We start from the raw sequence: 72,089 nt of genomic DNA, 5'->3' as shown, positions 1-72,089 counted from the left end.
GGGTGAAGGTTGTTAGGTAGTCATTATAGCCTTTTGAGTAGGGGCTTTAGGGTAAATTTCCTAAAAGAAACATAATTTGCCCTAGTAACCAGATACTTCTTTCATCTGTTACAGTGTGAATGCACAATTCACAGTTAAAAACTTTGTCCAGGGCATAAGACATCCTTTGTTTTCATATGATTCAAATTCAATAAGAAATGATTAACAAAAAATTGAATATGTTTTGGTAACATTCGGGCTACTTTCTCTTTAAGGCAGAACAGAAAGGAGAGAGATACTGCCTCATATTCTGCTGTTGGGAAAAATTATTTTACTAGTATATGCAATTGTAATGAAACACATGTATATTTCAAGAGTTTATTTTTTAACTCCACAGTATTTTTAGCATTGAGACACATCATCACTTTGTCAAGAATTGTCGTATGAGTAGATTATTATAAAACATTTTATCCACATTTGTCTTTTATTTCCTTATAATAGATCTATATATATTTTAAAAAACCAGCAAAATTAGAAACAAACTTCCAGGTGTGCCTGGCTGACTCCGTCAATAGAACATGAGACTATTGATCTTGGGGGTTGTAAGTTTGAGCCCCATGTTAGATGGAAAGATTACTTTAAAAAATTTTTTTAAAAAGCAAAGCAAAATAACAAAGTTCCAATCCTTATAGCTATCTCTTTTTCATGGTGGAACTCAGTTCAGTGTTTCTTTTTTACTCATTTAATACTCAAAATTTATCTCCTGTTTAAAAAGGAATAGTCATGGGGCAACTAGGTGGCTCAGTCATTGGACGTCTGCCTTCAGCTCAGGTCATGGTCCCGGGGTCCTGGGATTGAGCCCCACATTGGGCTCCCTGTTCAGTGGGGAGCCGCTTCTCCCTCTCCTACTCTCCCTGCTTGTGTTCCCTCTCTTGCTGTGTCTCTGTCAAATAAATAAATAAAATCTTAAAAAAAATAAAAATAATAAAAATAAAAAGAAATAGTCATATTTATGTTTTATATATTAATATACATTAGCTTTCGCATGCTGTGTTCAACTCAGACTCACATTATAACCTGATACCTTTATAATCCTGTACTATGATAAAAATATAGTCCCATGTCTGTACACTTCAGCTGTTAAATAAATTGTTCCACGGTCATAAGCAGTAAGACGTCCATGAATGTCTGATATACACTCTGAGTCCCTTGCAGAAAACATGTTTGAATGGTCCCAATAATTTAAGGTCATTCAAAAAAGGCACATTTCTTAGTTTCCACCAGCTATGGCATTTTCTCATATTATTTTTTAAGACCTTGAAAGTTTTGAGGATTACTAGTAAGATATTTTGTAGAACATTCCCCAATTTGAGCACATCTGACGTTTTCTCATGATTACACTGAGATTCTGTGTCTTGGGGAAGAATACCACACAGATGAAATGCCCTTCTCATTGCATCCTACCAAAGGTACATGATACCAATATGCACAATGTAAACTCAGTCTTATTACTTGTTTGAGATTGTATCTACCCGCTTTCTCCACTGTGAAGTCACGGTTTTCTTTTCTTATATATTATTTTCCTATGTTTCCAACCGAGTCATTAAATCCAGCCCATACAAAAAAGTAGGAGAATTGAACTCAATTCTCTGGAGGGAGGAATATCAAATTTTGTGTCTGTGTTAAAAAGACTATAACAATATGTATGGAGAGGGTATTTTGATACCATGCAATTATCCTGTTTTACCTTAAAATTTTGCCATCTGTCAGTGAATCTTGTTTGCTGTAATTATCACTGTTGTGTTCTAATGCTGATTTTCTATTTCTCACACTTCTATATTTAATCTTTGGAATTCTTCTGTAAGGAAGGTTTATCCTGCAGTGGTAGAAAACTTTTATCATCTTCCCTAGGTTCTTTGACTACTCTAATAATTAAATTGACATAAGACAGATTTACAAAAGAAAAACAAATTTAATTTCATATAGTATAAAAGCACCAAAGACATGAGAGGCTCCTGGATCGTCAGACTAATTGAAGTTTATGTATTATCCTGAGCTAAGGAGAAGGGGGTGGGGGGGGCTTCAAAGGCCTGGAAGACAATTCATAGGAAAATGAGAAATGCAAATGTGTGGTAAACAAAAGTTTGTCTTGCCACGCAGATAAGTCTTCCTGATATTAAAAGTCATCTCTGGGGTTAATAGCTCTTCCTGGTATGGGGCCTCTAAAAAATTCTCTTAGGCAGTTAGAGGGGAGGTTAAAAACAACAACAACAAAATAAACTTTCCTGAGTCTGCTGGGTCCTAGTTGCCTTTGTTTCAAAGCAATCCATGTGCCAGTGTGGCATATTTTGGGGTGATGTACTCTTCTTCCCCTTAGTCCTTTCTCTCTCATTTGTTTATTTATTGTAGGAGCTGGAAAACTTTTTTTGATAAGGGCCAAATAGTAAACATTTTAGGCTCTGGAGGCTGAATTTTGTAGGAAGAATGAAAAAATATCTAATTACTACCTTACTTGGAGACCTTATTCCAAAGTTTGTAACCTTTTGTGATTCTGGTTCTGTTAGTCTACTGTTAATTATGTATCTGCAGAGGAGTATTTCATAATAAGATCTTTGAAAAAACTGAGACATTTAGGGGCACCTGGGTGGCTCAGTGGGTTAATAAGCCTGCCTTGGGCTCAGGTCATGATCTCAGGGTCCTGAGATTGCATTGGGCTCTCAGGCTCTCTGCTCAGCGGGGAGCCTGCTTCCTCCTCTCTTTGCCTGCCTCTCTGCCTACTTGTGATCTCTGTCAAATAAATAAATGAAATCTTAAAAAAAAAAAAAAGAAACCAAAACCTGAGACATCTAGACATTATTTTAATAAATGGAAGGTAAAATCTACTCTTGGGTGAACTTGTTGGTATTTAAACATTTGACAATTAGGCGATATCTTTTCTTACTGGAAACACAATCTTAAAACTTAGGCCAACTTTAGAGGTCGGTTCTTATATTTTATAGATTATAAAACCGAGGCTTGGAGGACTTAAGTAAATTGTGTGAGGTCATGTATAGGGCTGGGACCAGAATGTAGACTCTAATACTAGTGAGTTGTTTCTTCCATTACCCTTTGTTGCCAAATACAAGAAGAAATGAATATGTCAGATAAAAAAAAATGTAGGGTTAAACTATTCTTTAAAAAGTTTTGCAACTAAAATGATTTAAAACTGACCATTAAATATAATATTGGAAAAAGAAAATCCTTGTCTATTTGGTCTTTATGACTGCTTGCTCACTGCTGTGAAAGGTGGCGAGCAATAAAATAAGTTCACAGAAATAAAACAAGTGCTCTGGCTACCATTTATTTAGGCAATTGTCAGGAAAGATGAATTAGCCGTACAAATTCCCCAGAGGTGGCATGATGTGTAAGACTAATAAAACGATACCTGATGATTCCCTTGGAGAAGGAAAGCATAACCTCAAAGAAGAATCAGAATTAACAAGAAATGAGACCAATCTTTCACAGCAGCATGAAGGTTAGAAAGATAAAGCTATAGTACTCTAAAAGCCATGAAATTACTTCTAAAGGCAATAATCGATTTAGTGGGAAACATTAGAAAACTACAAGTCAAAAAACAACATCAACAAGAATGGTAAGCCCTGGAGGTCACAGACATTGGAAAAAGTGCCTGGTAAATCCTGTCTCCCCCTGCTCTTCAGCTAAGATTGATTCTATGCTGAATCCTGAACCTGAAACAACTCTGCTTCCTGAGGAGAAACCCTTTTAACTTACTATGAGTTACTTTTCCTTCACTTGCTCCTTGCAGAAAAGGAAGGAAGAAAGGATGGGGGTGGGGTGAGGTGGGAAGAAGGGAGGGAGGGGGAGGGAGAGGGAGAGAGGGAGGGAGAAATGAAGCAAGGGGGGAAAAAAGAAGAAAGTAAGTCTACCACTCTCCATTTCCTTTTGTGATTATTTTCTTTACTAGGTTGGTTGATCAAAAAGCCTTCAATGGAATAGATTAATTGCCCATTCTTGCTTGTCACAAGAATACAGTTGTGTAAATCATCACAGGTAATGATTTTCTTGATCATTTCAAGTTTTTTCTGAATAACATGCATTGCTCCGTGGTCTGCTAATCTGCATCGACTCTTCTTACATTTGTCAGTTGGAAATTTTCCATTTATAATTAGTTATTTAGCTGGCACTTTGTGTCCTCTGGAGACTGAGGTGGAAGAAAGTCTCAGGGTTAGAGCAGAACAGTGATCTTTAGGTAAGTGGTTCTTAAATTCATTTGAGATCATCATGTCCTGTGTGAGGAACAACTCTGGACACTGGCTAGGGAAGTGTAGCCAAGTTAGAATGATAATTTTCTGTAATTTCTAAGGTTTAAAAAATGAGCACTTATTTTTCTTTGATAATTATAATAATATTAAACATTAAACAAAATAAAGACATCAGAACAAAGTTAGATGATTAAAAATGAGAAAGTGTAAGCTTTTGTTTCTTTAATTTTATTTATACAATTTAATTTTTTTTAAGTAATAGTTGTATCTTTTTTTGAAGAACTGTTTCTTCTGTACACTTCTCCATGCTCCTTACTCTCAAATCCCATTACCCAGAGACAAACACTTTAAGTCATGTCATCACTTTTTTCTAGTGCTTTAGTCCATGTTTCTAAATAAGTACATAGTGATATTTCTGATTTTCAATTGCAGATATCTATTGAATTCCTCTTTAGTTGAGGTTTTATTTTTTCTCTTTGGCTCCTCCTCTCCCATCACACACATTTTTCCTTCTCCTGTAGTTGTAATTCACATACTCATAGTCATTGGTTGAATCAATACCTAAATATTAATCACAACAAAGCCTGTAGATTTTCTAGCCACATAAATATAACCTTGGCTTATCTCCTAGGAAAGAAATTATGTTGGTTGCTTCTCATTTTGGTTTCTTCTATTGGTATCCTTGAAAAAAATTCCCTGAAAGTGAATACACTCACAGAGTAGTGAGAAAAACAGATTTTACTAAAGACCCATTAGAGGTGCTGGGGGGGAAGAATTTCCTCTAGTTTTCAAGGTCCTACCTGGACTTAGAATCAAATTGACATGAGACAGATTAGCAGGAGAAGATCAAATTTAATAGCATCTGTATGGGGGAATCCACAAAGAAATGGAAATTCCGAAGACAGGCAACATGATGTATGTATGAGCTAAGGAGAAGGATAGGGGCCTGAAAGACCATTAGCAGGAAAGTGAAAGGAGATGTTTGAAAAACAAAGACCTGTTACACAGATAAGTTTCTCAGGTACTAAGAGGCATCTCTGTTAATAGCTCTTTCCCTGATAAAGCAGGCAGTTGAGCTTTTTCTGAAAACGCTGGCTTTGGATTGCTTTTGAGTCACAATAATGTTTATGCCAAGGGTACCCACTTTCTTTTGTAGGGTACCCTTGGCCCCTACAAAAGAGAAGGCTTTAAGGGGACACAGGTCATATACTATATTAAACCACATAATATTTTTACTCTCTAAAAATCTCCGGAGGAATCAATTCTCATGTCTTCTTTTCTCATTTGCCAGATAATGAAGATCTCTTTCTTTATTTTTCTCCCTGCAATAATTTATATAATTCTCTGTGCATAGATCTCCCTCTGATTCTCCCATTTTTTGCTTTGCCCTAACCTTTTCTAACACTTCTATATTTTCAGGCTTTGGGCTTCTCTGCCTTTGTGTTCTTAGAAACAAAATATGATATCAGTGTTCTGTGTCCAGATAGGCTGTGTTATTCCCTGGTAATGAATAGCCCCTGCATCTCAAGTGCTTGATATTTTAAAATTAAATTTCTTGTACAGGGGACATATGCAGTGCAAGTTGGTAAGAGGTCTACATCAGGTGGATTTATGTTTCCATGATCATGGCAACAGCAAGAAAGGTGACGCCTATTATCTGCACTCATATGTTATTAGAAAAAGCAAGTCATATGTCCACACATAGTTTTGGTAGGGCCAAAGAAGTGTAATACCCTACTGTGTGCCAGGAAGGACGGATGGAATATTTTTAAATAGTTCTAATGACAACCTTGACCACTAGAGTGAGCATAGAGACTCTATGGAAGCTCCTATAAGTAACATATATTTTAAAAGTTATCGTGAAAATAACTTTTTTTCCATTACATATATTTTGAAAGCTTCTAGGAAAAAGGTTCTGGGGTGCCTAGGTGGCTCAGTCGTTAAGCGTCTGCCTTTGGCTCAGGTCATGATCCCAGAGTCCTGGGATCAAGGCGCACATCCAGCTCCCTGCTCTGTAGGAAGCCTGCTTCTCGCTCTCCTACTCCCCCTGCTTGCGTTCCCTTTCTCACTGTATCTCTCTGTCAAATAAATAAAATCTTTTTAAAAATAAGGTAAAAGGAAAAGGTCCCAATTAACCTGATTACTTCCATCTAAGTCACCTATTGGATTACATGTTAGTCTAATAGAGAAAGATATTGTTCCCCTTATTTTGAAATGTCTTTTATGAATTTACTTTTCAATTACTTAATTAATGAATGAATTTAAAATATTATAAAACCTGGGGGTGTCTGGGTAGCTCAGTCTGTTAAGCAGCGGACTTTGGATTTTGGCTCAGGTCATGATCTCAGGGTCCCCGAGATGGAGCCACAAGTCAGTCTCCAAGCTCAACAGGGAGTCTGCTTGAGGATTCTCTCTCTCCTTCTCCCTTTGCCCCTCTTCCTGCTATCCCTTTCTAAAATAAATCTTTTTAAAAAATATTATAAAAGCTATTTAAGCTCTACAAAAGGTGACACCCTAACTTCTGAGAACTGAATATAAATTTGAGGCAAAATCTTAATTATTATACACATAGTTGGTTTGTCTCTATAAGGGAGGAAAAAATAAATTTACCTTACCCTTGTAAGGTTCTTGGCTGAGACATCCCCAACTCCCACCCCCTGTAATAACTGATAGAATAACAGGAGAAAAACAATTTTAATAGCATGTATACCTCTTGTATATATGGGAGAGACTCAGGAGAACTAAGTAGCTTTCTAAAATGGCCCAAGCCACTACTTTAAATAATATCTTCAGCTAAAGACCAACAAAAGGGGGGGGGGAATGTTGGGAGGAAGGGAGAGTCAGTTATGGGAGGTTACCAGGCAAAGTACAATAAACAAGCATTATGTTATGCAGATTTGATTGTTGTCTTCTCCATTGATAAGAGTTTCTAGGGATTTAGAGTCTTCCTTCTCTTTTGGTACAGAGAGGCAGAAACCCTAACACTGGAGACTTCCCTTATAAATGTAAAAATGTCTTTTACAGAAGGGTAACTTCTAGGCTTACAGAGCTTTTCCTTTGTGGTTTAAAAAAATAATAATTAGCTTTGAATAATCCTTATGCCAAAGAGACATATTTTGGGGTAGCCAGTTCTGCTCTCTCTTACTGTATCACCTGTAAGTTTTAATTATTAAAAATCTAAAATAGGACTTATTTAATATTGAGAACATTGAAAATACTGAAGGTAAATTTGCCTCAGTAAAATTCTAGTCTGAAACTGAATGCCAGCCAGTATCATATATTAACTTCAGGGCCTTGAAAAAGAATATTACTATAATGATAATATAGGTCTTTACTCACAGCGTAATATATTTCTAATTCAAGTAACTATCATTTCAGGTCCAGTAAGCAAATAGAGACTTCCCATTCATTTCATGCAAGCCTCTGAGCTGTCTGCCGAAACAAATGTCTCTCATTGCTGGACTAGGTTGGGTTCAAACTGGTGACTTGCAGGTGAAAGGTTGTGGATTCTGTTATCAATCAACTAAGCTACCCATTCCTTAAGCAGAAAGGCACTGTATCAGACAAGAGAGGGGAGAATTTGACTAAATTCATTAACACATTACACTACTCTGTTGGCAAATAATCTTCTTGAATAAAATAACCTACAAAAAGCAGCTTCCTTTTTTTATTGTAACATATGGAACATATGCGAAGAAAATGTGCCAATTACAATGTTCTGCAAATTGCTATAAATTGTTCGTGAGAAAATTCATTTGTAATTCCTAGGTATTTCTTCTTGTCTGTGACTGTCAAACAGTGACAGTATGATGGATAGTGTCACCACAAGCAGATCTTCCGTGGACACAGTCTCTGGCCTCTGTCGGAAAACACTACAAACCTGACTTTTATACTCACTATTAGCATTCTTGGAGAACAATCTGTTTACTTTTCTGCTGCACTGTTTTCTATTTATTTGCTTAAATATACATTGGAGAGTAAAAAAATGATTGTTGAGATGTAGCTTGGTTAGTAAAAAATGATTGTGGAGATAGAGCTGAGAGAGAAATCAAGAGCTATAGTAGGGTTACTCATGACTTCATGAGGATAATTTACTTAAATAATTTCTTAAAGCAATACAAAAAGACGAAGACAGAATTTAGCTTTGTGGTTAGTTAGCATTAAATTTCCAGTGAAAGTTTGAAATGTACTCTTGCACTTTTCTATGAGATATTTTGAACTTCTTAAAGCACTATGGCAGAATATTTTTTCCTGGAAGGATTCCAAAATGATTTCAACAGAAATTTTATGCAAAATTGGTCAATTACTTACTTTTTACCATGTAGTGTTCCAGATTATGGAAATGAACAAAACCAGGCATTACTAGCATTATGTAACTTATATTCTACTGAGAAGATAGAATATAAATGGATAAACAGATGATAATGATGTAGGCAGGCCTGATCTGAGGACTCAAAGAGAGTGTTCCACAAGACCAGCCAAGAGGATCCTTGGCTTCATGAATGATAGAAATCAAATGCAAGCTGAGAAGAAGTGAGAGCAGATTTTATTGAAAACATATAATGTAGATACAGACAGAGCATCTGGGAGACTTAGAAAGGAAAGGAGAGAGAGTTTTATCTCTTCTTGGGGGTCCAGGGTTTTCAATGAGGATTCTGTTTTGGTGTACATGTCCTCTCATGCATGTAAGAACTGGTCAGAACAAAAACAAGGGTCCAGGTGTCCTCTGTAAAGTCACTTATTTCTTACAGCCACAGGGTGTTGGTGTTGAGATATCTAATGCAGTGGTCTGGAATACATACAGCATGGCTTCACTTGGTCATTCCTTAGATGTTATCTATTGTGCTGGAAGTCTCCAAAGAAATTACTAACACCTTGATCCTTACAAGGAGGACATAAAATGTTATTTCTGCTGTGAGACACGTATAAGGCAGGGGTACTGGTCCTAGCAAGAATATAGGCAGTAAAAAAGCAGTCTTTCCTGGGGTCCCTTAATTTTCCTTATCTCAATAATAATGATAGGGATTTTTTTAATTTTTAAAGATTTTTATTCATTTGACAGAGATCACAAGTAGGCACAGAAGCAGGTAGAGAGAGGAAGGGAAGCAGGCTTCCTGCTGAGCAGATAGCCCAACGTGGGGCTCAATCCCAGGACCCTGGGATCATGACCTGAGCCGAAGGCGGAGGCTTTAACCCACTGAGCCACCCAGGTGCCCCAATAATAATGATAGTATATATAGTACTATAAAAAATAAAACATAAGGCAAGTGAAATAGGAGTCATGCAGTTTTTCTCTCTTAGATGAGTCATTCATAAAAGGCCTGTATGAAGACATAATATGTGAGTAGAAGTTTGGGAAAGAAGTAATCCCAGTTGTGAGAGTATTTAAGGGAAAATTATTTAAGGCAGACCAAACTGAAGAACTATAGTAGAGAATTTGCTTGGAGTGTTCAATAACTGGCCAGAAGATCGGTATGGTTGCAGAAAAATTAATAAGGGAGGAAGAGTAGGATATGATTTTTTAAAAAAGTTACTCATGGGCCAAATCATTTGGGCCCCAAGTCATATAAAAGATTGGGATTTTCTTCCAAGTCTCATGGGAATGTTTGGAAGACTTGAGAGCAGGGAATTGAGGAATGATTTACCCATTAAAGGATGTTGTGTGGAAATAGACTCTAGAGGGTCAAGAATTGAAGAAAAGAAGCTATTGCAAGAGCCCAGGCAAATGATTAGAACCAAGTGATTATAAAAAGTGTAACTTTTCTGGACATAGCTGATAGGATTTTTCCGTTTGAGAGGCACAAAGCCATCAAGAATAGTTCCAAGATGTTTTAACTAATCAGCTGGGTGAATGGTGGGACCATTAACTTCAATAGGAAACACTAAAAGGGAGGCAGATTTGAATGTTAGGGGGATGGATGCTCTAATTTGGACAGGCTTAATTTGTGAGAAGGTGCTTGTTAAATCCCTGTATTTATTTTCTATGCTGCATTAAAAAAATCATCACAAATTTAGTGACTTAAATCAATACAAATATATTATTTCACAGTTTTTGTGGGGTTGGAGTCTGGACATGGTTTAGCTGGGTTCTCTCCAAGCCTGCAAACAACATATCAGCCAGCTGGGTTTCTCATCGTGACATGATCCTGGAGGAGGCTCTGCTTCCAGGCTCATTCAGGTTGTTGGCGAACTTCCTTTCCTCACAGCCTTAGGATTTATGGAATCTTGCTTTTTTAAAATCAGCAGGGAAAGCAGGACTCTAGAGCAAGTTAGCTAGGAGGATGGAGACTTATATAATGTAACATGATTACAACAGTGATATCCTAGTATCTTTGTCATATTCAAGTCACAGATCCTACTCATATTCAAGGGGAGGGGACTCTGCAAGAGAATGAAAGCCGGGAGATCAGGATCATAGGGACCACTTAAACATCTATAGATACCAAAGTAAATAAACTGGTTTGGAAATTGAATATACATTCCAGAAGGAACACCAGGCCTGGAGATATAAATTTGAGTTATCAAGGTTTTGATATCTTAAGGCCTTAGGTCTAGATGAAAATATAATCAATGTTGATATGGAAATGATAGATACTTTATTCCAATAGACACACAAAATATTATAGGCAGCTAGATTAAAAGAAAGGATGCAGAGAATAATTCTTGGGCCAGTTTTGATACTTAATGGGTCAGTTTCTTTGTTATTGTTGTTGTTTTAAAGATTTTATTTGTTTGACAGCACAAGCAGGGAAAACAGCAGGCAGAGGGAGAAGGAGAAGCCGACCCCCTGTAGGGCAGGGAGTCCAATGCAGTACTCAATCCCAGGACCCTGGGATCCTTACCTAAGCAGAAAGCAGACGTTTAACTGACTGAGCCGCCCAGGTGCCCCTAATGGGTCACTTCTTACTTGACTTAACAGGGCTACTGGCCATTATCAGATATTTAGAATGTGCCACACAAATGCTGTGCTAAGAGCTTTGAAAAGGTCATCTCACTCTATCCCTACAATAAACTAATGAGATAGATAGTGTTACTTCTTTTTAATTGATAAGGAAACTACAGCTGTAGCTCACATGGCCACTAAGAGATATAGTCAATGAATGTGGTGTGACTCCATAGTCCGTACACCTAACCCACATCCTGTGCAATGCTTCCCTTTGTGTCCAGCTTGCCTGGATCAAATCCACTTCTTTGGTTTTTTTTTTTTTGTTTTTTTTTTTTTTTAAAGGTTTTATTTATTTATTTGACAGACAGAGATCACAAGTAGGCAGAGAGGCAGGCAGAAGCGGGGGTGGGGTAGCAGGCCCCCCGCTGAGCAGAGAGCCCAATGAGGGGATTTGGGACTCGATCCCAGGACTCTGGGATCACAACTCTAGCTGAAGGCAGAGGCTCAACCCACTGAGCCACCCAGGCGCCCCTCAAATCCACTTCTGATCATTGATGGTAAAGTCTTTCTGTTTGCCTGAGTTTGTCATTCTTCTTGGTTTGTTTTCTCTTGACCTCCATCCAGATCATGTACTTCCTCCTTCCCTTGGGAGTGGTCAGCCAGTGTCTTTGTCGCCACAACTGCTTTAACATTGCATGATAGACGTAATTTTTTTGTAATCATTAGTTTTTTTCATTAAAGACTAAAATATCTGAGGAGTTAAAAACTGAGTTAGTGCACAGGAAGGAGAGAAAAATCTGTAATTTTGAACCTGAAGAAGAAGGAAATCCAAGAAGAAAGAAGTATTTTTGAGTTGGAGAGAAAGAAATAAACATATTCATCGCTCTCACAATTATTATAGAAGTAGGTTATATTCTTTATAAGAGGAACAAAGGCATTGTGGCTTGAAGAATGAATTTACTTTTTCAGCATCAAAAAAAGATGATACAAAATGTTTCTCAATTATAGTGGAATGTTTTATAGTAGAAATTTTAGTTGATTCCTTTTTAAATTTTTTTTATTTTGCATTTGGCTCCTGCTGAAAGGTATAACTAATACATACTATAATAATGCATTCATTTCTGTGGTTCAGATTATATGTAGGATGTGGTTTAGTATATCTCTTTTACCTAAATCTTGTTATTCTTGACCCAATATTAGCATTAAGATGTTTCTACTTAATATTCAAATAAAGGTGGACAAGAACACATTTTTTCCCTCTCACTAAGAACAGTCTTAGATAAAACAAATTATTTGAGTTTAAAAAGAAAGAACCCAAAATTTACACTAGCTTTTTTTCATAGAAAACTCTAATCCATTTTTCCAGCATAAATAAAATACACATTTTATAGACTGTATGAGAATGCAATTATATCTACTGATGAGCTACTCTGACTTATGCCTGTGCTGTCACACATTCCTATTCAGGATTATTTCTAAGGCGTGTGATATCCTTATAGACCAGTTTCAGTTTGAAAGAACTCAAATTAAGATTATGGAAGACAGCTAATGAAACACCAGAAAAAAAACACCATTTTGCCTTTAGTAAAATGTCATGTCTCCCTAGGAGTGCTATATAGCAAAGTACCGTACTCTGGGTGGCTTAAAGCAACACGCAGTTTGTCTTCCAGCTCCAGAGGCCAGAAGTCTGAAGTCAAGGTGTCGGCAAGGCCAATGCTTTCTCTGAAGGTATGAGGAATGGAGCTTTCCCTGCCTTTCTTCTTGTAGCCTATGCTGTCCTGCATTGAAGTAGATTCATTATTCCAATCTTTGGTCTTCGTGTGACATTATCCCTGTGTATCTTTGCATCCTCTTTCCTTTATTTGTGTCTTTGTGTCCAAATTTCCCCTTTTTACAAGGACACCAGTCATATCAGATTGAAGCTGAGTGTAATGACCTTATTTAAACTTGTTTACCTCGTATAGACTTTATTTCTAAATAACTTACATTTGGAGGTATGGAGGGTTAGGATTTCAACATAACTTTTTATGGATACACAGTTCAACGCATAACTTCTGTATAAAGTCACGCTTTAAAATTATATTTTAAAACATTTGTGCCGAAATACTGAATGCAAATTGCTGTTGAAATTGATGTCCTCATGTTTACTGCTTCATGCAGACTAACCACATTATTTAACTTATTTTTAATTGAACTTGTTCTAGAGTCCTATACATTATCGAAATACATTTCTTTTTCTTTCCTTTTATATGATTCAACATGGCAGAATATAGATTCAAAGAGAATTTAATAGTATTATCCCAACAATAATCTAGAAAAAAGATGCTGTAAACAATAAGCAAAAAGTATGTATCACAAAACTGTAACAATAAAATGAAGATCTATAATTATGAGCAATACTAGACATTAATTTATATTTAAATACATATTAAATAAATCACCTACAGTTAGGATAGTTTACATGTGATTTTATCTATAGGCAGGAGTTTAAAAAGGTAATTATAGAGTTAAAAAGGTAATTCCCACTCTCTAAGTTTATTTTATGTTCTTTTTATATTTATATAATACTGTTTAGAGACAAATTATTAATGTTTAGGGGCACCTGGGCGGCTCAGTGGGTTAAAGCCTCTGCCTTCGGCTCAGGTCATGATCCCAGGGTCCTGGGATCGAGTTCCGCATCGGGCTCTCTGCTCGGCGGGGAGCCTGCTTCTTCTTCTCTCTCTGCCTGCTTCTCTGCCGGCTTGTGATCTCTGTCTGTCAAATAAATAAATAAAAATCTTTAAAAAAATTTTAAAAAATTATTAATGTTTAGAACTCTGAAAGCTATTAGGAATTCAGTGAGTTGCTATTATGTATGCATTTCATTTGTGAGGTGAACCTCTGAGTACATTCTGCCTTGATTAGGGTTGTCTATACAGAAAGACTTTGAACAATTGTCAAGATATGCGGCTGCTGCTGCTACTGCTCCTACTACTAGCTAACACTTAAGTAGCGGTTTTTATTTCTCATTTAATTGTCATGACAACGCTGTGAGGTAGGTACTATTAGTGTCTGCAAAATACAGATGAGGAAAAGGAGGCACGGAAAGTTTAAGTGACTTGCCCAAGGTCACACACCACAATTTGTCAGATCTGGGATTAGAAACCAGGTGGTCTGAATTCAAGGGCCCTCTAATTGTTGGTTATGACCAAGCATTACAAATAATCCATATGTAATTATCATCATGCTTTTTGGTCACCGTTTTCCCTAATAATTATTATTTTAAATCTAATATGGTTTGTCTTGACAAAAGAAGTAGAAAAAGAGGCATTATTTTAAAAAATTAGGAAACTTTCCTTTGTCCATGCTTACCTTACTTGATGTTTACATTCTAGCCATAAAATGGAGATTAAAACGTGTATTATTTAAGATTTTATTTATTTATTTGACAGAGATCACAAGTAGGCAGAGGTAGGGAAGGGGGTGGGGAGCAGGCTCCCTGTGGGGCTTGATCCCAGGACCCTGGGATCATGACCTGAGCTGAAAGCAGAGGCTTTAACCCACTGAGCCACCCAGGCACCCCTAAAGCATGTATTTTGAGCTAAAACATGTAAAGATTTCTGACTATGTAAGTGGTCATATCCTAATGAAAGAAGAGTATATCAGCCTCTTAAACTTGTAAAAACTCTCTCTCTCTCTCTCTCTCTTTTTTTTTTGTGGTATCCATTTATCTCATGACATTGCTTCCACAGTTTTGAATCACTTTGTTATTTTGCATTTTGACACAAAATTATGAGTTGATAATGAGAAAGTTCGCTTAGATTTGTGTCTGAATGAAATTGACTAATAATTTAGACTAGTAATTTACAAATTACCTTAATACAGTAGCATGAGATAATGAATTACCCTCAAATATTTTAATTTTAATGTCTTTTTTTTTTAAGATTTTATTTATTTATTTGAGAGAGAGAGCATGATCAGGGGAGGGTCACAGGGAGAGGGAGAAGCAGACTGAGCAAGGAGCCTGATATCTGGGGTCAATTCCAGGACCCTGGGATCATGACCTGAGCTAAAGGCAGATGTTTAACTGGCTGAGCTACCCAAGTGACCCCTTGAATATCTTTTAATTGTGAATTATCTGAAGAATAATGAAGTTTAGAAACACCAGCAGTTATTTTATATTGCAAATTCAAATTCACTGGGCTCAATGAGGTGATAGCTCATTATGTTGAGATATTTTACTCATTCTTTATGCAGAAGAGTCTGCTATAATTAAAGGGGAGAAAAATTATCATCTCTAAATCTGTTATTTCAATTTGTATGATATCTGCCCAATTTAATTAGTTCTATTATTTATGGCGTTTACTCTGGAATTTCTTTTACATTTTATTATATGTTCTATGAAGAAAATGGGATTGAAGGCTTAGTTATGTTTTTTTAAAATTGTAGTCATCTTTTTCATGTTATTTTTACTTCCAGTACTGTTCCAGAATCTTAAAAAGGAAAAAAAAGTAGTTAACTCAATTTTTAGAACTATGCACTTGAGAGCTGGTCCCTCAAAAAACACAGAACAACCCTCCACAGATTCATACTGTATTTGGGACAGGATGTTGCAGGTTGATATGAATTTTCTCACCTTCTAATACCCTGAAGGAGCAGAATGCCACTAAATATTACTTAGCCATACTCTCACGTTTTCTAACGTTTGAATCAAATTCTGCGTACTTTCTCACAATGTACTAAAAACAGAGAAGCAATAACAGGTTTAATAACAGTGGCTGGACAGTGACCAGCACCTCCCATTTTTTGTATTTTGTAGGAAAATATCAGCGCAAAGAACCACAGCTAGCTTTCTGAAATTTTTGAAAATTTTTAATCTTCTTCTGATTGTTTTTCCCAAAAGGAATTATAATCTGTTTAAAGGAAAAACTAAAGTGGCTTGAAGAGATTTTTACCTTTATGGGACTTTAATTCTTCAGTGTGGAGGAAAATTAAATTTATATTGCAGGTGAAACTTAAGAATCCAACCTTCCCCCCCCCAAAAAAAGAATCCAGACCCCCTCACAGAAGCTTTTTGCTTTTTATACTTCAGAGTCGAAAGACAGTCTTTATTTAGTCAAAGTATTCTACAGTGTTTTCCCTAACCTTCATATTTGCATATAAATGTCCTTTTTATGGAAACTTTGAAGGTTCTTTATGCCATTTCTAATGCATACAGCAAGCACTGTTAACTCCGAAGTATAACTCGTCTGACACTAAATTAGGACACACTATTATCTACGTGAAATTATTTAAAATATGTGGTATGTTCTGATTTCATCCTAGAATTACTGCTTACAAAGAAATGGTGATCTTTAAGCAAGATATGATTGAAAAAGTTTTTCCAGTCTGTTCTGGCATATCTCTTTTAAGTCTGTATTGCTCTTGATCAATGTTTTGAGTTTTTGCTAGAATTACAACTTCATGCTTCAAAGCCCTTACTGTCAAGTCTTTGTACACAAGATTTCAATGCTAATTTTTTATTAATAAATCTTCGCATTATGAAATATTTGTAGGTTTGTAAGAGTTACAAAGAAAGCGCAGAGAGTTCCTGCATACCCTTCATCCATTTTCACTTTATGTCAACATCCTACATAACCAAAGCACATGTGTTAAAATAAGCAATTAGCATTGATATTTTACTATTAAAAGAAAAACACTAGACTTTGTTCAGATTCTTCCGTTTTTTTTCCAAGAATGTCCCTTTTCTGTTCCGGGATCAAATTTCTATTCCAGGACACGCAGTCAACAGGGCATTGGAGTTTTATTCATTGCCTTCTACAGTAAGCTGTGATTGGGCTTGCTTGATGGCCCCGAGAAGGTGCTTGTGTTCCTGCTGCTCTTGGCAATTGCACACTCATTTGAACTCCCTGGTTTTAGTAGCTTCTGTGTCCAAACTGTTGAATTAATGTTATTGGTGAAATTCATAGCCATCAATGACTATAATGATGGTAGAAATGAGATGATGGCAAAAAGAATGTAGAAAAAGAGGTTTAGTTAAGTTGTTTTTAGTAGATAGATCCTTTTCATGCATCAAATCTCAGTTTATAATATATGTCCATCATTGCAGTATCATGAAAAGACCTAGGACAGTGGTGCCTGGGTGGCTCAGTGGGTTAAAGCCTCTGCCTTTGGCCCAGGTCATGATCCCAGGGTCCTGGGATCGAGTTCCACATCGGGGCTCTCTGCTCGGCAGGGAGCCGCCTTCCTCCTCTCTCTCTCTGCCTGCCTCTCTGCCTACTTGTGATTTCTGTCTGTCAAATAAATAAATAAAATCTTCAGAAAAAAAAATACCTAGGACATTTTAAACATTCACAAGGCAACAGGAGCCAGGACATCAATTAAAACCACACACTCAACCTTTGTAGCTGTAGGTTTAGTTTTCCCAACCATTCAAAAATGGAGATTATTTTTACCTAGAATGTGTCATTTAGAAAGTTAGTAGATTAAAAATCTTAAGGATTATACATTAAAATATTTTGACATATGTCTTAGTTTTATGTATGTATATGTATATATGTGATGTATATATGTGTGTTATATGTTATGTATATATGTATATGCATTATGTATATACATATACATATGACAAATGTTTCAAAATATTTTAAAGTTTAACCCTTAAGATTTTTAATTCACTTAGCTTTTAAAAAAAATACATATGTAGGGGAGCCTGAGTGGCTCAGTGGGTTAAGCCTCTGCCTTCAGCTTAGGTCATGATCTCAGGGTCCTGGGATCAAGCCCCGAATCCGGCTCTCTGCTCAGCAGGGAGCCTGTTTCCCCCTCTCTCTGCCTGCCTCTCTGCCTACTTGTGATTTCTCTCTCTGTCAAACAAATAAATAAATAAAATATTTAAATATATCTATCTATCTATACACGCATACTTATTTAATGCTAGAAATTTTTCTCTCAGCGCTGCTTTAGCTGTGTCCATCAAATCTTGATTTTTTTTTTTTGCATTTTTAGATTACCATTTGAATTTATGTATTTTTTTCCAATTTTCATTTCTTTTTGACTCTTGGGGCAATGTTATCTTTTCAATATGGAAAAAAACCAAGTTCAACCCAAAATAGAAATTTGAAGTATAGGACAGGATAAAACCAAGAGAGAGGATGGGGACGGGGAGGGAGTAGGAAGGGAATAGTAAAAGGAAGAGATGAGATGTTGCCAAAAGACAGAAGGTCTCCTTGTCCCCTCTCTGGAGCTCCACCACCAGGGAAGCCTCCAGGCATTCCTCCTGGCATGCCCCCTGCACTCTGGTACAGCTTGGTGATGATGGGGTTGCAGACTTTCTCCAACTCTTTCTGCTGGTGTTCAAATTCTTCCTTCTCTGCAGTCTGGTTCTTATCAAGCCAGTTGATGATTTCATTGCACTTGTCAAGAATCTTCTGTTTGTCTTCATCATTTATCTTGCCCCGAAGTTTTTCATCTTCAACAGTTGCTTTCATGTTGAATGCGTAAGTCTCAAGTGAATTCTTGGAAGACACCTTGTCCCGCTGTTTCTCATCTTCAGCTTTGTACTTCTCAGCTTCCTGGACCATGCGCTCAATATCTTCCTTGCTCAAGCGGCCCTTGTCATTAGTGATGGTAATCTTGTTCTCTTTTCCTGTGCTCTTATCCATGGCAGAGACATTGAGGATACTATTAGCATCAATATCAAAAGTGACCTCAATCTGAGGGACACCACGAGGAGCAGGAGGTATGCCTGTGAGTTCAAACTTTCCAAGTAGATTGTTGTCCTTGGTCATGGCACACTCACCTTCATACACCTGAATAAGCACACCAGGCTGGTTGTCGGAGTAGGTAGTGAAGGTCTGTGTCTGTTTGGTAGGAATGGTAGTATTACGCTTGATAAGAACAGTCATGACTCCTCCAGCAGTTTCAATGCCAAGAGAAAGTGGAGTGACATCCTTCAGATTATGAGACTGATGCGCTGCCTACTGTGCTAAGGAGGCACCTAAGTGGAGTGACATCCAACAGCAGCACATCTTGAACATTTTCAGATTTGTCTCCAGAAAGGATGGCTGCCTGGACAGCTGCACCATAAGCAACAGCTTCATCAGGGTTGGTGCCCTGTATCAACACAGGGAATGGCCCAAGTATTTACATGGTAATACATACCTTTCTATATGTACACAGCAGGGCTGGGTTTTTGTTAAGAAAAGATGGTGATAAAGAGGGCCTTTCTGGAGGCATTAGGGACCCAGGTTTGTCCCTCTTCCCTTTCTTGGCCTCCTTCTCTGACCAGGGGAGAAGGAAGGAATTCAACATGTGAAGAAGGTTAAGTTAGAGAGGGAAGGAATCCACTCAACAGGGTGGGGCAGACCACTGCAAAGGAAACAACTCAGGGCAGAGCTTGGAAGGAACTGAAAATGGAGATACTACTGTTAACAGCTTTCCTGAAGCTGAGAGAGGAGCAGGTAGATTCCTGGAAATGAGAATTTCTTTCTTTCTTTCTTTTTTTTTTTTTTAAGATTTTATTTATTAGTTAGAGAGAAAGATCACAAGTAGGCAGAGCAGCAAGCAGAGGAAGAGGGGGAAGCAGGCTCCCCGCTCAGCAGAGAGCCTGATGCAGGGCTCGATTTCAGGACCCTGAGGTCATGACCTGAGCCAGAGGCAGAGGCTCAACCCACTGAGCCACCCAGATGCCCCAGAAATTAGGATTTTGATAGCCTGTATCCCTCTCCAAAACTGCTCTAGAATAGATAACGCTTCCTGTTCCTCCTACGTACCTCTACTTGCTGTGAGGTAGTTTGGTTTCCTTTTCACTGAGTTAATACATGGGCTTAGGATGGTGGCCATCTTTCTGAGTTTTCAGCACATGGTTCTAAATGGGATCTGATGAGACCCAGCTTCTTGGAGAATTCTCTTAAAAAAGCAAAGGAAAAGCAGTCGGTAGGGTGGGAAAAGTGGACACCAAAAGGAAATACAGGGTTACCTAGATTGGCAGAAATGTAGGTTTCCCAAGAGTGGGAGAGGGGACCTTGAAAAAAACAACAAAATATTGAGCTTCTTTTATGTGCCAAACACTAGTCTAGGACCACACACTCCAAAAAAGGAAACAAACAAAATAAAACAAGGTAGAGGCAGAAAATGCACATTCTGGGGGGCAGTTGAGGAAGATTGCTGAGGGAACTGAGAAGCCTGAGGTGATGGTCTCTGCCTTATTTTTTCTCCTCCTCTGCGGTGGCGTCCTGGTACTGTTGGTACCCAAAGACAAGGTTGTTCATGTTGCTCTCAGCTTCAGTGAATTCCATCTCATCTATGCTCTCACCTGTGTACTGGTTCCAGAATGTGGCCCTAAACTGCTCTGAGATGTGCCTGAAGAGCTCCTGTGTGGCCGTGCTATTTGCAGTAAAGGTGACTGCCATCTTGAGGCCACAGGATGGGATGTCGCAGACAGCTGTCTTGACATAGTTGGGGATCCATTCCACGATATAACTACTATTCTTGCTTTGTGCATTGAGCATCTCCTTCCCTCATGGACATCCGACCATGAAAGTTAGCAGCTGTGGTGAGGTAATGGCCATAGCTGGGGTCACAGGCAGTCATCTTGTTCTTGACCTCAAAGACCTGCTGGGTGGGTCTGGGCACAGTGAGGGCCTGATACTGCTGGCTTCCATGGCTGGTCAGAGGGGCAGGCGGAACCAGGCATGAAGAAGTGGAAAAGTGGAAAGGGCACCATGTTGACTACCAGGTTGTAGAGGTCTATATTATCTTTGACTGTATTTTTCTGTATGGCTGTTTGGTGATTGTTGTGTGTGTGTGTGTGTGTGTGTGTGTGTGTGTGTGATATCTATATATTTGTGTTATATCTTTTTTATCTTTGTCTATTCTGTGATATGTCTTACAGTCTTTTGGAGTTATTTCTTCAGCAATTTAAGTTAAATGTAGAAAACTCATTTCCCTTTATCTCTTTTTATTCTCCCCCATTTATAATTTTTAAAAATATTTCATCTACATATATTAAAAGCCGTAACAGTGTTAGGACAGTGTTAGTTGTTTCAACTATCAGTAATTTTAAAAATTAAAGAGAAGGAAAGTCTATTTTATTTACCATAATTTTTCTTACTGTGTTCCTTAGCATCACATTTTCTTAGTTTTCCTTCATCTGATAATATCTTGAATTTTTCTTCATTGTTGAAGGATATTTTTATTGTGTATAGGACTTTTTTATTGTGTATAGGACTCTAGGTTGACAGAGTTTTGTTGTTGTTTTTGCACTAGGAAAATACTGCACTACTCCCTTCTGCCCTCTGTGGTAAAGTATTCTTTTTCTCTAGTTATTTCCAAGGTTGGTTGTTAGTTTTTAAGCTTTCATTATGGTATGTCTTGGCATAGATTTCTTTGGGCTTATCCTGTTTAGGGTTCACTCAACTCCTTGAATATGAAAGTTTATGTTCCTTGTCATATTTGGGAAGTATTTAGCCATGATTTAGTACTTTTCCAGCTTCCATGAAAGCTAGAAAGTCTTCTCTTCCCCTGAGACTTTGATAGCCAGAATGTTAAATCTTTTGTTATAGTCCCAGAAATTCCTGATAGTTTGTCTATCTGTATCTATCTATCAATCATCTATTGGTGTGTATATTCTCTTTGTTGTTCAGACTAATTAAAGGGTTAGATAAGGAAAATCCACTAAACATTCTCCCCTGTGAGGTGCAAATAAGACTGAAAAAAATATAGTAATAGAACACAATGTGTCTCTGTAATGAACAATGTTTATATAGTTATAATGAGATAAATGCTATTATGGAATAAAAGCTTTTATGATAACTAATATTCAAAAGACAGCAAGCTTAATTGTTATTGAATATAAGGAAAATATTACCAACTTTGCAATAAAAATATAATGTACTGGTGGCAGAAACTGGATGATTGAGTGATAAGAGGTGGAAAAAATGGTAACACTATCATCTGGCAAAGTAAGGAATCAAAAAATCAAATCTGAGAATGTTGGAATAAAAAACGAGTTTTAGCTGTTACCTATTTCACAGTAACTGTGTAAGATATGACTTAGGTGCTCATCAAACTGTATTTTTAGTAATAAAAAAACAACTAACCCAAGTTTCTAGCTGCAACTTGCCACAACTGAGTTATAGACAGTAAATGTAGAAAAATATAATATACACTATATGTTGACTTCTCAAAATCATATCATGTTTTAATTTTCTACATTTTTCATGCTTTTCTAATACAGCTTTATTTTCTCTAGAATTACTTATTATCTTTTACCTTTTCTTTTTGAAAGATAAAGTATTTCCCTTCTTCCTCATATCTTTATTATTTTCAGCATTTATTTAATTATTCTGTTTCTTAGTATTTGTTGCATTATTCTTCCTTACACCTGCTGACTTCTTACTCTGATTTGAACACTTTTCATCATATTTGGACTGTGCCTTTCCTGGATAGATTTTACAATTTTTTCCTGAAAATTCTACTTTTATTTGTTCTGACATTCTATGCTTTTGTAAAATCTGCAAGATTTTCTGAACTTATGAGTAAGAATAAGTGAATATTTGTGCCAGATTTGCCATCTGAAACCAGAAGCCCATGTTAGTATTATAAATTTTACATGATTCAAATTAATTGCAAACACCAGGCCAGGAAATATATCACAGAAGCAATAAAGTATATATGATCCATTAATGCATCCTAAGATTTTATCTCATTTTTATTCCCCTTTAAAAAGTTGACATATTTTATATTTATATATTTATAAAATATAGTATATAAAATTTAGTGTATCTCGCCCAAAATCTGAATAGAATTGTATAGTCACTAGAAAACAACTTTCAAAGGTTAGGCTGAACAAAATGGTGTCCTCATTTAGGGGAATTGTTAATAATGTATCTCTTTTTCACAGTTACTAATCTTAAAATGCCTCTTATCTCTAATGATCCTTCAAGGCTGGCAGGAAGTGAAAGTGATGGTGGTGAAGATATATCCACGTGTAAGTGTTAGATTGATTAACTTGTGTTTGAATGCATAAAAATGTTGAGATCAGGCTCTGTATTTTATTAGCTAATGTGAGTTTTCAGTATGACTACTAAATTAAAATGCTAAGATCTCTTAGATTTTATCTTATTGTTTGCCCCTTTATTAATAGAAGAGATGACTGTGCAAGCCAGTAAGATTCGTGTAGGCCTATATTAGAAATGCTTAATAGTAAAGTAAGTTAATTTAAAACTTGGTGCTAATAATTTTACACTTGTGTAGTTTTCCTAAAATTGTATGCATCCTCTGCTATCAATCCAGCAAGATTTCAAATGTTGTGAGATTTGTATGATTCAACTCAGCACTTAGCAGACTGCTTTGCTCAAGGTAAGTATTATACTAAACCTGAATAAGTGGTTGATTTTTGGATTATTGAATTCAGATCTGTGGTTGTAGTATAGTATGAAAAAACCTTTTGAGGTAATTAACCTAGGCTTTATTTTAGAGAAAGGATATTCAAAACCATTTTGGGGTGAGCAGATGGCAGCTTTTGGGTTTATGTGTCTGGAAGAGACATAATGTCAGAGCCTATTGTGTAGAGAACACAGAATTCTAAGCCAAAACTGAAAATTACAGTGGTGGAGTCAGTAGCAAAAGGGATAGATGAGAAAAAATGGCTTAACACTCTTATTGTTTCCTGATATTATTTCCACAACTAGAAATTCCTCTTATAATTGTGAATTTAGCAAGATGTAAGATATACATGTTCAGCCTTTCTTTTAAACATGGCATTTTTTTCTTCATGAGAAATAAATTACTGATCACACCCAGATTTGAAAATAATTCTGCTTTATTTTAGATGCCTTAGATGTTCACCCAAAATTGGAAAAGTTTCAGTGAGAAAAGGGCCATCTGAATCATCTACCCAGAATTCTTATAATCTGTAAGAAGGACAATTAAAATTCTTGATAATTAAATACTTAATATTCACCTAAATGTTTAGTTTTAGGTCAGCTTTATGTATTCCTATCTAAGAAATTTGCTTTCTAGTTTTCTGAAATTCAGGAAAACTCTCTACTATTATATACTTAATCCAAAAATATAAGCATAATTTTAGACTCTTCTGCCCAATTTAATTTATTCCACCACCAAAATAACCCTGGAATCCATTCAGTTCTATGTGCATTTATTGTCAGTGTCCTCAACTAGACTGCAGTCATGATAGCCATACTTACCCTGTCTCCTCTTGTCCATTCTCCAGTATATGCCCTTTTTAAAATACATATCTGAATATGTCATTTCTCTCTTAAAATCTTCCCACAGCTTCCAACAGGCCTTTAAATAAATGCCCCCCAAATTCCAACAATCTGACCTTTAGTTGCCTTTCCAGTCTCATATGCACAAACCTACTATTTGCTGAGTTCATGCCAGCCACTTTGGCTTTCTGTTTGAGCAGACGATGCTTTCTACTGTTTAACGGCTTCAGTGCATACTATTCCATCTTCCTGGAATCTACCCTTTCCCTTTAACTTATCTAAATGGTAGTCCTCCTTCACATCTCAGTAGGAATATTGCTATGCCAATAAACATCTCCTAATACATGTAAATAAGCAAATTATACATTTCCCTAGCACTTTGAAAATCTACTTTCAACATTTTGCTCATAACAGCTTCTCAATAGTTAGTAAAAACTGGTGCAGTTTTCCTTCACTGCTAAATGTTGAGAGTGAACTCCATAAGGAAGGGAACTATTTTGTTAACCGGGGCTACATCTGAAGCATGATATTGTCTGGTAGGTAGCTGGCATGCAATAAATATTCATTAGCCTAGTGACAGATCAAGTAATTTAGAATTTAATATATAGTTTTATATACCTACAATATTTTCTTCCCAGTTTACTTGCATCCCTTACCATGCTGAGCTTGGTCAGGGTAGCAGATGAAGCAAAGGGAGAAGGTTGGATGTAAAGACTGGATGAAGAACTGCAGAGTGAGAAAGCAATGAGAAGGTAAGAGAGAAACACTCATATTGGAGAAAAAATCTTCTTTAAACATAACAAAACAAGATCCAGAAGGCTTTTCCATTTTTTTTTGCCTTTCAACACAAACTTTGCCATAAAGTTTAATATTACAATTTGAAGGTAATTAGAGTATTGTCTCCATATCTTTATTCCTATTGACTTTTGGCATTCATGTTGGTCATTAACACTTCCTCTGCAAAGTGACCATGGGAAGGGAGGCAATTTGCTTCCTGTTGACAGAGTTTGTAATATGATTGATGGGGGCAGAAGGTGAAACTATGTGGTAAAATGAGTTTTTTGCATTATCTGTGGATTTCATATATCAATGCCAGTATTTCTCAAACTGCAGGTCAAGACTCCAGGGGGAAGGGTTACAATATAATTTAAGGGGTTTCATATATGGGAACTATTTGGAAGTGGAAATTGTGGGCTATCCTGAGAATATGAGTCTTCTTTTTTCTCCTCAGCTCTCCATATTTTCTTCTTCCTAATCTATTACAATTTCTTTTAACAAAATCCTGCCAATCAGAGGATAAAAAATGCATACTAGGCATGGTATAAACCATTTAAAATGAACATTAGAGAGTGTTAAAATCCCTGGTCTTTACAGTGCTGCTTGCAGTACCTTGCATAGTGCCTTAAAATCAATTGATATCTTTAGGTCGATTTGCTTTCCATTTATTCACAGGAAGATGACTGTTGTATGAAAGAAAATAATAAAGATGTGGAAGAGATAGTTGCTACTTATTAAATACTGGTTACATTAGAGAAGAAAAAAATGAAAACTGAAAAAATTATTTTTGCTTGATGAAGATGTTTTGAGTTTCTGATATAGTATTAAACCCAGGATTAACCATATTTCCCAGGGCATGTTTACATTTTATGTTTGATCTCAGCCTTCAGTTTTGCTATTGTGTTCCATTTTTCTATTTCCTTTTGCATCATCTCTCTATTTTATCTAAGAAAAAGTCCTTTTTTTGTGGACCGTGAAGATTTCTATTACTTCTCTAAAATTTTATTATTTAATTAACACTCATGTTGAGTCAAACAACTTTGGTTGACTATTGAACCCATGTGAACATTTTTCTTTTCAGTACATAAACATGGAAAATAATGGAAGAAAATATGAATCATTTTCCTTATCTAAATATTGCCAAAAGAAATAAAAAATTATGATAAAATTTAGTTGAAATTATTTGTTATAGGTGATGTTATTATCAACTGACAGTCCAACTTAAGAGTATCACAGGTAGATAAGCTGATACCTGTAGTAATATATTCTATTTTCTTATTATGCATCATTAAAATGAAATTAAGGGAATTCTTTTTTTTTTTTTTAAGATTTTTATTTATTTATGTGACAGACAGAGATCACAAGTAAGCAGACAGGCAGGCAGAGAGAGAAGAAGGGAATCAGACGCCCTACTGAGCAGAGAGCCCAACGCGGGGCTTGATCCCAGGACTCTGAGATCATGACCTGAGCCAAAGGCAGAGGCTTTAACCCACTGAGCCACCCAGGCACCCCAGAAATTAAAGGAATTCTTAAAACTCCAGTCAGTTATTCTTCTAAAAATGTTTTAGTATTTTTGTATCAACTTCTAAGGACAAGTTTTGACTGCAAGTGATAGACGCCCTATTCAAACTCTCTAAAGTATGAGAGAGGATTCATTGGCCAATAAAACTGAATTGCTAAGGTGACTGCCAGTTGGAAACTGTGATGAGAACCAGGAATCTTTCAGTTTACGTGTTGGTATCATGTGATTTCTCACACATTGCTTTCTTCACAAAACCAAAACCATGGCATATGATTACACTTTTCGCACATCCTTATATATTTGCAAGAAAGAAAAGTAAGAACTTTCCTTTTCCAAATCTTGGGAAGAAAGTCTTGCTAACATGACCTGAATTAATATCAGTGGCCTGACCTAACAGGAAGTGGTTGCATTATGATTAGCCCTGTTTGCGTTTCCTGCCTGTTCCCAGGTAATCAGAAAAAGAGAGTTTAGTACAGAATGGGGAAATTACTGTGAGTTCTGGAAGTTGCCCCAGTATGCATCTACAAAATTTTCATATGCACTTAAATAATCCAAATTATATAACACATATGCAACACACACACACATACACACACACTAGCAAGCCAAAAGCTCTGAAAAATATTGTGTGCATTAAAATCTTATGACACAAGGATTGAATGACTGAAGTCATTCAGTGGTATATTTCATCACTGTTTATTAAATTAAGATTTTTCTCAAACTTAGATTTTAGGTAGTTAAAATATAATGTAAATAAAATATAATTTAGGTAGTTAAAATATAATGCATTAGTTTCTGGAGTAGAAGCCAGTGATTCATTACATAAAACACCTAGTGCTCATCATAACAAATTCCCTCTTTACTACCCATCACCCATCTAGCCCATCCTCAACCCACCTCCCTCCATCAACCCTCAATTTATTCTCTGTCATTAGGAGTCTCTTATGGCTTGTGTCCCTCTATCCTTTTTTTCTTTTCCCCGTTCCCATATGTTGTTCATCTGGTTTCTTTCTTAAATTCCACATATGAGTGAAATCATATGTATTTATCTTTTTATGACTGACTTATTTCACTTAGCGTAGTAAACTGTAGCTCCATCCACGTTGTGGCAAATGGCAAGGTTTCGTTCTTTTTGATGGCTGAGCAATATTCCACTGTGTGTGTGTGTCTGTGTGTGTGTGTGTGTGTGTGTGTATCACATCTTCTTTATCCATTTGTCAGTCAGTGGACATTTGGGCTTTCTCCATAGTTTGGCTATTGTTGATAATGCTGCTGTAAACATCAGGGTGCATGTGCCCCTTCAAATCACTATGTTTGTATGCTTTCAGTAAATACCTAGTATTGCAATTGCTGGATCATAGGGTAGTTCTATTTTTAACATTTTGAGGGACCTCCGTACTATTTTCCCGAGTGACTGCACCAGTTTGCATTCCCACCGGCAGTGCAAAAGGGTTCTCCTTTCTCTGCATCTTTGCCAACACTGGTTGTTTTTTGTGTTGTTAATTTTAGCTATCCTGACAGGTGTGAGATGGTATCTCATTGTGGTTTGGTTTGTTATTTCCCTGATGATGAGTGATGTTGAGCATCTTTTCATGTGCCTCTTACCATCTAGATGTCTTCTTTGGAAAAGTGTCTATACGTGTTTTCTGCCAGTTCCTTAACTGGGTTATTTGTTCTTTGGGTGTTGAGTTTGATAAGTTCTTTGTAGATTTTGGATGCTAACGCTTTATCCAGTATATCATTTGCAGATATCTTCTCTCATTCCATAGGCTGCCTTTCAGTTTTGTTGATTGTTTCCTTTGCCGTGCAGAAGTTGTTTTTGTTTTGTTTTGTTTTTTTTGTTTTTTAATCTTGATGAACTCAATAGTTCATTTTTGAATAAACTACTAGTTCATTCCTTAAACCAGTAATTCATTTCTGCTTTTGTTTCCCTTGCCTGTGGTGATGTGTCTAGTAAGAAGTTACTATGGCTGGGGTCAAAGAGGTTGCTGCCTGTGTTCTCTAGGATTTTGATGGTTTCCTGTCTCACATTAAGGTCTTTCATCTGTTTTAAATTTATTTTCATATATGGTGTAAGAAGGTGGACCAGTTTCATTCTTCTGCATGTTGCTATCTAGTTTTCCCAGCAACATTTGTGAAGAGACTATCTTTTCTCCATTGGATATTCTTTCCTCTTTGTTGAAGATTAGTTGACCATACAATGGTGGGTGCCTTTCTGGGTTCTCTATTTTATTTATTTATTTATTTATTTCACAGAGAGAGATCACAAGTAGGCAGAGAGAGAGGAGGAAGCAGGCTCCCTGCTGAGCAGACAGCCCGAGGTGGGGCTCAATCCCAAGACCCTGAGATCATGACCTGAGCCAAAGGCAGAGGCTTTAACCCGCTGAGCCACCCAGGCACCCCATGGGTTTTCTATTCTGTTCCATTGATCTTTGTGTCTGTTTTAGTGCCAGTACCATACTGTCTTGATGACTACAGCTTTGTAATATGGAATCTGGAATCATGATGCCTTCAGTTTCTTTTTTTTTTTAAGATTTTATTTATTTATTTTGACAGAGAGAGATCACAAGTAGGCAGAGAAGCAGGCAGAGAGAGAGAGAGAGGAGGGAAGCAGGCTCCCTGCTGAGCAGAGAGCCCGATGTGGGACTCGATCCCAGGATCCCGAGATCATGACCTGAGCCGAAGGCAGCGAGCGGCTTAACCCACTGAGCCACCCAGGCGCCCCATGATGCCTTCAGTTTTGTTTTTTCTTTTTCAGAATTGCTTTGGCTATCAAGGGTCTTTTCTGGTTTCATGCACATTTTAGGATGGATTCTTAGCTTTGTGAAAAATTCTGGTGGTATTTTGATGGGGTGAACTAAGATGTTTTAAAGAAGGAACCTACTACTGACTTTTAAATTTAGGCACTGATATATTTCAGGTAAGTAAATATATTTGTAAGCTGAGCAGAGGAAGTAGAATATAAGAATATAATTTATTTTTATAAAATATTTTTAAGAATCTATATGTGAGACAAAAAAATTTCAGAAAAATTCTTCATGCAACATCAGAAATATATTAACTTCATATTTATTTCAATGCATTCATTAGACAAATATGAAATACAGAGAAAAAAATCCCTTATAGCTTAAAACTAGTAAACTGTCAAATATCTTTAACAGAATTACAATGTCAAATCATACAATAAAAGAGAAAGGTCTATAGGATATATCATCATTAAAGGTCTATCACATTGCTTAGAGAGACCAGTATTGACTGGTTATCATAATAAATAGATTCAAATGAGTTTTTTTTTTAATATGTTAGTGTATGTAATCTTGTTTTTAGACTTATTTCTGAGGTCCTACAGGATGATTTGCTTTATTTGTAAACCCATCCATTATTTCATTTAATCATAATATGATTGTGAGTACAACACTTCTTCCCTGGATAAGAATCATTATGGGCATAAGGAAGCTGCTGAGAAATAATTCTTAACATCAAGTATAGATGTCTTAAAGTGTAAAAAAGAAATTATCAGAGTCTCTATTAATACAGACAACAGAGCATTTAGAACAACGCACTCAATGAAAACAATTAAAAATTCCAAAGAAAAAATATCTTGGCAAACTTCAGCTTTGGGTCAAGGTGGAATGACCGAGATTGGATTTATCCTCCTGTCTGAAGAATAAAAACAAAATCTATACAGGATGGTTTTCAAGACAGTGGACATCAGGCAATTAAGATGAAGAGTAAAAAAACTCTTTGAGAGAGTTTTCAGTTTACAACACAGGGAAGGGGAAATTAGGTGGAGTTCAGTAGACATAATGAGTCCATGGAACTGAGTGTTCAATGAAACCAAGGCAGCTATAGTTCACAGAATAGATTTTTGGAGAGAAAGGAGTAGCACAGAGAGAAAACTCCAGAGATTTCCTTCATTCAGAGGATCCTCCATCAAGAATTCAGCTGATTACCAATCAACACGTGTGTGTGAGGATGCAAGGCTGGGGAAATAACCTTCCAGATGTAATGATGCTCAATGCTCACATAGGGTTAGGGATAGTGTTTATTAAACACACTGGAAAATCTCAATTGTAATGGAGCATTGGGCAGATAACAGGAATCTTTCCTCAGTAACAAAGAACAAATGACACTAGATTGACCACTGCATTTTTCTTATAAAACAAATGTTACAAGAAAGACCAGAAGAGGTAATATTGTTTCCAAGTAATTTAACTGGTTCCCAGAAAAATAATACTTAAGAATATTTACAGGGACAAAAAATTTTTAGCATCCAACAAGTTAAAATTTATAATAAAAATTTATCAGTTTTCTTTTCTAAAAGCAGGAAAATGAGACTTATACTGGCAAGATAAATCTAATATGCAAAACTGATTCAGGGCTCAAGGACTTTAAAAAAGTTACTAAAAGATACTCCATATGATCAAATTTAAGTGGATATGTAGAAGATATAAAAATGACCCAGATATAACTTCTGAAGATGAAAACTATAATGTGTGAGGTAAAAAACACATGGGATGGGATCAATGGCAGATAACCCTTGGCAGAAGGAAAAAATTAGTGAAATTGAAGATACAGTGATAAAAACTATTCTAAATGAAACCCAGAAGAAAAAAAAAAGGAAAAAAGCACAAACTCTGTTAACTTAGAATTCTATACCTATAAAAAATTCCTTTCAAAACAAGGCTAAATACTTTGTTAGCATACAAAAGTAGAAAGCATCTGTAAACTGCATACCTACACTATAAAATTGATTAAAGTAATTTCCTTAGCCAGAAAGAAAATACTGTGTGAAAATATGAATCCCCAAAAAGACATGAAGTTCACAGGAAATGGTAACTAGATAAATAAATACTTAAGATTTGTTTCATATTACTTAATACTCTAAAAGATAAGTAACTGTTTAAAAAAATAATAACAATGTAGTGTGAGGTGTATGATATATATATATATATATATATATATATATATATAATTGAAATGGAAAACAATAGCATATATTGAGAGAGGGAAATTGAACTATACTGTTCTAAGGTTCTTACACTTTCCACGTAGTGGTAATAGGTGAAAAAAGATTGTGAAAACTTAGACATGTGTCCTGTAAGTCCTGAAGCACCTATTTAAAATGACAAAGTTATAGTTAAAAAGCCCATAAGGGTGATAAAATGATAGAAATATTAATTAATCTAAAAAACTGTGGTAAGAGGAAAATAGAAACAAGGAAAAGATGTGGAAAATAAACAAATTGCAAGATAGTAGATTTGAAGCTAACCATATTAATAAAAGATTAAGTTTACATGATGTAGAAATTTCAAATAAAATACAGAGATTGTTAGAGGTATAAAAGGAAAGAAAAAAGTTCTATAGAAAAAGGAAGGAATGAAAAGAGTGTTCGATCTATATAAGGAAAGAGGAAACATCTCAAATCAATGACTTCAATATCTACAATGAGAAAAAAAGAACCCAAAAATGGACCCACAACTATATGGTCAACTAGTTTTCAAGAAAGCAAGAAAGAATATCCAATGGGGAAAACAACAAAAACAAAAGAGTCTCAGATAAAAAGCAAACCTGCAGGCTGCCTGTGAGAAACAAATTTCAAACATAAATATAGATAGAAGTAAGTTAAAAGTAAAAGAATGGAATAATTTATACCATCCTAACACGTTATAAAACAAAATCTGAGTCATCATTTTAATATCAGACAAAATAGCATTCAGAGCAAAATATCTTAATTAGAGATAAACAAGTTTATTTTGTAGTGATAAAGAGGTCAATTTACTGAGACTTATGTACCTAGTAGTGGAGCTTGAAAATACGTAAGGTAAGAATTGCTAAAACCACAAGAAGAAATAGACTAACCCACTATTATAGTAATAGATCCTCTCAATAACTGGTAGAACAGGAAAAAGAAAGATTATGAAGAAAGTAGAAGATTTGAACAACGTTGTGAATTGACATCATGCCATTGCATTTATGAAATGCTCTACGCAAAACCAAAAATTCTTTTCTTGTACTCAAAAAAACAAACATTTGCCAAAATAGACTGCATTGGACTATAAAACAAATCACAAGAAATTGAAAGAGATCTAAGAAATCCAATGTATATTACTGACCACAGTGGAATTAAGTTAGAAATCACTGATAGGATGCTCTCTAGAAAAATCCTCCAAAATTTAGAAATTCAGTAATATTCTTCTAAATAACATGAGTCAAAGAAAAAAAATCTTTTGAATTGATAAAGAAAATGTATCAGTTTTGTGTAATGGTACTAAAGCAGTATGAAGGGGAAATTTATAGCACCAAAAGCCTATATAAGAAAGAAGAAAGATCTCAAATCAATGACTTCAGTATCCACCATAAGAAAAAAAACGCAAAATAAAACCAAAGTAAGTGGGAAAATAAATAATCAAGACCAGAGCAGAAATCAATGAGAATAAGTGCAAGATGGCTGAATAAATAGACCCAGCCTTGTTCTCCTACAGAAACATGGACTTAGCAATATATGACCAAAATATCTTTATGGGAACTCCAGGAACCACTTAAGTTGTAATAACCCAAGCAGATAAAAAAAATTTAAAACAGCTACTTGAAATGAATGGGAAGAATTATTTAACTTTACTCCCAATTGTCCCACCCCCAAGCCAACACAAGTCAGTGTCATTAGAGAGAACTCTAGCTCATGCCTTCTCCCTAGGGGGAAACAGACAAGTGGAGCATGTGTCCAATGTGCAAGATTTTTAGAGGGCTGCCTGGGAGACTTCTTTCTCATCTGACTTGAAGCACTGGCTTAGTTGGAACCAGCATAATTTTCCATGGGGGCCACTAAAAGTAAGGGAAAATGGGAGTAGCTTGATCTTTCACTGGAGGACTTGAGGTGGCACAGAGGCCAATGTGACTTCGTGTTATTGGGAAAATGCACCCAACTCATAGCTTCTTTGGGGGAAGGGAGAGGGGAGGAGTTTTCATTTGGATTTACAGAGAGCTGCCTGAGAAACTGGTTTCTTTCTGGCCTCACTTGGAACCCTGACAGGGAATCAGGATACTTGGATGCCTCAAGGTTGCTGAGAACAAAAGGGAGTTGAACAGTTTACTACTGTAGCACCTTTGAACTTGCAGTATTGCACAGTTACCAGAGGGAGCAAGAAATTATGAGCTCCTGAAAAAGAAACTAGCAAATCTCTAATTGGGAAATTTGTAAGCTTACAGACACCATATCCCCACCCCATAAAAGGTTTCAGTGGCCCCCTAGGATCTATAGCCGGGTTAATTGGTGAAAGTCTTTCCCCCACTGAAAGCCAGCCAAAAGGACTGACAGAAGTACTCTTTGTTTGTTTTTCAAATGCAAAAGCTCAGAAAAAAAAAAGAATCAAGGGACACAAAGAAACATAGAAACATTGTCCAGTCAAAGGAACAAAATAAACCTAAAGAAATGGAGATCTATGAGTTACTTGACAAAGAATTCAAAGTAATTGTCTTATGAGAAGTCAGTGACCTACAAAAGAACACAGATAAACAAACAAAATCAAGAAAATACATGAACAAAATGAGGACACCAACAAGGAGAAAGTATAGAGAAGAATCAACAAATTCAATAACTGAATTTGAATTCAGTTGAATCAGAATTCAACTGAATTGGAAAATTCACTATAGGAACTTTAATATTGAATTTGACTAAACAGAAGAAAATAGTGAGCTCAATGACAGGCAATTTGAAATTATTGAGTCAGAAAAAAAATATATAGAAAAGTGAAGAAAGCTTAAGGAACTCAAAAAAACACCATTAAGCAACCAATATATATTTATGGGAGTTTGAGAAAGAAAAGGGTGGTGGGGTAGAGTATTTGAAGAAATAATGGCTGAAAATTTTCAAGTCTAAGGAAAGAAATGGACACCTAAGTTCAGGAAGCTCAAAGAATTCCAGCTAGGATGAATCCAAAGAGGCCCACACCAAAAGACACGTAATTAAACTGTCAAAGAGAAAATCTTGAATCAGAAAGAGAAAAGCAACTTGTCATGGACAGGGGAACCTCCATAAAATTATCAGTATATTTCTTAGCAGAAACCTTCAGGCTGGAAGGGAAGGGACAGCATAGAGCACCAAAAGATGGAAAAACCTGCCAACCAAGAACATTACCTGGTAAAAATGTCCTTCAAAGATGAAAGAGAAATAAAATGATAAAAGCTGAGGGAGTTCAACACCATTAGGTCTGTCCTATAAGAAATGAAAGTTGAAATGAAATGAAATGAAATGCAAGTTGAAATGAAAGGATGTCATACAGAAACATGAAACCATGTGAGAATATACAGCTTGCTGGTAGAGGTAAATATATAAGAAAGTACAGATTACTATAATACTGTATTGGTGTAAAGTAAAGCACTTTTACATTTGGACAGAATTTGAAACAAAAGCATTAAAAATAACTATAGCTGCAAAATCATGTTAATAAATTCACAATATGTGATTTGTGACATCAATAATATCAAGTGGGTGTGGGATTTATAGAAGAGTCTTTTTTTTTTTAAGATTTTATTTGTTTATTTGACAGACAGAGATCATAAGTAGACAGAGAGGCAGGCAGAGAGAGAGAGAGAGAGGGGGAAGCAGGCTCCCTGCTGAGCAGAGAGCCCAATGCGGGACTCGATCCCAGGACCCTGAGATCATGACCTGAGCCGAAGGCAGCGGCTTAGCCCACTGAGCCACCCAGGCACCCTAGAAGAGTCTTTTTATATATGATTGAAGTTCTTATCAGGTTAAAATAGATTGTTATAACTTAAAAGATATTTTATGTAAGCCCCGTGTTAATATAACCATAAGGAAAATACTAACAGAAGATACATGAAAGAAAATGTGACAGGAATCAAAGCATGACAACACACATAAAAGAAAATGTGACAGGAATTAAAGTATGTCAGCACACACACATGAAATCAATGCAACTTACATATCTCCCACAAGAAGTATTTGTTGAAATACTTAGCAAAAGTGAAATGGAGAGGCATTTTCCAGCATAAACTGAATGCTTTGAGATTTTATTTAAGAAGAGTTTTAGGGGCACCTGGGTGGCTCAGTCATTAAGTGTCTACTTTTGGATCAGGTCATGATCCTAGGGTTCTGGGATCAAGCCCCACATCAGGCTGCCTGCTCAGCAGGAAGCCTGCTTCTCCCTCTCTCACTCCCCCTGCTTGTATTCCTGCTCTTGCTCTCTGTCAAGTAAATAAACAAGATCTTAAAAAAAAAAAAAAGAGTTTTAGGTACACCCCAAAATTGAGAGGAAGGTACAGAAATTTCACATATACCATTTGCTCCCACAAATATACATACAGCTTCCCATATTATCAACATCCCCCCACCCACAGTGGTATATTTGTTAACATTAATGAACCTGCATCGAAACATCATTATCACCCACAGTTCATAGTTTACATTAGAGTTCACACTTGATGTTGTACATTCTACAAATATATTATACCAATGTATTTATATAACACAACTGTATAGTAACATGTGTCCATAATTATAGCATCATACAGACCATTTTCACTACCCTAAAAATCCTATTCACCACTCTGACCCCAAACCCAGCTACCATTGATCTTTTTACAGTCTCTATAGTTTTGACTTCAGAATGTTGCATAGTTGGAATCATACAGTCTTTAGCCTTTTTCAGATTGGCATATTTCACTTAGTAATATACATTTAAATGTCCTTCATAGCTTGTTAGGTTATTTCTTTTTAGCACTGAATTATATTCCATTGTCTGAATGTTTACTTATCCATTCACTGGCTGATGGACATTTTGGTTGCCTCCAACTTTTGGCAATTATGAATAGAGCTATTGTAAACACCCATGTGCAGATTTTTGTGTGATGATAAGTTTCCAGCTCCTATTGGTAAATGCCAATGAGCATGACTACTGGATCATATGCAAAGAGTATGTTTTGTTTTGTAGGAAACTGCCAACCTGTCTTTCAAAGTGACCATACTGCTTTGCATTCCCATCAGCAGTTGTATGAGTGTTCATGTTACACCACACGCTATCCAGCATTTGGTGTTGCCAGTGTTTTGAATTTTAACCATTCTAAGAGATGTGTAGTGGTATCTCGTTATTTTAATTTGCATATTTCTGATGATAGTGTGGAACATCTTTTCACAGATGCTTATTTGGCATCTGTATATCTTCTTTGGTGAAATGTGTTTAAGGTAATTGGCCACATTAAATTGACTATAAGATTATCTAATCTTTTCATTAAAAAATTTTTAATGAAAACATAAAAGTCTTACCATGAATACTTTTTATAACATTACAGATAATTTTAGTCAATTGGATATACTTTCTGGCTGTTTTAAATGTTTTCTAATATAGTTAATAGAAATATATTTACATATTTTAATTTTTATTAATTTTGAAATTAATTTTGTGCTTTCAGTTACAAAAATTATTATAGCTCATAATTAAACAATGTAATTTTGGATGCTAGAAAAATCTGAATGTTGTACTTTAGAATTTTGTGCACCTTAACACATGAATTATATGACACATTGGGCATGTTTCTTCTGGCAATTTAAAAAAAAAAAAAAAAGCACTTCAGTAGAAATAGAGCAGGGGGCATGGAGGAAGGTAAAATTGATTTTGTATTTCCCTTGGTTGCTAAGATATAAAGAGCTAACAACTATTTTATGAAAGTACATAAATAAAAAGATCTTTAATATATGATGTGCCTAATAGAGTGTCTACAAAAGAGAATAGCTTTTTGGTGATTGAAAGTACTCTTTAAATATGTCACAAGAAATTTTTAATAGGCAATAATAATTTTTTCTGTTGGTAACTTACATAGAACTGGTAACTTTAATTCATAATAACTATAACATTTGCTATCTAATTAATATTTAAGCTTTATTTTAACAGAAATGCTAAGTTTGGTGATCTAAACTAATCTAGCCTTATTTCTATTTGAAAAATATTGAATAAGTTTGTACAATTAGAAGAGTCAAATTTGTTTTTCTCTTAATAGTGATACATTCATATTTTCTAGAAAGTGAAAAAAAAGGTAAAATTACTTGAAGGATCTGGATGCTGTTTTAAGAAAAAAATTAATTATTTCCTGGATGTTAGGAAGTTCATTAGGTAAATGTGTTGCCCTAGAACTGAGATCTCATATATGAGAGGAAGTTAGTTATTGCAGGCTACTGCTACCTCTAACTATGGAAGGATGGGCAATATTTACCATGTATTTCTACTCCTTAGGAATGGTTTATATTTTCCTACTTCAACTCCTATTTGAGCACTCATCTCTGTAGTTTTCATTTTTCAATATGCCAGAATCAATGTGGCTTAGGTGTCACTGTTACCAAATATGGACTCTATACCACTATTCAATATTTAGAAAAAAACATGTAATTATTCACTACTTTAGTATGACCCCTGATTTTCCAAATAATATTCTCTTTTTTACACAAAAATGTATTTTTCTTCATATAGTAATCTTAAAGTTCTATCTGTGTGACATGTAAATATATACAGGTATTTCCCTTTTAAAAACATCAAATTGAGGTATATTTTATAGCATATATCTAGTTAAGTATATAGCTCAATGAACTTTCTATAAAGTGAACACACTTGTGTAGCCATTATTCAAATCAACATATAGAAAACTATCCAACATTCGAGGAGCCTTTCTTATGTCCCTTTCAGTCATTGCCTCCATCTCTCCAACAAAAGTTGCTGCTATGCTGACTTCCACCTTCACGGTTTAATTTGGCCAGCTTAAATTTATGTGAATTAAGACCACACAGAGTGCATTCTTTTCTCTGACTTCTATCATTCAGCATTATGTCTGAAAGACCTGTCCATGGTGTCACACACATGTGCGAGGAAATTTGGTATGTTTACCACTTTTTGGCAATTTAAAATAAAGCTGTATTTATCTATTTTGCTTGCATAAATATCATTTTGGGGGATGATACCTAGGGGGAGAAATGCTAAGAGGTCATAGAATATATGGATATATATACCCATATCATAGGATATATGGCTATAGATATAGATACAGATACAGATAGGGATACACACACACACATACATACATATACTTGTTCAGCTTTAATAGACACTGCGAAAGGGGCACCTGGGTACCTCAGTTAATCCTCTGCCTTTGGGTCAGGTCATGATCCCAGGGTCCTGTGATTGAGACCCTCATTGGGCTCCTTGCTCAGTGGGGAGCCTGCTTCTCCCACTCCCCCTGCTTGTGAATGCACTCTCTCTCTATCAAATAAAGAAATAAATACAATTTTAAAAAAATAGATCTAGTGGTAGGTATTGGGTATTAAGGAGGGCACGTATTGCATGGAGCACTGGGTGTGATCCATAAAAAATGAATCTTGGAACACTAAAAAAATAAAATAAAGTTAAAAAAAAAACAGATATTGGGTGGCCTGGGTGGCGCAGTTGATTGGACGACTGCCTTCGGCTCAGGGCGTGATCCTGGAGTCCCGGGATCGAGTCCCACATCAGGCTCCCAGCTCCATGGGGAGTCTGCTTCGCTCTCTGACCTTCTCCTCGCTCATGCTCTCTCTGTCTCTCTCTCTCAAATAAATAAATAAAAAATCTAAAAAAAAAAACAAAAAAAAAACAGATATTGCCAAGTAGTTTTTAAGATGGTTTTACATGTGTATGAGGAGTATAAGAGAATACAAGTTCTGTATCTGCTTGCCACCACTTTGTATGGCCAAACTATTTATTCAACATTAAATGTGTAGTATCTTTTTGTAGTTTGTATTTACATGCCCCTATGACTCATAATATTGTCCACCCCATTATTTTATCATTGATCACTTAGATAAATGCATTCTCTTAAGTGAAATGCCTATTCAAGTCTCTTGCACACTTAGAAATTTACCTGCCATTTTCCCATTAATTTGCAGGAATTTTCATATATTATGGATGTGGGTACTTTGCCAAATCAATTGTCTCAGGGTCCTGGGATGGAGCCCCGCATAGGGCTCTCTGCTGAGCAGGGAGCCTGATTCCCTCTCTCTGCCTGCCTCTCTGCCTACTTGTGATCTCTCTCTGTGTGTCAAATAAATAAAAAAATCTTTTAAAAATATACTATATATAAATATGTTTATAGCTTGAACTAAAAAACAAGAGAGCAAGGAGAATGGACGTGATTGAGAGGAAAATGATCAACATGAATGAGAAGTGGAAAAGGTATTAATTTAAGCCTTTAAACCCTGACTTTGGCAATTAGATGATAGAACTGAATTTCTAAGTAATTTTGTTAAGTTATCAGAGAGAAAAGTCAATCATCAATTCAGGCTCTTTATGTTTTTTCCCATAAGTATTCAATGGGTATGACAGGTAGAAGACTAATTTCCTAATTTTCATCTAGTCATCTGTTCTTTGCCTATAAAAACACATCTTTTTATCTTCCGCTTGGTGTTCTACACATTAAATAAACTTTAAAATATGTATTGAAGACAGAGTAAGATCCTTTAACCTTAGATTTCAAAGAAAGAATTATTCTAAGTGATTAAAAACATATACCTAGAAGTTTAGATTTAGATACAACTGTCGTAAGAGCTTAGGAATTCATTATAATTATGAAGGGATGAATTTTCAGAACTTCAGTTTTCTAACATAAGGGTAGGAAAGAATTACTACACAAGGATCTGACAGACGAGCTAAATCTTACCACTGCTTCACAAAGAAGAATAGGGTGAATGAAACAATAAGTGGTTAATGAGGAAAAAATGGGCAGGGTCTATCTTCAACCATATAATGTATGTGTAGGGCCAGAATGATGACATTAGTTGCCCTTGGGTTAAATAAGAAAACAGGGAGAGAAATGATAGATTTGGTTTTTGGCAGATTGAATTCGTAAGAGAAAACCATGTTCAATTTATACCAATAAAATAAATTGAGGGTTGCTTAAAAGCAGTTTCTGCAAATGGTTATTATTTCAAACAGAGAGTGAGTCATCATAAGGTCTATCTGTGGTTATTATCTTGCCACTTGATAGATTGATTTCTCAACTCCAGTAAGCACCTCAGACTTTCATGATAAAATTAAATTCTGCCTTCAAGATTTGGCAACCTTGTAACTTCCACAGAGGTATATATTTTACATAGCAGTTTAGTTTTCTTTTTTCTACCCCCCCCCCAAGCTTTTTTTTTTTTAACTTGTTATGCCATCAGAAATTTCTTAGGCATTATGGGAATCAGTGAAATTTGTAAATTCTATTCTGCCTCACTATTGTTGGTAAATTTTTTTCAGCAGACCTCAGCAACCTAGGAGCAAGCTCAAAGACGGGATACTTACTGGGATTTTGGCAGAGGAGTTGGGAAAAGTCAAAGATTGCAGGGAAAGATATTGATGTGATTATTTGAAGTAATAGGTAATGGGATCTGAGCTAGATGGGAAGACAGTGGGATGATGCCAACAGTGGAAAGCTGTAGAGGACATGGCCATCTCAAATATGTTACAGAAGATCGAATGGGAATAATTAAAACAAGAGAATGAAAATCTGATATTTATACTTAAAGTATAACATCTTTCATAAAGTAGATGCTCGATAAATATTTTTTTCTGGTGCCCTTTGTTTCCTCCTTATTCAAAGGATAAAGAGAATTTGATGTGTAATATTATCTAACCTCTTTGATTTATAAAAACAGAAAATATATTATTATTTAAAATGATTCCTTAGGGATGCCTGGGTGGTTCAGTCAGGTAAGCATCTGCCTTCAGCTCAGGTCATGATCCAGGGGTCCCGGGATCAAATCCCGCATCAGGCTCCGTGCTCATCAGGGAGCCTGCTTCTTCCTCTGCCTGCTGCTCCCCCTCCTTGTGCTTGTACTCTCTCTGTCTCACTGATGAATAAATAAATAAAATATTTTAAAAAATGATTTCTTATGTTAAATAAAAATAGAGATATAATGTCTATGACATGTTAGGAAGGGAATATAAATAGAAGAAAATGACTTTTAAATGATGAAGAAATATTATTTTTACTTTAATATTCATTTTTAAAGTCTCCTTTACTGTAATAATTATAGCATTCACATTTTTTTGCAATGTACTGATTAAGCACAGTTGGAATTAAAACATATGAAGTACTAAACTACTCTAAAAGAAATAATATCACACCATTAGCCAGTTTGGTATTCTATGTATATTAAGTAACCCAAGGTATTAAAATTATAGATTATAAATTTAAAAACTATAAAATTGTAGATATTCAAATTACCTTTATTATCTTTTTATGGAAAATTTACTTAAAGATAGTATAAAAATCTACCTAATATACAAGAGAATAAAAATATGCACCACAGTAAATTAACTGATGCTGACTCTTCCTGCTTGACAAATCCTCTTTTGGAGGCTTTTATTATAAAAGTTATACTAAGAGACTAATATATAATTAAAACTGTTTTTAGATGTCAAGATAAAAACATTTAGAAAGGAAAGATTAATTCATGATAAATTATACTGTCTGATATGATCCAATTAAATCTTGGTCTAAATCTATAGTTAGCTTTGTTTAAAATGACTTAAATTTCCTTGTGGGTATCTTTATTTCCCTTTACCTACTCATGATGTGGTGCTCTCATTTTAATAAAGGAAAGGGAGGGACAGATATTAAACAAATGGTTGTGAAGAGAAATTTGCCTTACTATTTATTTCTCTTGTTGGCAAGTATGTTGAAATTTATTCATGAGTTTTGTTGGATAGAAATAGATTGAAATTTGTGGCAAAGTGAAATATGTTCAAACTTAAATGGAGTGTCTGACTGAAATTAAAGCCTATACAAATATAGAATTCATAGTAACTACTATGCCTTTTAACCTTAACCTTTGCTCATAAAACAAATAAAATAGTTCCTACCCCCAAGAAGCTTACATCTAGAAGAACAGACAGACAAGCAAATGTGTGTACAATAAAGTGATGTTCAAGATGTATGAAGCTTAAGAATGTTTTCCTCAGGCAGGAAAACTTCAAGAAAAAAACTTACCTCGAGGGGAAGCTGCATATGGAAGATAATAAATACTTACATAGAAACTAGTGGCCAAGTTGGGCTTAATCTGTTTGATTTGGTAAATTTTATAAATCTAAATTGGCAAAATCTTAACAGGTACTGTGACTTGTCATTCTTCAGTAGTCTCCACTAAGCCTCGTCCCCTGTCAGCATCATGTCTGATGCTGAATACATGTTGGCTGCTTGTGAAAACACAATGGCTCTTTTTACAGAGCTGTAATTAATTATGGAGTAACTATTTCCTCTTATTTACTGAGGAACAAGATTATTTTTTTAACAAGTGATACTGCTACTAGCTAAATATATTTCAGGCAATGTAAATGATTATGCATTCCCAGAAAAAATAATGAAAAATACCTATTGCAGCTGCAATCTACTTGTCCTCTTAAAGAAACCCATGCATGATAACGTGTTTAAGATTAAGACTTAAAGTTTAAGATTTAATGTCCTAATGTTTAAGATTAAGTCTTAATCTTAACTTAAAGTTTAAGATTAAGACTATCAGTTTGTGATTTAATGCAAATATCTCAGGAATTTGAGTGATTTTAGGAGTCTACCACTATCTTCGAAAGGAACAGGATATCTACATTAAAACAAGAAAAACAACAAAGAAGGAACCTTGGTTAAGTAAAATACTGGGGACTGCTTCTAGCTTGTGCAGAGCTGCCAGGTGCTGAGCTTGATAAAGAGGTTAGTTTGTGTTTGGAGTACAATCTATACTGCTGGCAGTATGGGTTAGAGAACATAGAGATCTGGAGGGGGACAAGATGAATTATGGGTTGCACAGAGCTTGCAGTTTTGTTTTTTAATTTCATGGGGAAGCTATTCAACATTGAAAAATTGTCGTTTAAAATGTTTTTAAACCAAGAAATGAGCAATCAATACTATAAGATTAAGAATAAAGGGAAGCATATTTTTTATCAGTAGAGAAAACTGAAACCTGAACGTACAGAAATATACTTAAATATGCAGGGATTCATAGAAACATTCATTTAATACCTAACACATGATAACTTGAAAGAAGTATGCAAAAAAATTACATATAATTAAGTTCAAAGTTTAAAAATGCTGACAGTGGTATCTGTAGTTCATGTCTGCTAACAGAAACTCTTCACTGAAGGAGCAAAGCTAGCGAAAGGTAATTAATCAAGAGTGAAAGTGTTGTAATAGCAATTGTCTTTTTTTGAGACATATAATTGAATTTCAAGAATCATAGAATCATCTACTTTTTTTTTTTTTTTCCCAATTTATTTATTTTCAGAAAAACAGTATTCATTATTTTTTCACCACACCCAGTGCTCCATGCAAGCTGTGCCCTCTATAATACCCACCACCTGGTACCCCAACCTCCCACCCCCCCCGCCACTTCAAACCCCTCAGACTGTTTTCCAGAATCATCTACTTTTAAAGGTGAAAACAACATGTGTGAATTTATGATTTTCCTTGCATCAATTTATTTTTTTAATGAAGAGTCTCAAACTATTAATCTAGGTAAGAAGTCTATAATATCGGATCAAAATCTGTCCTGAGACAGGTTGACTAAATAGCTCATGATCCTACAGTTAGTGACAAAGAGTGCAAATGGTTTGTATAAACAAAGACTTCATGAGCATGTTCTTTTCACATTCTTTTCTTTTTGAGGCTACCTCCTTAAAATATTTTTTCATGAATTATTCAAAGTTTACAGTATTACTTTGAGTCAGACAGGACTAGTATGCCCTTCACTGATAAAGTTTCAAAGAAAGTCCTTCTCTCCCAGGAGGAATGTAGGGAAGGAAAGTTTCATTCACTATTCAGCACAGTGCACAAGGCCAGGTATTGTGATGTATGACAGCTTTATATTGCTAAACAAAGTAGAAGGTTTTCTTGGACTTTGGTGTTTTCCGTCGATGGAATAAATGATGATCAGGAACAAGACTGGGATGTCCACTCTCACCACTGTTGTTCATCATAGTACTGGAAGTCCTAGTCCCAGCAATCAGACAACACAAAGAAATAAAAGACATCTAGGTGGCAAGAAAGAAGTCAAACTTTCACAATTTGCAGATGACATGATACTCTATAGAAAACCCAGAAGACTCCACCAAAACAATAAATCTTTTTTTTTTTAAAAGAACAAATTGTGCTGAGTTGGTGAATGAACAGTGTTCAGGATATAAAACAATGTTCAGACTATTTGAGAGAGGATGTTTTTGGAGGGTCTTCTTGTGAAGGCTTTCATGCTAAGATTTGAAAGATATGATGGAGAAGTTGGCAGATGTGAACAACTGAACATGGCTTATATGAAGCCAAATGAGGAATAAAAAGGATGTTGTCTAAAGTGTCACTCTTTGTAGATCAGCTAAGAACAATGACACACAGTTCTCAGGTTTAGTAATAGGAAGGGGATAAGTTAATTTGGCAAAAGCAATTTCCATTGAGTGGTAGAGTACTCAATTCAAATTGCTGAGGATTGAGTAAGGAAAGAAGGCTGATGGTAGTGAAAAGAAAGCCATGAACATAGCCAATATCAGAAACAATTTATGTGGTCAATTTCATGTTACTAGATGATGGATAATTGAAAACACCAGTTGTAAAATGTTTACTTTTTTAAAGATTTATTTTTTTATTTGAGAGAGAGTGTGTGGGAGCTAGGGGAGGTTCTGAGGGAGAGGGGGAGAATCTCAAGCAAACTCCTCACCAAGTATGGAGCCTAATGCGGGGCTTGATCTCATGACCCCAAGATCATGACCTGAGCTGAAATCAAGAGTCAAACGCTTAACTGACTGAGCCACCCAAGTGCCCTACCAGATGTAAGTTAATAACATTATTACATCATAAATTATAATGAAAGTATTACATTATCTCTAAAAGTGATGGGAGAGAAGATTATTTAATGATATATGAAAAAGCCCATTAAGTTTTCCAGAGGAGTTAAGATTGGTGGAGTGGTAGAGGGATCCTAGGCTTGCTTCATTCCTGGAACATAGCCTGATCAACATCAAATTATTTTGAACAACTAGGAAATCAATCTGAGGATGAGAAAACGATCTGTGCAATTAGGGGAAGAAAACATGTCAGATGTGAGGTTTGGAGACATCAATTGGGGGAGAGAAAAGCTGCAGTGCCACGGAAGGGTGGGATTCCTTTTTGTAGAGAGAAGTCAGGGAGATAGAGTGTGAGAGAGAACAGCATGTAGGGTTGATGTAATGTGCTATGTTTTGGGGATCCCCTGCATCACACCAGAGAAAACATTCCCTTTCCTGGAGTACATTTGGAAGAGGATATATTGCCTCTCCAGTACAAAAGACCTGCTGGGTGACATTGAGCAGCCATTCAACAGCAGGGAGCAGAGGCATGTGCAGAGGGCAGATAACCTGGTCACAGCTTTTAGCTGTGCTTTAACATAGACTCCAGGAACTTGTGCAGGTGTGCAGCTGCTTTTCTGGGACAGAAAGGTACTGGGCAGTTTTTCTTCCAAGGGATGGGAGAGGGTCCCAGCCTTGCAGGATACTTTAGATTTGTTGTTTTGAATCCAGCTGCCAGTAGAGATTAAAAACACAAGGGAACTGTGGTGCTAAGCTTGTTGACAGCCAGTCACAGACAGGTTGAGGACAGGATCTGAGGAAAGCCTGGACCACAGAAGAGGATATTGTTCAGTTTTCTGTGAAAGTCTCCTGAGGAGTGGTGACTGTGAGTTCCCCTCCCTGAGGAGGAGAGGGTGCAGTGATGCCATCTTCCACCCCTCCCTCCCAACCCAGAAGCACAATAGGACTTCAGAGAGAAACACAGCACCTCAAGTGGAGGCTGAGGTTGCTTACACCAAACACCAACCCCTGTGCCCTCAGGGGCATCTTTACAAGGGCAGAACTGACTGTAAGCCAGCATAGCAGGCTTCTCCCTCAGAAGACCAGCATAGGCCCTCCACCAACACTACCAATCACAGAGTGCTCTGAAGTGTTAGCTTCAGGTTCTGGTGGAAATAGGACCAGGCTTTTTTTTTTTTTCTTTTTTTCCATTTTTTTTTAATCCTTTATTTTTTAAATGTATTATTTATTTATTTTTAATTTAAAACTTTTTTTCCCTTCTATCTGTGAAATCAGGCTTATAGTTTTTTGTTCAATTGTTGGTTTGTTGTTTCCTTTTCTCATTTTTTGGATGAAGCTTTTTTTTCTTCCTTCATTTCTTTCTTTCTTCCTTCATTTCTTTCTTTCTTTCTTCTTCTTTGGAACCAGGCTTATAGTTTGTTTGCTTGCTTTTTTATTCCTTTTCCTTTTTTCTTTTCTTGAATCAGGTGGCTTTTTTTTGTTTTTTTAAATCAGGCTTAGCTTAACAAATCAAGGCACACCTACTTAAAGGTCCAAACACTGCAAGCAAGGAGGAATTCTACAGAAGACTGGCCTGTGGGAAAGAACAGCCAAAATATAGCAGCAGAGTGCAAACAACATATACCAGAAACATCTCCTGATACACCAGGCCCTGGAGAGTGCAGGACCCCTTCTTAATATAGTAGTACTCTCAGGAGCAGAAAATATAACAAAATTGTATAGCACACAAAAGACAGAAATCCAGACATAATAAGAAGATGGAGGAATTCTCCCCAAAAGAAAGATCAAGAAGAAATCACCACCAGGAATTTGCTCAAAGCAGATATAGGCAATATATCTAAATAAGAATTTAGAACAATAGTCATAAGACTACTAGGCTGGGCTTGAAGGAAGTATAGAAGACACTAGAGAAACCCTGGCTGCAGAGACAAAAGACCTGAAAACTAGTAAGGGTGAAAAAAAATGCTATAACTGAGAATCAAAATTGACTGGATATTATCACAATAAGGATGGAAGAAGAAGAGGTATGAATAGGTGATATAGAAGATAAGATTGTGAAAAATAATGAAACTGAAAAGTAGAGGGAAATAAAACTATTAGATCATGAATATAGACTTAGAGAACTAAGTGATTCCACAAAGGAGAATAATATCCATATCATAGGAGTCCTAGAAGAAGAAGAGTGAGAAAAAGGGGCAGAAGGTCTATTTGAACACATTGTAACTATGAATTTTCCTAATCTGTGGAAGGAAATAGGCATTCAAGTCCAAGAGGCACAGAGAACTCCACTCAAAATGTAAAGAGTTCAAAACCAAGACATATCATAGTGAAACTTGCAAAATACAAAGATAGAGATTTCTCAAAGCAGCTAGGGAAAAAAGGTACTTAACCTACAAGAGTGGATACGTAAGGTTAGCAGTAGACCTGTCCACAGAAACATGACAGGCTAGAAGAGGGTGGCATGGTATATTCAGTGTGCTGAATGGAAAAAATATATAGTCAAGAATACTATATCCAGGGTGCCTGGGTGGCTCAGTGGGTTAAGCCTCTGCTTTCATCTCAGGTAATGATCTCAGAGTCCTGGGATCGAGGCCTGCATCGGGCTCTCTGCTCAGCAGGGAGCCTGCTTCCCCTTCTCTCTCTCTGCCTACTTGTGACCTCTCTCTCTCTCTGTGTGTCAAATAAATAAATAAAATCTTAAAAAAAAAAAAAGAATACTATATCCAGTAAGGCTGTCCTTCAAAATAGAAGGAGAGATAAAGAGTTTTCAAGACAAGCAGAAACCAAAGCAGTTTGTGAACACTAAACCAGCTGGGCAAGAAATATTAAAGGGGACCCTTGGAGTGGGAAAGAGAGACTAAAATGTAACAAAGACTAGAAAGGAACAAAGACAAACTGCAGGAACTTGCATTGTAATACAATGGCTCTAAATTCACATCTATTATGTATGTATATGAATGTAACTGGACTAAATGCTGCAATCTAAAGTCATAAATTATCAGAATGGATAAAAAAGCAAGAGCCCCAATGTGTCTCTGCAAGAGACTCATTTTAAGTACAAAGACACCTCCAGATTGAAAGTGAGGGGGTGGAAAACCATTTTTCATGCTAATGGTATCAAAAGAAAGCTGGAGTAGCCATCTTTCTATAAGACAAACTAGATTTTAAGCCAAAGACTGTATTAAGAGATGAAGAAGGACCCTACTTCATAATAAAAGGGTCTATCCAACAAGAAGATATAATAATTGTAAATATTTATTAGAGCAGAAATAAATGATACAGAAATTAAAAAAAAACAGATTAATGAAACTAGGATCTGGTTCTTTGAATGAATTAACAAAATCAAGAAATCCCTAGTCAGAATTATCAAAAGGAAAAGAGAAAGGACCAAAATAAACAAAATCACAATGAGAAAGGAGATATCGTGACCAACACTGCAGAAATACAATTATAAAAAAATATTATGAGCAGTCATATGCCAAGAAATTTGGGAATGGATAGATTCCTAGAAATACATAAACTTCTAAATCTGAAACAGGAAGAAATAGAAAACCTGAACAGAACCATAATCAGCAAAGAAGTTAAAGTAGCAATCAAAAGTCTCCCAACAGGGGCGCCTGGGTGGCTCAGTGGGTTGGGCCTCTGCCTTCAACTTGGGTCGTGATCCTGGGGTCCTGGAATTGAGCCCAGAATCGGGCTCTCTGCTTGGCGGGGAGCCTGCTGCCCCTTCTCTCTCTGCCTGTGTCTGTGCCTACTTGTGACTTCTGTCTGTCAAATACATAAATAAAATCTTTAAAATAAAAAAAAAGTCTCCAACAGACAAGAGTCCAGGGCTGGATGGCTTTCCAGGGAATTCTACCAAACATTTAAAGAATGAATACCTATTCTTCTGAAGCTGTTCCCCCCCCCCAAAAAAAAAACAAAACAGAAACGGAAGGAAAACTTCTATACTCATTCTACAAGGCCAGCATTACCATGATCCTAAAACCAAGACCCCGCTAAAAAGAAATACAGACCAATATCCCCGATGAATATGGATACAAAAAATCTCAATAAGATACTAATAGAATCCCACAGCACATTAAAAGGATTATTCACAATGATCAAGTGGGATTTATTTCTGGGCTGCAGGGGTGGTTCAATAACCACAAATCAATCAACTTGATACATTATATTAATAAAAGAAAAGAACTATGTGATCCTCTCTATAGATGCAGAAAAAGCAATTGACAAAACACAGCATCCTTTATAAAAACCCTGAAGAAGGTAGCGATGGCTCAACATAATAAAGTCCATATATGAGATACAGCTAATATCATGTTCAATGGGGACGAACTGAGAGGTTTTCCCCTAAGGTCAGAACACACCAGGGATATCCACTCTCACCACTGTTGTTCAAGACAGTACTGGAAGTCCTAGCCCTAGCTGTCAGACAACAAAAAGAAATAAAAGGCTTTCAGATCAGCAGGAGAGAAGTCAAACATTCACTCTTTGCAAATAATGTGATACTCTATGTAGAAAACCCGAAAGACTCCACCAAAAAATTCCTAGAACTGATACATGAATTTAGCAGTCATAAGATATAAAATTAATATATAGAAATCTGTTTCCTCTATACACCAAAAATAAAGCACCAGAAAGAGAAATCAGATATATTATGGAATCGATCCCATTTACAATTGCCCCCGAAATCATAAGATACCTCGGCATAAACCTAACCGAAGAGGTAAAAGATCTATACTCTGAGAAGTATAGAACACTTATGAAAGAAAGTGAACAAGATACCAAAAAAATGGAAAAATATTTCTTGCTCATGGATTGCAAGAACAAATATTGTTAAAATGTCTATACTAGGGGCGCCTGGGTGGCTCAGTGGGTTAAAGCCTCTGCCTTCGGCTCAGGTCATGATCCCAGGATCCTGGGATCGAGCCCCGTATCAGGCTCTCTGCTCAGCAGGGAGCCTGCTTCCCTCTCTCTCTGCCTGCCTCTCTGCCTATCTCTGTCTGTGAAATAAATAAATCTTAAAAAAAAATGTCTATACCACCCAAAGCAATCTACACATTCAATGTAATCCCAATCAAAGTAACACCAGCATTTTTCACAGAGCTAGAACAAACTTTTCTAAAATTTGTAATGGAATCAGGAAAGACCCTGTATAGCCAAAGCAATGTTGAAAAAGAAAACCAAAGTGGGAGCCATCATAATTTCAGACTTTAAGCTCTATTACAAAACTGTAATCATCAAGACAGTATGGTACTCGCACAAAAACAGACACATACGTGAATGGAATAGAGAACACAGGAATGGACCCTCAACTCTATGGTCAACTAATCTTTGACAAAGCAGAAAAGAATAGCCAATGGAAAAAAAAAAAACAGTCTCTTCAACAAATGGTGCTGGGAAAACTGGGCAACAATGTAAGAGAATGAAACTGGACCACTGACTTACAACGTATACAAAAATAAATTCAAAATGTATGAAAGACCTAAATGTGAGACAGGAAACCATCAAAATCCTAGAGGAGAACCCAGGCAGTAGCCTCTTTGACCTCAGCTGCAGTAACTTCTTACTAGATATGTCTCTGGAGGCAAGGGAAACAAAAGCAAAAATGAACTGTTGGCACCTCATGAAGATAGAAGCTCCTGCATAGCAAAGGAAACAATCAAGAAAACTGAAAGGCGAGTGAAAGAATGGGAGAGATATTTTCTTTCTTCTTCTTCTTCTTCTTCTTTTTTTTTTTTAAGATTTTTATTTTTTGACAGAGAGAGAGATCACAAGTAGGCAAAGAGGGGTAAGAGGCTTAGTCCACTGAGCCTCCCAGGTGCCCCTGGGAGAGAGATTTTTCAAATGACATATAGAATAAATGGTTATTATCCAAAATCTATTAAGAACTTATCAATCTTAACACCCAGAAAACAAATAATCCAGTTAAGAAGGGGCAGAAGATGTGGCATCTGGGTGACTCAGTTGTTTAAGCGTTTGCCTTCAGCTCAGGTCGTAATCTCAGGATCCTGGGATGGAGCCCTGTGTCAGGCTCCATACTAATTGGGGAGTTTGCTTGAGGATTCTCTGTCTCTCTCTCTCTCTTTCTCTCTCTCTCTCACCACCCCCACCTGTCCCCCAACTCATGCTCTCTCTGTCTCTCACACAAATAAATAAAATCTTTAAAAAAGGGGTGGGGAGGGGCGCCTGGGTGGCTCGGTGGGTTAGAGCTTCTGCCTTTGGCTCAGGTCATGATCCCAGGGTGCTGGGATCGAGTCCCGCATCGGGCTCTCTGCTCAGCAGGGAGCCTGCTTCCTCCTCTCTCTCTCTGCCTGCCTCTCTGCCTACTTGTGATCTCTCTCTGTCAGATGAATAAATAAAATATTTAAAAAAAAAAAGGGGGTGGGGACAGGAATAGACATTTTCCAAAGAAGACACCCAGATGCTAACAGACACATGAAAAGATGCTCATCACTCATCATCGTGGAAATACAAATCAAAACTACAATGAGATACCACCTCACATCTGTCAAAATGGCTAAAATCAACAACTCAGAAAACAACAGATGCTGACAAGGATGTGAACCCTTTTGCACTGTTGATGGGAATGCAAATTGATGCAGCCACTCTGGGAAAGTACAGAGGTTCCTCAAAAAGTTAAAAATTGTACTATGAGGGATTTATCCAAAGGATACAAAAATGTTGATTCAAAAGGGCACATGCACCGCTATGTTTATAATAGTACTATCTGCAATACCCAACTTATGGAAAAAGCCCAAATGCCAATGAATGGATAAAGAAGTGGAATATGTGCATGTGAATGTATATGTATATATGTATACATATATAATATATGTATATATAATATATATTAGAATATTACTCAGCCATCAAAAATAATGAAATCTTGCCCTTTGCAATGACATGGGTGGAACTAGAGAGTATTATGTTAAGCAGAGTAAGTCGGTCAGAGAAAGATAAGTATCTTATGATTTCACTAATACGTGGAATTTAAGAAACAAAACATGAACATAAGGGAAGGGAAGGGAAATTAAACAGATAAAATAAATTAAAATAGAGGGGAAGGCAAACCATAAGAGACTGTTAACTGTAAGAACAGACTGAGGGTTGCTGGAGGGGAGGTGGGTGTAGGAATGGGATAACTGGGTGATGGCTATTAAGGAAGGCATTTATGATGACTAGGAATTATGTGTAAGTGATAAAACACGAAATTCTACTTCTTTTTTAAAAAATATTTTTATTTATTTATTGGACAGAGAGAGATCACAAGTAGACAGAGAGGCAGGAAGAGAGAGAGGGGGGAAGCAGGCTCCCTACTGATCAGAGAGCCTGAGTGGGACTGGATCCCAGGACCCCAAGATCGCGACCTGAGCGGAAGGCAGCAGCTTAACCCACTGAGCCACCCAGGTGCCCTCCTTTGTTTTTTTTTTTTTTTTTAAAGAAATATTTTATTTATTTATTTGAGAGGGGGAACACAAGTAGGGGGAGCAATAGGCAGAGGGAGAAGGAGATGGAGATTCCCCGCTGAGCAGGGAACCTAACTTGGGGCTCGATCCCAGGACCCTAGGATCATGACCTGAGCTGAAGGCAGAAGCTTAGCCGCCTGAGCTATCCAGACACCCTTACTAAATTCTACTACTGAAGCCAATGCAACACTATATGTTAACCAAGCAGAATTTAAATTAAAAAAAAAAAAAAGGAAAAGACAAAGCTCACTAACTTGTAAATTTAAAAGTAGAATATAATATTGGATATACAAAAATGTGTAAAAATATATGTGACTATAACACATTTGCCTATGAATATGTATAAATAGATATGTCAATATTAGGTATCATATAGTGTGTCAATATATGTATACGTATAGATTTAACTGCAAAAGTTTAGAGTCATTGAGTATAAATAGGTGTTATATAAATATAAACAGGTGTTATCTGTGTGATAGTTTTGATGTGAATACTTTACAATAAATTACTTTTATAATGACTATTTATTTTTAAAGATTTTATTATTTTGGAGAGAGAGAGAGCACGTGCACATGTGGGGAAAGGGACAGAAGGAGAGCGAGAGAGAGAAAACCTCAAGAAGACTCCACACTGAGCTTGGACCTGGAAGCAGGTCTAGATCTCATGAAATTGAGATCATGACCTGAGCTGAAACCAAGAGTTGGGTGCTCAACTGACTGAGCCGCCTAGGTGCCCCTATAATAACAATTTAAAAATTACATATTGTAAGTAAAGTATAATAAGCTCTAAAATTACATGGACTTGGGTCACATTTATGCTGTGGTATTTATTAATTTCTCTGAGTCACTCTTTTATCTTCTATTAAAGTGGAATTATAATAGATTCCTTACAAGGTTTATAAGAAGATCATATTGACAATATATGAAACTTTAACACTTTATTTTTTAATCTTTTTAAAAGATTTTATTTATTTATTTACTTGACAGAGAGAAAGAGACAGCGAGAGAGAGAGAGAGAACACAAACAGAGGGAGTGGGAGAGGGAGAAGCAGGTCTCCCCCTGAGCAGGGGACCCGGTGCAGGACTGAGCCAAAGGTGCTGAGCCTAAGGCAGGTAGACTACCAACTGAGCCACCCAGGCGCCTAGCTTTAACACTTTAATAAATAATTGGACTTCTGGAGCTTATGGGTGGCTCGGCCTGTTAAGAGTCAGCCTTCAGCTCAGGTCATGATCTGAGTCCCAGGATACTGCTACAGAGTGAATGTTTGTGGCCCTCTCAAATTCATATGCTGAAACTGAATCCCCAGTGTGATGGTATTTGGATGTGGGGGTATTTGGAAGGTGATTAAGTTATGAGGGAAGAGCCCTCATGAACTGGATTAGTGCTTTCAGAGAGTTCCTGGCCCGTTCTACTCTATGAGGACCCAGCAAGAAGATGGGTTTCTATGGACTAGGAAACATGCTCTCACTAGGCACCAAATGTTTTCGCATCTTGATCTTGGACTTCCCAACCTCCAGAATGGTGAGAAATAAATGTTTTTTGTTTAAGTCACTTGGACCATGCTGTTTTTAGGCTAGTAGCCCAAATGGACTAGGACACAACGTTCCATAGTTTACCAAAAAATAAAATTATATGTATATGTAATATATTTATATTATAAACACACTATGTATGTTTTAAGTTATATTTATAAAATATATACATTAAATTAGATATGTAAAAAGAACAATGGTGGGATAAACTAGCGAAAGGCCATAGCATTATTAGTGAATATTTTTATTAGGTAAGTTAATGAGTATAATATATAACATTAGTGAGTCTGATTGCCTCATATTTTTGGAATATAAATAGTAATTTTTGTTAGGAGAAAATCTATTTTTTTAAAAGATTTTATTTGTTTATTTGACAGGCAGAGATCACAAGTAGGCAGAGAGGCAGGCAGAGAGAGAGAGCGGGGCAGGGGGGCAGGGGAGCAGGCTCCCTGCTGTGCAGAAAGCCCAATGTAGGGCCAGATCCCAAGACCGTGGGATCATGACCTGAGCTGAAGGCAGAGGCTTTAACCCACTGAGCCACCCAGGTGCCACAGGAGAAAATCTTTATCATCCATAATATATATCCTTTGAAAATTTTCTGCATTTGTAAGTATTTCCATAATTGACAATATGCTTATGTATCCTATAGAAACCAGATGTGATACATTGAGATGTTCAAGAGATAATTGTGCTTCTGGAATTTGGAGAATAGAAGAACTTTAAGGTTAACACAGTGAAATGCAAAGAGCAGTTATAAATTGGGCCCACTAAAATGAAAAGTGGGGATCTTCCTATAAGACTTTATGAAAAGTAGATCCAGGTCTTTTGGTTTTATTTTAAGGTTGGGTTAGAAGATAAACTAACTCCTTTTTTTCTCACAATTAAGTTTGTGTAGGTGTTGTAGTAAAATTTATCCCTTCCTTAAAAGTAATAGCAAAAGGGAATAAAGTTTTCTATACCTAGGGCTAATATAAAATTGCAACTCAGATGAAATTTCTCTTTCATGTACCCTCTAATATAAATCCAGATTCATAAATTTCAGCTTTCTGTTTGGACAGTCTATAAAAAGATAATCTAAGTTGAGTTTAGTAAATGTCTAGTTATATAAAAAAATCTCAACATACCACACATTTGCATTAATGATCTTTTATTATAATATTTATTACTGTTCAACAACTGTGATATCTAGGTCATGGAGGAAGATATTGGCAGACATAGTTCCTCCCCTTAAGGTAGTTGTAGTTTATGATAACATGGATAAGAACAGTCACATAAAGTGTATTTGGGCAAATAATACTAGTATCAAATAAGAAATTTAAGAATAATAAACTGAAGTTTTGGTGCATTTTGGAAGAAAGAAGCAAAATAGTTATTCATATTTAAATAAATTTTAAAATTGTTACTTCTTCTATGGTCCTAGGTAGAAATTCAAGGAAAATATGACTTTAGTGATAACTTAAATAGTAAAAGGAAATAGGTCAGAGAAAGCCAGGAGATAGATACACTTGATATTAGGGAGATTTCTTGCAGTACAGTGATAAATTTTATCCATTGAGAATATAATTAGATTATATATCACCTAAAAATGTAGTAATATGATAAAGTCATTAGTAACCAAAAATTGAGAGTCCCATAACTTGACTTGTTGAGATGGCAGGAAGCATTATTGATAAAACATCTGATTTAAAAAAAAAAAAAGATTTTACTTATTTATTTATTTGACAGAGACAGAGGCAGCAAGAGAGGGAGAGGGAATCCAAGCAGGCAGAGTAGGAGAGGGAGAAGCAGGCTTCCTGCTGAGCAGGGATCCTGATGCAGGGCTCCATCCCAGGACCCTGGGTCCTGATCTGAGCAGAAGGCAGACACTTAACGACTGAGCCACCCAGGTGCCCCAACATCTGATATTTTTAAAAATATCATTCTTTTTCTTTATATTAAGAGTTTTATTTTCATTATCTTATTTATTTTTTATTTTTAAGTGTATTTTTAATTTAACTTCAGTTAACATATAATGTAGTATTAGTTTCAAAGGTAGAGGTCAGTGATTCATCAGTCTTATATAATACCCAGTGGTCATTACATTACATGCCCTCTTTAATGTCCATTACCCAGTTACCCCATCCCTCAACCCCCCTCCCCTCCAGGAACCCTGTTTGTTTCCTATGATTAAGAATCTCTAATGGTTTAATCTTCCTATCTGGGTTCATCTTGTTACATTTTTTCCTCTCTTCCCCTATGATCCCCTCTTTTGTTTCTTAAATTCCACACATGAGTGAGAGCATATAGTAATTGTTTTTCTCTGATTGACTTATTTTGCTTAACATAATACCCTCTAGTTCTATTCAGTCATTGCAAATGGCAAGATTTCATTTTTTTTGATGGCTGAGTGATATTCCCTTCTAGTGCAATTGCTGGGTCATAGAGTAGCTCTATTTTCAACTTTCTGAGAAATCTCCAAACTGTTTTGCAGAGTGACTGAACCAGTTTGCATTCCCACCAACAATGTAAGAGGTTCCTCTTTCTCTGCAACCTTGCCAGCATCTGTTGTTTCCTGAGTGGCTAATTTTAGCCATTCTGACTGGTGTGAGGTGATATCTCATTGTGGTTTTGATTTGTATTTCCCTGTTGCTGAGTGATGTGGAGCACTTTTTCCAGTGTCTGTTGGCCATTTGTATGGAGAAATGTCTGTTCATGTCTTCTGCCCATTTCTTGATTGGATTATTTGTTTTTTGGGTGTTGAGTTTGATAAGTTCTTAATAGATTTTGGATACTAGCCCTTTACTTGATAAGACATTGGCAAATATTAGGGCGCCTGGGTGGCTTAGGTGGGTTAAAGCCTCTGCCTTTGGCTCGGGTCATGATCTCAGGGTCCCAGGATCGAGCCCCATATTGGGTGGGCTGTCTGCTCAGCGGGGAGCCTGATCCTCCCTCCCCATCACCTGCCTCTCTGCCTACTTGTGATCTCTGCATGTCAAATAAATAAATAAAATCTTTTTAAAAAAAGGCATTTGCAAATATCTTCTCCCATTCTGTCTGTTGTCTTTTGGTTTTGTCTACCGTTTCCTTTGCTATGCAAAAGCTTTTAATCTTGATGAAGTCCCAGTAGTTCATTTTTGCCCCTGTTTTCCTTGTGCTATGGCTGAGGTCACAGAGGACACTGCAGTGTTCTCTTCTAGGATTTTGATGGATTCCTGTCTCACATTTAGGTCTTTCATCCATTTTGAATTTATTTTTGTCTATGTTGTAAGGATGTGGTCAAGTTTCATTCTTCTACATGTGGTTGTCCAATTTTCCCAGAACCATTTGTTGAAGAGACTGTCTTTTTTCCATTGGTTATTCTTTTCTGCATTGTCAAAGATTAGTTGACCATAGAGTTGAGGGTCCATTCCTGGGTTCTCTATTCTGAGAAAGAGAATTCCATTGATGTACATGTCTGTTTTTGTGCCAGTACCATACTGTCTTGATGATTACAGCTTTGTAATCGAGCTTGAAGTCCAGAATTGTGATGCCTCCAGTTTTGGTTTTCTTTTTCAATATTCCTATGGCTATTTGGGGTCTTTTCTGGTCCCATACAAATTTTAGGATTATTTGTTCTTGCTCTGTGAAAAAGGTTGATGGTTTTTTGATAGGATTTGCATTGAATGTATAGATTGCTATAGGTAGCATAGACATTTTCACAATATTTGTTTTCTAATCCATGAGCATGGAATGTTTTCCTGTTTCTTTGTGTCTTCCTCAATTTCTTTCATGAGTGTTCTGTAGTTTTCTGAGTACAAATCCTTTGCCGCTTTGGTTAGATTTATTCCTAGGTATCTTAGGTTTGGGGAGCAATTGTAAATGGAATCAATTCCTTAATTTCTCTTTCTTCTGTATAGGAATGCAACTGATTTCTGTGCATTGATTTTATAGCCTGCCACTCTGCTGCATTCCTGTATGAGTGTCTTTTTTTTTTTTTAAAGATTTTATTTATTTATCAGAGAGAGAGAGGGGGAGAGAGCTAGCACAGGCAGACAGAATGGCAGGCAGAAGCAGAGGGAGAAGCAGGCTCCCCGCCGAGCAAGGAGCCCGATATGGGACTCGATCCCAGGACGCCGGGATCATGACCTGAGCTGAAGGCAGCTGCTTAACCAACTGAGCCACCCGGGCGTCCCAATGTATGAGTGTCTTTTAATTGGGGCATTTAGCTTATTTACATTCAGAATAACTGTTGAAAATTCATATTGAAAGATATGAATTTAGTGCCATTGTATTATCTGTGGAGTCACTGTTTCTGTGTATTGCCTCTATTCCTTTAAGATCTATGTTACTTCTGGGCTCTGTCTTCACGTAAAGGATCCCCTTTAATATGTCTTGCAGGGCTGCTTTAGCGATCACAAATTTTTTTAGTTTCTCTTTGTCCTGGAAACTTCTTATCTCTCCTTCTGTTTGGAATGAACTTCTTGCTGATAAAATATTCTTGGCTGCATATTTTTTCTTATTTAGCACCCTGAATATATCATGCTAGTCCTTTCTGGCCTGCCAGGTCTCTGAGGATAGGTCTTCTGCCATCACGTTCATGAGACACAGTATCTTTTGACCAGCACCAAAATTTTTAGCTTTCAGGAAGGAGAGGAGGGGAGTAACACAGCACACAAAGCAACACCATGGCAAAGGCTATTCTTCTGCATGACTAACATGCATTGCTTTTGATTGCCAGTCATTCCATACTCAGGACAATGTAATCATGAAGATGCTAGACAACCTGGTCAGCACAGCAGTCCCTTTCACTTTTTTCTTAATTAGGCACACAGGTGCTCAAAATTAAACCCGATGTACAAAAAAGTTCCTTTTTTAATCATTATAGATTATTCATTATTTTCTCTGGACATAAAGCAAGTGCTTGGTTTAGCATGTAGTTCTTGGCTGGGTTCTCACTTATCTTCTATCTGGTGTCCTATTTTTCTACAAGTTTCGTGAACCATATGAGTAGGAGACTTCACCTACTCAGGAGAAGGGTCAAATCCTCAGGAATCCCTAAAGGTAAAGAAAAAGCCACAGATACAGCTGTTAACTTTTCCCTTCCAGTGTCACCATATGGATTTTTGAGAGTTGAATAAATCCTATAATTATAATGTTTAGCACAGTGAATGGCAGAGAATGTTTAAGACATACTTGTTAACGCTTCTTATTTGCAATGTTTGACATATAAGATTAATAACTTGGTTTTGAGGTTTTATCTGAACAGATTTCATTTAGGATGTGAAATCTGTAACTGTGGTCAATGGCTTATTCATTCTGCTGTTGTTGCTGCTGCTGCCACTATTACTGCTACTGAACACAAACATCTTTTTATTTTTCCTTAATAATTGTATTTGGAAGCAATTTTTACATTGCTTTTAGTTAAGAACTGAAGATACCTGATTTTCCTTTGTTTCCATTTTTATTACTAAACAAACATTTAGATATATATGTAAGTAGCTATTATGGAGAAGAAATTTGGTTATAATATCAAAAACTATGTTTATTTTATAACATTGGACTTAATTCTGGTAGGCAAAGTCATTCAAGATCTTTTTTCTGACCTCAGCAAATTACCGGAATAATTGTCAAATTCTAGTGAAATTTACAAATAGAAATTTATGTTCTATAGAGTTAATTTATATGCATTCTTACCCTTTAGCATCATTGCTCTAGAAGCTAAGCAGACGGGGAGGTGATAGCATTTTGCATTATTAGTCTTCAGAGGACTATAGAAATAGAGCAAGGAAGGGAAGCAAATAAAGCTACTGTGTTGTTTCCAGGGCTACTTTTCTCCCATGACTTCCTGAATCCATAAAACAAAGAAATATCACACTTTCAAGTATCTGGGGGTCCTCTGACCCTGGGCAATCTTATTTTTCACATTTTAAAAGCTTTTGGAGAAAGTTGTTAGAAGAATTTTAGTTTTAGTTATGACATTGTTTCTTGTCTCTCTTCTGTTTCTGCCATTTCTCTTGCCCCTGTATTCATCTTGTTTCTAATTTAGTCTGATAGTATTACAACTTACTTCAACCAACCACTTCAATTTAGAAAATCCTAAGGGGATGGCATAAACAAAGTCTTAGAAAAGTATAAGATAACAATCATCAACCCAAATCAACCCAAACTGGGACGAATTCCCTCTTATCTAACAATTCCTATATATATTTTCTCTTAGAAAGATGCTTCTTCCCCTAGGAGGAGAAACTTCTCTATGATACTCTTTTTGGTAAATAATCTACGAATTTCTAAAGGAGGGAATGAATGTTTTCATTCATTCACTACGATTGCCTTTAAAAGGATTTGTGTCAGGGGATCAACAGGGGCAATGCTTTTGTCTTCAGTGATTCTGTGCTTACACAATATGACTGTTTATTTCCCAGCAAGAGTTAGAGATTTTAGACTCTTAGTAACAGATAATGGCATTAGTTTCCCAGTGAGTTCATGACTTAATCAGGACTTAATCATGTCCTAGCACATAGAGGTTTAATAGTAACACACACTGAGGCCTGAACATCTCAGGCTGATGAAACAAGGAGGAAATTTAGATGTAGTTTGATGGGGGCCAGAATATGAATACAGTTCTAGAGCTAACTCTTGCAGTGAATAATCTTCTGCATATTATCTGAATGGCTCAGAGTATATATGGATATAGAAACTGTGTCCAAACGATAGAGCCATATGCTTTTCTCAGGTTCAGCAATGTGGAAAGTCTAGCTAGCACAATGTGAGATTCGGTGTCTTCCTGGTCCTGATGATCTGCCTACTGTAGAAGAATTCTGACCATTGGAATTGAGGTGGGTTTATGTAGTGGTTCTGTTCAGCATCTGAAGGTGACAGCAAGAATTAAGGAAGATAGGACATCAATACCAAGCAAAGAAGTTATGATTCAGGTAAATGTTCCTTCCCTATTTGAGAGCTGGAACTCAGATCAGCATTGGAATTAGAATTACAGGTTTGCATATATTATTAGCTCATACCTGCTGAGAAGTTGATGCATTCTGTGGCTGTGCTGGCCTGGACACCATATAATGTATTTACACTGAGAAATCAGTTATAAGTCTTATAGAACGGTAAGCCAAGGAGATTGGAGACAAGCCCACCCACCATCTCCTTCATAGCACTCATTTCTGTGCTTCCATGGGATTCTTAGGAACCCTTGGAACACAGTAATAAGATGAGTAGTTTTAGGAAAAGATAGCCGAAATATATAAACATCAGTTTTATAGTTCTTCAAATAAGCTTGATTTAATTAATCAAATTATTTCAAATTAGAAATATGGCCAATAATTATGCTAACCTGTTGGTGTACAGTTTGTTTTTCAAGCAGCAGAGTCCAGTCCATGATGTGAGCCCTGCAATGGTTTTCTATATTTGATACTCATTCTGTAAACTCTTCTCTTTGTTTTCTTTCAAATACCAAGAATACTCAGATTCTCACCGCAGGAATTCTAGGGTTCCTTGGTCTAACATGTTTAGAGACTATTTGGATGATATAATGGGTATTCTTCTGACCTTGAGAAGATGAACCAAGCTATTTAATTAAGATTATAGGTTTATGACTTTGTAACTTGCTTCCACTTTTTTTTTGCTTCACTCTTTAGAAGTAAATCTGCAGAAAGACTACACTTTAGACTCAATGGTAAGCATTTATACTGTATTATACTGCACTCTGTTTAACCTACTGAGTTAACCATATACTGCACTTTGTTAAAATGAATCAGATCAGTTATTTAATGGAAATTGTCTCCAGTTGTAGGTTATCCCTCCGCTTACCTACCTTTTCTATGTTAGAAAACTTCTGTGGTGAATGTGAAATATTCTTCAGGCTTCTGTGTCTCAATTCCCAAGTTTTGGTGTCAGAATCACCTGCAATGCTTATTTAAAAAGCAGATGCCTTTGTCTAACCCTCAACCTACTTCATAAGGCGACTCCGCTCTAATACCAAGCTTAGGAGTCAGCTAGTTGTGGACCCATTCTTCACCCCAGCACTTCTTTACTTGGCAGTTGAAGACAGATATATTCATTCATATTCAGCAACATCTGTTGATTGTCTACTGTGTTCTGGGGACTATTACCTTCCAGTGGCCCCAAATGAACAAGACATATGTCTGTCTTTAAGAAGTATATCATACATGGGAGATAGAGTTCTAAAGCACATCACAATGTGAAACATGGTGCATTAGACAAATTCAAGGTGCAATAGGAACAAAGGAAAAAAATAGCCAATTGCCTTAGGAGAGAAGAGGAGGGTATGTTAATTCACAGAAGATATGACATGTGAGTTGGGTTGGAGCAACTTCCCAGAGAAGCAGACAGATGTCTCGGGGGAAAATAAATATCCCTGTGTGCTCAGAAAGAATGAGTTCTCCTGGAGCCTGCTATACATAAGCAGAAATCCAGGGCCTTAATTGAGAAGGGTTCTGTGACTTATAGTTAAGGATACTCTGCTATCTATAGGTGATGAGAAGTACTGAAAGATTTTGAGGAAAGTGGTGATATGATTAGATGGAGAGCTATAGCTGCTTATGCATGAAAAGGAAAATAATCTCTTAAAAGGCAGTCTGCCTTAATATCTCCACTGCATCAAAATAGCAAAACAACATTGGCTTTATGAATGCATATACAATAAAAAATAATCGGCTTTGATTTTTTAAATGGAATTGATTGTATAACTGCTCTCTGAGACACACAAAGATTCCAGTTATCTTGCTATTGGCAATGTTCCAAATGACACAAATTCTGTTTTTATATAAAGTAAACAAAAGTGCAGTTATTAGGTATATAAACATCTAAATAAAGTGGTGTTATTTTTAAATTCTCCTCTTTCCTATTTGAATTTTGTGTTTGTACGTGGAATTCTTAAATGCAACTCAACTGTGACAGCCGAAACTCTCATATCCCACCCAAAAGTGGCCTGTCTCCATGTTTGTCCTTCATCATCTCAGAGTTCTTGTTCAATCTTCAGGGACAGAGGAGAAATGAAAAAAGCCTAAGGACAGGCCAAGGAGATTCACTGACTATTTATAGAAAAACCTTCTGTTAGAATCAGCTTTTCAAAGAGAGGGAACTAAAGCTTTTTGTGCATGTTTAAAAGAAACAGCAGCATTGTGAAATAAAAAGAAACAACTCCTAAATCAAAGGAATACTCCATAATTCTAAAAGAAGAAGGTAGGAGATAAATGTAAAATTTAACAGTGAACTAAAGCGAAATGATTCTTAGTGTCATCTGTTTTTTCTTATTGTTCTCTTGGGATGTTATATTTTGAGAATATTAGGCAAGTTCTGCTGCTTCCCCAAGACCTGCCGAAAAGTAAAATACTAGGAAGTGAACATCACTTTTGCACCTTGAATCCCAGCTGTAGACCACAGCTGAATTTTTTTGTAAGTACAAAAATTGATAAATGTTGTACAGTGGCTTCAAAGTAACTATACCATTTAAATAATATTTAGCATAATTTTTAAGATTACACTCTTGTGGATCATAAGCCTTGCCCAATTTCAACATTGGAATTGTGAGAGATAGGTTTTCCTTTTTTGTTTGGAACTAATTTCATGGGGCTGTAGTTTTTCGCAACACTTTTATTATATACCCAGGCCCAGAAGATTCCCCCTCCCCCATCTTTTCACTATAATGTTTTCTTCCCATTTTATTCCAGAAGATGCCAAGACAGCCTCCTGGTGGGTTACCTTGGCAACCTCCGTGTCATGTTTTAGAGTGTCCCAGGGCTGCAGTTTTATTTCCATTTGCATGCACTTCAGGCAGCTAACTGTAAATTTAAAAGGCCTGTTGTAGAATCAATCCTTTATTTTTTTTTTTCCTTACAGAATGAAAAACAGATCATTAGGTTTACTGTTCAGTAAAATCCACTTAGGTTTAGTACAGTTTGTAGGAAATCTTGGTCTATCTTCACCGAAGTCATATTTTTCACCTGCCACTTCATAAACTGATGCCATAATGCCACCTAATATAATACACAGTGTATTATATACATAGTATAGTACTCAGCGTGACAGCTTGATCTCATCTTTGAAAAGCATGTCACTTTACAATCTTTTGATGACAATTGTACAAGGCTTTACTCAGTGGAGCTTTTGACATGTCAATCAGGGTAAGGCTGCAGTGACTCAAGATTATTTTATTACATCGAGTTACAAATTTCAAACAGCCCCAATCAAACGAATACTAAAAATATATCATTTTAATTTTCTCATCTAGAGTCCATCTTTTTAGCTATATCGTTTAAAAGCTACTGACATAATTGCTTTTTTATGAGTTTAAAATTCTTTTAAACATATTTTCATAAAAAATAGCTTATAGTTTGTATTAATCTTCAAAGACGACTTACTTCAGCAATTTTATAAAAAGCAAGCAGTATAGTAGGCCTGAAATTGGAGCAAAGGTGTCTATAAAGGCCATAGCGAAGCTGAAATGAAAAGTCATTCTCTTTGAAATGCCAGTATTTCTTAGGCATCAGAGTAGGAGTGATGGATCGTTGTTTTTGCTTCAGGAAGAAAACCACCGTTGTGCATGCTCCACAGTCTGCAAGGTATTTTTTGCTTCTCTGTAAAGACTTTAGGTATTCTATGATCACTTACAACATTCTAGGAGGATGTTTTGCTATGGAATAGTAACATTTTTCTGTTTGACCCAGACTCAATGTTACCTTGAAATTAATAACCTTCTCTTTCAAAGAAAGAGTCTCTGAAGAGCTTTACTGAGTAAATTTGAGTGCTGCCATAAATTGAGCTATATTTCCCCTTTCATTCTTTGGGGGTATTGTCTGAGCACGCTTCGATATGTGCAGGGTAATTCAGTGGCTACTTTCTTTCACAGCATTACCTCCTAGGCTTGATTATTTTTAGCATGTCATATTTTAGCTTCAAATTTGATGAAAAGTGTGGAAATAGATTTGTTCATCTTTGTTCATGATATTCTCTTTTCCAAAGTCTTCCCCATCCTAAGAGTGTTAGGAGAATCTTCTAATATGGTACACCCATTAAGGATGTCTGTGTGTGAATATCATTCTTTTGTAAATATCCTTAAAACAGCATGATTCCTTTAGACATGAGATTGTGACAGACCATTCAATAAATAACAGAGCCTGGACAAGACTTGCCTCGTGCCCCCCCTCCCCACCTCCCCGCCCCTTAACTCCAAAGGGGAGTAAAACTATCTTGAAATCTTAACTTGTTGATGTCAAAATCCTTTGAAGTAGATAATGAGTAGGGGTGCCTAGGTGGTGCAGTCCATTTCACTCTTGGCTTATGGCTCAGGGCATGTTTCAGGGTCCCGGGATCTAGTACTGAGTCAGACGCCATGCTCAGCATGGAGATTCTCTCCCTCTGTTCCTCCTGCTTGTGCTCTCTCTCTAAAATAACTAAATAAATAAAATCTTTTTTTTTTTTAAGATTTTATTTATTTGACATAGCAAGACACAGCAAGAGAGGGAACACAAGCAGGGGGAGTGGGAGAGGGATAAGCAGGCCTCCTACTGAGCAAGGAGCCCGATGCAGGGCTGGATCCCAAGATCCTGGGATCATGACCCAAGCCGAAGGCAGACACTTAAGAACTGAGCAACCCAGGTGCCACTAAATAAATAAAATCCTGAAGTAGATAGTGAGGAGACAGGACTGGTTCCCAGACTAACTTTGATAAAGCCATTCAGCTTGTTCATGGTAGATAAACTAACAAAATTCAAATTTGCCTAATCCACATCTTGTTCTTAAAACACTATTAAAATCTTTCCCAAACATTAGTTCTTCATGACACCAGTGACTTCTTCTAATTTTTAAGTTAGTAGTTTTAACGCTAATATATCAAAGGTTGCTTCTCCTATAACCATAGCAAAGTTAGCTAGCACTGAATGACTGTGGAATAGATTATCTCTGGTTCTGAGCAGCCGTAATTGAAGGCATGAAACAGATCTTTTAGTCCACGGTGACTTTTCATTTAAGATGACATATGAATACACCTATGAAGCCATCAGTACAATGAAGATAATGAGCGTGTCCATCAGCCACAAAACCTTCCTTTTGCCTCTTTGTGATTTCTCATTCACCACTCTCCCAACCAGAGATCAGTTTTCTGTTGCTATAGATTGGTTAGCAATTTCTAGAGTGTTCTATACATGGAACGATACAGTACTCATTCATTTCTGTCTGCCTTCTTGTCACACAGCATGATTATTTTGAGACCCATTCATGTTGCAGTGTGTATCAGGAGTCCCTTCCTTTTATTACCGAGTAGTATTCCACCGTACAGAATTTATCAATTCATCTATTAACCTTTGGGTAGTTTCCAGTTTTTGTCTATTACAAATGAAGTTGTTATGAGTAATAACATATATTTTTGTGCGGACCTAGGTTTCCTTTCTCTTGTATAAATAGGCGTAGAATGGCTGGGTCATATGGTAAATGGGTGTTCACTTTTTTAAGAGTGTCAGACTGTTTTACAATGTGGATATGCATTTTTACAATGTCACTATCTTTGGGCAAGAGTCCCACATTTTCACCGATATTTGGCCCTGTCAGTTTTTTAATTGTCACTACTATAATACATGTTTACTGGTATCCCACTGTTGCTTTAATTTGCATTTCCTAATGACTGATGATATTGAATGTCTTGTCATGTGTGTTTTTGCCAGGTTTATTGAAAACCTTCTTTGGTGAGGTGTCTGTTTAAGCCACTTGCCCATTTTCTATTGGATTTTCTTATTACTGAATTTTAGCAGTTCTTTGTATATTCTAGATACATGTCTTTTAGACATGTTTTGCAGATATTTTCTCTCACCCTGGAATGGATCTTTCCATTTATGGCACAGTGCTTAGAAAAGTAAAATTTGTTAAATTAATGAAATCCAGCTTATCTTTTTTTTTTTTTTAAGAATTTATTTATCTGTCAGAGAGAGAGAGAGAGCACAAGCGGGGGAGCAGCAGACAGTGGGAGAAGCAGGCTTCCTGATGAGCAAGGAGCCCAATGTGGATCTTAATCTGAGGGCCCTGGGATCATAACCTGAGCTGAAGACAGACGCTTAACCAGCTGAGCCACCCAGGTGTCCCTCTCTCTCTCTCTTTTTTTTTTTCCCCTTCTTTTGCGGATCATGCTTTTGGTGTTATATTTAAACAATCTTTGCTTAACTCAGGTCAGAAAAGTTTTCTACTGTTTTATTCTAGATGTTTTAAACTTCTAGGTTTTACATTTAGATTTAAGATCTATTTTGAGTTAATTTTTATATGTGATACAAGGTATGGGTTGAGGTTCTTTTTTTCTTTATTTATTTTCTCTTCTTTCCTTACCTTTTTTTTTTTCTTTGCATAGAGATGCCTCTTTGTTGAAAGACTACATTTTTCCATTGGACTGACTTTGCATCTTTGCTGAATATCAATTACCTATATATTGGTAGGTAAATTTCTTGACCTTGGACACTATTCTACTCCATTAATCTACGTGTTTCTTTTTTCACTTGTTCGTTTGCTTGCCTTCCAACTTTGTCCTATCTCCACTCCTATTTTTCTTCACCCTGGTATAGGCTTTTTATTGTCTATATAACATGTACATATATGTTATGTATATATGTCTCTATATGTGATATATTTATCATATATATATTTATCATATATAATATATATTATGTATGCATCTTAAAATATAATTATTTTGTATAACATGTTTTACAAAAATATTTTATATGTAGTCTTTATTCTGTTTTATACTTTTTATAATAGTCATAATAAAATGTTTAAAGTCTCACTCATATTTCTCTTAGTAAATTTACCTAATGAACTGTATCTAATTTTTCCGTAGTATCTGACTATGGGCATCCATTACATTCTGCTTGTCTGTTCCCAGAAGAATGGATACCTTGTATGCATATGTCTTCAATTTTCTGGAACTACATAAAACATTACAATGGATATCCTTGTAGATATACCTTTGTGAAACTCTGAGAGGATTTCTCTCATTGTGGAGCCATTGGGCCAGAGTTTATACACATATTCAATTTCATTATATACTGAGCAACCATTTCCCAGTAAAACTAGAACAATTTATTTTCCAACCAGTTGTGCAACTGCAGTCCTAGTTCTTTGCATTCTTGACAATGCTTGGTATTATTATTATTTTTTTCAGTTCTATAGGTGTAGAAGTATACATTTTTTAAATTTGCATTTTTCAAATTACTAGTAAATTTGAGCAATTCATTTACATGTAAATTACATGGGTTTCCCCTTTTTGTGACTTGTCTTTTAATTTTTTGGTCAATTTTTCTATCAGTTTGCTATTTATTTCCAGTTTATTTGTGGAGGCTCCCATATTGTAGATTAATGTTATTCAAAGAATCTTCTGCAGTGATGGAAATGTTTTATATCTGTGCCATATGATATAATAATACTAGTGATGTATGACCGTTGTGCACTTGGAATATGGCTGGTGGCACCAAGGAAGTGAATTTTTAATTTAATTTAATTTTTTAAAGAAGTATTTAATTTTAAATTTAATTTAATTTTATGTAATTTCCACAAATTAGTCACTTGTGGTTGGTATCTAGTGTGCTGAAGAGTGCAGCACCTGTTGCTCCCTTGGCAATGTTGACTACTTCCGTTAGCTTATTTCTGGCTGTTATCTGGCAGCTATCTTTTTTTTTTGTAGTCTTTCTCATTCAATAGAAATCTTCATTTTTGATCTGTAAAACACATCAGTTTTTGACTGATGGTTTTCAGTTTCAGGGTTTTCTTTAATATGTACTTTCCCATGTTAAGGTCACAAAGATATTCTCTTGCTTTTTTTTTTTTTTTAATTTACGGTGTCAAATGATTCAGTCTTATTTTCCTCCGTGTAATCATATGGAGTTTTCTCTCCATAATCTATTAAATAATCTCTTTGTAACTCATTGCTTTGTGGAGCCTTATTTATCATGTATCAAATTATGTTTATGTCTTTCTGAGCTCTGTGTTCTTTCTATTGGTTATATCTCTGTTGTGTTTATTCCACATGGTTTTGTTACTGCTGTTATGACATGTTTTAATATCCAATAGGATATGTACCTGGTTTTTTGGTCAACTTTCTCAAAATTGCCTTAACTTTATATATGTCTTTATCTTTCATATAAACTTATTTTTGAACCTTAATCTTTATTTTTAAGGTATAGTTTATATATAGTATGTAGCTCAGTTAATGCATATATGTATATAACCATGTCACTGCTATCTAGAACAAAATATGGAACATGTTCATCACCTCCAGAATGTTCCCATGCCCTTTTATACTCAATATCACTTAATCTCCAGAAGCAGCCGATATTCTGAATTCTATAATTATAGGTTACCACATTCCTTTGGTCTGACTTCCTTCAATCAACATTATGTTTCTGAGATTTACTCATGTTATTACATCAGTAATTTATTCTTTTTGCTGTCATATATTATTCCATTTTGTGAATATACTACCTGGTGTTTTTCTAATTTTATGACACTTGGATGGCTTCCATTTTGGAACTATTTAATGTTATGCTGGTAAACTGGATGGGGTGGAGGAGAAGAAATAGGGAGCCACACTGATTTGCAGCACTTGCCAGTTTCCCTGGTGTAAATGTTTTCACCATAGCCTCATTGAAGTTGCATGGCTTAACAATAAGCTCACAAAATTCCTTATGAGCTTCTGCAAGCTGACTACAACATAAACCTGGAGCTATCATGAATAAAGCTGCCCTGGATATTCTCATATAAGGGTTTTTGTTGTTGTTGCTGTTTTTCTTTCAGTAGATATGAACTAATTTCACTTGGGTATGTGCCAATTGCAGGATTTCTGGTTCATGGCATAGATATTTGTTTAATTAGTAGATACTGACAAATTTCCTAGTTTGCTGATAGTTTTTACAACATATAGGAATAGACTTTATCAATTCCTTTTCTTCATAGAGGGACCTAATCTTGAATTTTTTTTGATCTATCAATAAGAAGAATTTTAGAGATATGTATTTTTTGATGTTAAACTTTACATACATTCATAATGTCAATCATATTTGATCATATTTTCTTAAACACACGTTTGGATTTGCTAGCTAAAAGTTTAGGCATATGTAGAGAGGGGGAGGGAGAGGGAAAGGGACTATTTTTTACTAAAATGAAAACAAAAATATAATATTAGTTTCCAAATTAAGGTTAAAATTTAAAGTGTATAAATTAAAGTATATAAATACGTGTCCAAATATTCTGGTACTGAGTGTTTTTAACATGACTTTCTCCTTATTGCTATTAAATTTTCACTTTCCCTATTCTTTATGACTGTAATCCTAAAACTATCATTTTCAATCCTGGTAGTACATTGGAACCACCTGGGGAGCTGTTACACCAATTCCAGGTTCTCACCCCTACAAATCAGAATCTCTGACGTTGGAACCTAGCCAGTCTTATTATTAAAGCTCTACAGGTGGCATATGTATACAGAGCTGGAGTTGAGATTCAACATTCTGAAGTACATTGAAGTATGGGGCACAGTGCAGTAAATATTGAGAAATGGCTGTGAGAATCACAAAGGTCATCCGTCTCTGCTCACAGAATTTGCTGTGCTGGAGATGCCCAGGTAAATACGAAATACACATGCAAGCGACACACATATGTGCAAGGCTTGAGGTTTGCACCTCAAGTGAAGGCAAAACTTCACTTTTTTGCTACCTTTTTTCAGGTGTTCAGTGTTGAAACACAATACCCCTTATACTATCTTAGTTTTGGAGGAACTCTCTGCTTTCCCTGCTCCAGCTCTTCCACCATCTTCAGCAATGACCTTCACCTGCTGATGGCAATTTGTCAAAATTTGATTAAGGAGAGTAATAAATTAGATGGCCTCTAGTTCTGCTCTATGAAGTTCTGTGATTGCTAGACGTTAATTTTCTTAGCTTTCTTAATTAGTTTTGAGGCTTACCAACCAGCTATCCAGTTGTTTCAAGTGAAACATATATATTTTTCCATTCTATGCTCCATTATCATTTCCCTTCGTAGTCTGAAGAGAAATGCTGAAGAATTTCCAAGTGAGAGTCTACCACATGTCCATGGTCTCAGCAACTTCCTTTGATTTTCCTAATGGGAGAAACCCAGTTTTCCACTCCCCTCTCTCCTCCTCCTTGCTACATACAGATAGGTTTTCCTTGTTCATTTATTCATCCCTGTCTACTTTTGCAAACCACCTGCTTCTGTAAAAGTGCACTTAAAGAACTCTAAAAATGTCACAGATCCCTAATTAACAAAGTAAAATTTCTATATTAAAATTATTTTGGGAACATTTGATGAGGTAGCTTTCAAGTCCATCAACAGTAGCGCCTTTCCAAATACACACACACCCACCCAAATTAATATATATAATATATACATATATATAAATATATATATTTAACATATATATATGTTAAAGGTCTTATTTATTCATTTGAGAGAAAAAGAGAGCATAGAGGGAGAGGGAGAGGGACAAGCAGACTCCTTGCTGAGCAGAGCTCAATGCCAGGTTCCACCCCAGGACTGTGAGATCATGACCAGAGCCCAAGCCAGATGCTTAACCGACTGAGCCACCCAGGTGCCCCTCCATCCATCTTATCGATCCGCAAAGTATTGGTTCTTAGGAG

General features: G+C 36.2%; 1 protein-coding gene, 1 long non-coding RNA gene and 1 pseudogene across 2 annotated transcripts; 1 reads left to right on the top strand and 2 right to left on the bottom strand.

The window, feature by feature from the left end:
• Positions 1-18,182: 18,182 nt before the first annotated feature.
• Positions 18,183-19,947, bottom strand: LOC122905415 (heat shock cognate 71 kDa protein-like). Its single transcript, XM_044247010.1, has 3 exons — positions 19,878-19,947; positions 19,267-19,385; positions 18,183-19,082 (listed from the first exon to the last, which is right to left on the bottom strand). Exons 1-3 carry the CDS (start codon positions 19,945-19,947, stop codon positions 18,183-18,185), a joined length of 1,089 nt encoding a protein of 362 aa, XP_044102945.1.
• A 290-nt stretch (positions 19,948-20,237) lies between these two features.
• On the bottom strand, positions 20,238-20,911 carry LOC122904863 (annotated as a pseudogene).
• A 2,313-nt stretch (positions 20,912-23,224) lies between these two features.
• Positions 23,225-69,087, top strand: LOC122904864. The gene is made up of 5 exons (XR_006384279.1): positions 23,225-23,466; positions 23,939-24,022; positions 24,974-25,087; positions 67,796-67,876; positions 68,282-69,087. It is a non-coding gene; the product is annotated as an uncharacterized LOC122904864 (long non-coding RNA).
• The last annotated feature ends 3,002 nt before the right edge of the window (positions 69,088-72,089 follow it).

This window comes from Neovison vison, chromosome 4, assembly GCF_020171115.1.
Source record: "Neovison vison isolate M4711 chromosome 4, ASM_NN_V1, whole genome shotgun sequence".
NCBI classification, from domain to species: Eukaryota; Metazoa; Chordata; class Mammalia; order Carnivora; family Mustelidae; genus Neogale; species Neogale vison.
This window is presented reverse-complemented; position numbering and strand designations above follow the sequence as displayed.

Bases quoted from the DNA above. Each gene is read 5' to 3' on its own strand.
- LOC122905415 (XM_044247010.1), bottom strand. From the start codon at position 19,947: ATGGCCACCATCCTAAGCCCATGTATTAACTCAGTGAAAAGGAAACCA. The intron at 19,386-19,877 runs GTACGTAGGAGG...TCCCCTGGTCAG, and splicing joins CTACCTCACAGCAAGTAGAG to AGAAGGAGGCCAAGAAAGGG. The intron at 19,083-19,266 runs GTATGTATTACC...TTAGCACAGTAG, and splicing joins TGCTGTGTACATATAGAAAG to GCAGCGCATCAGTCTCATAA.